Source organism: Miscanthus floridulus, chromosome 19 (assembly GCF_019320115.1).
Source record: "Miscanthus floridulus cultivar M001 chromosome 19, ASM1932011v1, whole genome shotgun sequence".
Classification (NCBI taxonomy): domain Eukaryota; kingdom Viridiplantae; phylum Streptophyta; class Magnoliopsida; order Poales; family Poaceae; genus Miscanthus; species Miscanthus floridulus.
Genome location: NC_089598.1, coordinates 1,042,508 through 1,114,351, shown reverse-complemented (window position 1 = coordinate 1,114,351; position 71,844 = coordinate 1,042,508). Strand labels below are relative to the sequence as shown.

Here is a 71,844-nt window from a genome sequence, read left to right as displayed (position 1 = left end):
GTGCGTGCCGGTGCAAGGTGGGCGCGGTTGGGCTGGCTGGGCCGCGAAGCCGAGCAGCTGGCTGGGAGGCCTTCTTCTCTTCTTCCTTTTCTATTTTTCATTTCTTTTCCATTTGTTTGAATTCAAATTTGGTTTGAAATTTGATTTCACCACTGAGGTGACTTATTCATTGAAGTTTAGGGAATTTTGTTTAATAATAACTTTATGGTTTATTATTTTATTGGAGTTGTTTAGCAATCATAACTCAAATGGAAATCCAAATCACATTTTGAATTTAACAATGTATGCAACATTATATTTGTTGGAAATTAATAAACACAATCATCTAATGACATGCCATGCTTATATGTTGACTGGGGTTAGGTTAGACCTAATGCATCTCTTAGGTTGGGTTTCTATACATGGCACTCATCATCACATGGGATTTTTGAGAAAAATTTTGTAGCTGGTATTTTTGGTGTATAGATTTTTGGGTTGTTACATCATGGGTGTGTATGGAAAGCCTAAGGACACATTTGAAGCATGATAGGACCTACGTTGTTTGAGAGAAAGAGACAACCTGTGTCCAGAGAAGACAGATGATGGACGCCATTACTTACGTCCTGCCAGCTACACTCTAAGCAAAGAGGAGAAGGAAATCATGTTTGAATGCTTAAACAACATCAAGGTACTATCTGGATTCTCCTCGAATATAAAGGGTATTATAAATGTGCCAGAGAAGAAATTCTATAACTTAAAGTCCCATGACTGTCACGTTCTCATGATGCAATTACTTCCAGTTGCATTAAGAGGAATTCTACCTCCAAATGTACGTCTAGCCACCATGAAGCTATGTGCATTCCTCAATGCAATTTCTCAGAAGGCAATTGATCCAACTGATCTAGCTAAACTACATAATGATGTGGTTCAATGTCTCGTCAGCTTTGAGTTGGTGTTCCCTCCTTCCTTCTTTGATATCATGACACACCTCCTAGTTCACCTAGTCAAGGAGATTTTCATTCTCGGTCCTATGTTCCTACACAACATGTTCCCCTTAGAGAGATTCATAGGAGTCCTAAAGAAATATGTTCACAGCCATGCTCGCCCAGAAGGAAGCATCGCCAAGGGCTATGGAACAGAAGAGGTCATTGAGTTCTGTGTTGACTTTATTCCCGACCTTGACTCGATTGGTGTTCCTGAATCGAGACATGAGGGGAGACTAAGCGGAAAGGGGACACTAGGGAGGAAAACATATATTGGTACGGATGATGATTATTTCAATAAAGCGCACTACACAGTTCTACAGAACTCCTCTTTGGTAGATCCGTATATTGAGACACACAAGGATCTCTTACGATCCGAGTTTCTAGGGAAGACTGAAGCTTGGATTACGCGTAAGCACATGGAAACTTTCGGCGGTTGGTTGCGAAAAAAATGTCAAGGTGATGAGAGCATCCATGAGCAACTATATTTATTGGCTATGCAACCATCATGGCATATCATCACATACAAAGGGTACGAGATAAATGGGAACATATTCTACACAGTAGCCCAAGATAAAAGGAGTACCAACCAAAACAGTGGTGTCCGCATAGATGCCACAGACCCGAATGGGAATAAGCAGACATATTATGGACGCATAGATGAAATATGGGAACTAGAATATGCACCTACTTTGAAGATCCCATTGTTCAAGTGCCAATGGGTCAAGGTGACCGGAGGCGAGGGTAACAGTAGACAACGAGTATAGAATGACAACAGTAGACCTTAGTAATATTGGGTACAAAGACGAACCATTCGCCCTTGCCAAGGATGTGAATCAGGTGTTCTATGTCAATAATATGTCTACCAAACCAAAAAGAGGGAAAAACGATAATGACTCAACCAAAGAGCCAAAGCGCCACATAGTTCTTTTAGGGAAAAGAGTCATCGTGGGAATTGAGGACAAGTCGGACATGTTAGAAGATTATGAAAAGGATGACCGAATTCCGCCATTCAAAGTGAACAAAGACCCTAGCATCTTGGTAAATGATGAGGACACTCCATGGTTACGAAGCGATCATAACCAAGGGACATACGTAAAGAAGAAGTTCACTGCTTGTGCCCACTTGATGATATAGTGATTTAATGTAAGTGTGTGTTTGAGATATTATGTAATAATTATGAATTCAGATATTTATTATGTCATGTTTCAAATTAAATCAATGTTTGATTTGGTGGGATTTCTCTCTCAAAAAGGTAAATTAGGATATTGAGTGATGAAAAATTAAAATATTAACGTTAAAATGATGTGAAAACAAATTTCCTGTCCAAAACCAATAGTTTTAATAATTTTAATTAAACACTACATTTTTGCATTAACGAAATAATAAATATTAGTTACATTATGTTTTATAATTGTAACAAAAAATAAAAAAGTTAGGTTATAGATTTTTCCTATGTGCAATAAAGAAAAAGAAAATCCATATTTTTAACAAAATAATTTTATGCTTTTATTTAATTTACTATGTATTTAACAAAAACTATTGTATTTAACAAGACTATTGCTTAAAACACGCGGGAAACGAAACTGCAGCCCACCTTTACTCCCGGGTTGGAAGCCCACCCGGGAGTAAAGGTGGCCTGCAGTTTCGTGGCCTGCCAAAAAAACCTTTACTCCCGGTGCTTATTACCAACCGGGAGTAAAGTTAAACCTTTACTCCCGGTGCGTGTTACCAACTGGGAGTAAAGGTATACCTTTACTCCGGTTGGTAACACGCACCGGGAGTAAAGGACCTTTACTCCCGGTGGGGGGATGGCACCGGGAGTAAAGGGATATGGCATATATATACCAGTGCCATCTTTCTTGCCTTCGCCGATTCCTCTCCCTGCGCCCACGCCACTCGGCCCGCCACACCGAGGACGCGCGCCGCCACCCCGCCCGACGTCGGTCGTCGCCACCGCCTCGCGCGCGTCGCGGTCCCCATGCCACCCGCGCGCGATGACCTCGCGGCGCCAGCTGCTGCCCGGCCCCCGGCCAGACGCAAGGCGCGCGCCACACCACCGGTACTCTCGCCCGGCCACACGCGCGCGGCCACACCGCGCCGGTACCCTGCCCCGGCCAGACGCGCGGCCACACCGCCGGCCGCCCCGAGGTACGCTAGCTGTGCTTGCTCCGATCCTATTCCATCGATCTCCATGCATGAAACACATACATATGTTTTAGGCAACGATCATGGTAACCGTACGTACATGTTGTTCACGTTTTCTTTTATTCCTACGTGCATGCTTTGATACAGTAGCGAAACTTTGTTGGTTGTCACTTGCATACGTACGTACGTCAACAAATGTGTGTATCGATCACAAACCCAAACGTATACTTAGCTAATTTTCATGGCACGTCGCACACGGCGTTCAGACGGGCATTATTCTCTGTCGCGCTAACTATTATAAGAAAGAAAGCGCCAAAGGAACAGATCGAAAAAAATTCCAGTGTATACGCGCCATCTATAAGCGCCATGCGTTTCTATGTATAAGCGCCATGCGTTTCTATGTATACGGTGGAGCACCGCCGCCCTCGTTCGCCCTAGGGTTTATACGGCGGAGCACCGCCACCCTCGTTCGCCCTAGGGTTTATACGGCAGAGCACCGCCGCCCTCGTTCGCCCTAGGGTTTAGGGTTTATACGGCGGAGCACCACCGCCCTCGTTCACCCTAGGGTTTAGGGTTACGCCGCCCTCGTTCGATTATGTTTGGTGGGTGAAGGTTGGTTTGCAGGTGGTTGTGGATGATATAGCTGAGTCTATGAAGGGTGTAGCAGATGAAGTGGTTGAGAGTGTGCTTGAAAATACAGTTATGGAGATGGTGAGGGATATGGCATGCGAGGTGTGTTTTGAAGAGGATGCTCCCGATGTTTGGGAGTTCCAACGCCAAGGGTTGACTTGATGTCTATTTTTTATCGATGTAACGTGTGTTGTTGTATTTGTTGTAAATTTGGCGTGTTGTTGTGAACCTCTTCGAGGGTTCCAATCATTATAAACATTATTTGGAGCTGTTTACTCGACGAGTCAGGATGCAGTGCGATTTTGTTGTCACTTTGGTTTGCAGCAACGCCCCCCTTTTCTTTTAGGCGAGGCTCATCGTTTATTGTTCTCAGAAACTTGACGCGCAACGATGCCCCCTTTCTTTCAGGCGAGGCTCGCTATTTTCCGTTTAATAAAACCTAATGCGTAGCGACGCCCCCCTTTTGTTTCAGGCGGGATCGCCAGCCAAAACCTACTCGCTTCCTGATTCTTCTTATCATACAAACCAACCTTCACCCGTCAAAACCTACTCATTTAGGGTTTAGGGTTTATACGGCGGAAGATTTTACGCATGTAAGCAAAGATTTGACGTACTATATATTGGTTTTGTTTTTTGAAGCTAGATGGCCGACCCGAGAAACATGGATGAGGAGGAGTTGATGATGAATTTGATCAACACTGGCACTCAAGTTGCCGGCGATGATGGTGCTAAAAATAACGTGCAAGAGGATGCAGATGACGGGAGTCAGTACTTAGCTCTTGAACAAAATGAGCAACAACATATTGGCCAAGTATATATTTTTTATTATTAGCTATATATATTATCATATGTCTTATGTGTGCTCATGACATTAAAAATAATGTTTATGTTTTGTAGCCCTCTGGATCGACATCAACAACTACAACGAAGAGTAAAAATGTTCGAGGTCCCAAAAAGCCATTGGAGGGCCGCTTCATCATCTCAGGAGTTCAATGTGGATACAGGAGAACCGGGGGGGGCGAATAAAATGAAATTCGTGCACCACTGTGGTTACCTTGTACGGGACCGGCTCCCGATCAGTACCCGTGAATGGAAGAAGAAGACCAATGCTCCTCATATCAGTTTTGTCTCCGATCGTGACTAAGATGTTAATTTGGAAAGATGTCTTGGTACATTTCACGCTCCAAACAGATGGTTATGATGATATAATAGATGGTGATGAATTGAAGGAGCGAGTTAGGGATTGGGCAATGAAGAAGATGGCCACCCAGTTTCAGACTTGGAAGAAACACCTATACACGACGTATGTCAAGAAGAACATAGCACCAGATTTTACTGTCCCAGGCCCGATCTCAAAGCAGAGGCCCTATTGGGATGAGTTTGTACAGTACAAGACTTCAGAAGAGGGTGTGAGTCGGGTGATAAAGAACCAACGTAATGCCCAACAGAAGACATACCACCATAACTTGGGATCAGGTGGCTACCCGACTGCCATTAAGAAGTGGAACAAAATGGAAGCAGACCTTCTTGCCAAGGGTATCAGCACCAGAATCACTCGAGTGGGGAGAACGTGCAAAGAATTGGTTTTTTGCTCATGGGGGAACACTGGACCAGGAGACAGGGAAGTGCGTTTATGGCGCAAGACTGCAAGAAGCAGCAGAAAGATTGTTTTATGCTCAGAGAGCTACTGCTAGTGGTGCGTTCAGGCCCAACAGAGAGAAGGATGAGCTGACATACTGCCATCAGGGACTATTGAACATGGTGGCCGAACTAGAGGCAAAGGAAGTGTCTCGTGGGAGCATGGATTCCCTCAGGACTAGACCTTCCTACAGAAGCCGCCAGAGAAAGAAGGAAGAAGAGGCACAGCGGCTCCAGAGGTTGGAGGAAGCGGTGCGTGAAGCACAGGAGCGGGAAAAAAACCTTGAAGCGAGAATGCAGGAGGAAATCAGAAGGCAAGTGCAAATAGCAGTGAGTGCAAGCAAGCAGGCATCAGAGCCAGGAATCAACATTAGCCAATCTGTTCAGTTGAAAAGCAGCTGCGCTTCCACGGAGATACCAAATCAAGGGGACATAGGACTGCGCTTCCCTGTGGATGACGTCACTGAACCTTGTACATCGTGTGAGCTACACATTCCGAAGGGGAATTCCACAATCAAGGTGGCTATCGGTCTTGTTAATCCTATCGACCGAACCAAGACACCAAGGATTCATGGGAATATAATCCAAGAAGGATATGCTACCATCTCGGTAGATAAAGCTAAAAAGGTTTTAGTGATTTGCCTCTTGACATTCCTGGAGGTGATGGCGAGAAGACTCTAGGAGAAGCAGAGAAGACATTCATTCTATGGCGCAAGCGCTACATCATCATTCCTGGGATGTCGGCTCCACCTCCTCCTGAACTACCTCACCATAGGTACGTGCGGATGAAAACACTACATCATTAATTTGTATTGGCTTAAATAATTAACAATCTGCTCATAATAATATGTCATTCCTTTTTTTGTAGCAGATCCTCCCCCAACCTAAATTCCAATTGTTCAATCGCCAGATCATCATAGTGCTCTGTACGATGACATTGTGTTGGAAGGCGAGGCTGCATCCACACCATCTCCAAGGAGGTCTCCAACGCCGCAGCCGCCACCTCCAAGGAGGTCTCCAACGCCGCTGCCAACACCTCCAAGGAGGTCTCCAACGCCTCCCCCGCCCCCGCCTACCAAGAAGCCTAGCAAGAGGCTAGCCCCACAAACGAAGAACCAGTCCCCGCCGGCAAAGAAAGCCACCGTGAAACCAAGGGCTATTCCCAAAATAATATCTGAAGAGAAGGAAGAAGGAACTGATGCATATAAAAAAGATATGTCTAGATTCTATGACAAACTTAAAAAGAATCAAGAAGCAAGGAGAAACCCGGAGAAACCGTACTTCTTCGTAGCTCTAGATATTCTAAGAAAAAGGGTGGCTTCTTACCAGCAACAACAGCGGGAATCTCGTAAGCCGTCCAAATCAACGTTATCGGACTATGACCGCACTCTCACCAAGTCAATTGAGGCGGCACAGAAAAAGAAGCGGGCAGGGAAAGGAGTTGCCCAACTCGGACAACAAGCGCACCAATCAGTCCCCCCGCTAGTTGTTGGTAATGAATATGGTTCGAATTTAGGATTAATGCATCAGGCAAACATACCTCCGGATGTCGATTTGGATCACCTTGGTGAATTTATTGATGAGACTGGTCTCGACCTTTACCAGATGTTTGGTGATGGAAACATTGAGAGTGCGGCGGAGGTTGATATTTGGAAGAAAAAATTTGTACTAGGCCAGAGTCTATACAACCCTCAAGCCTTATCTGATCTGGGGACGCAAATGTACCTGCTAAACAAGTGGTACATGCAGGCGTCTACCGGTGGAGACTTCTGCGTTGGTGTCAGAATTAGAGACGAACATTGGTTCCGTGGCGATGATGTTATGTATGTTGACTTTGCAGAATTTCATCAACTATGCCACCTGACCTCTCTGGACAAAGTTATCATTAGCTGCTATTGCCTGTAAGTAATAATTCTTTCGATCTATTATTAAACTCATCATATGTGTGTATATGCATATAAATTATCCTAACAAGTACTATATATATGCAGATTTACAATGACAGAGCTCAGAAAGGAAGGCTGCAATGAAATTGGTTTTGTTGATCCCCATATAGTATTCAAAGACCCAGTTACTCCAAAGACTAATTGGAAGTCTGAGTCAGAGAGTAACCTCATGAACTTCTTAGTGAACCAACGCCACAAGAAGGATATACTCTTTCCCTACAACTTCAAGTGAGTGTTAATAATGTCGATCATCCTTAATGGCTCATATGTTGATTCTAGTTAATTAATGAGTGTTATGCGTTATATCCTATAAACACATGCAGCAATCACTGGATATTGATGGACATCGATCTGGTGAAAAGTCACTTGATAATCTATGACTCGATGAGAAAACCACAACAAGACTACCAAGATATGATAGATATTATCCAGAGGTAATTTCGGTATCTCTAGCAACTATATATACACACAAACATGATGATTAACTATATCTGATGACGTGGCAAATTTTTTATTGGGCAGTGTTTGGAAAACCTTTATTGAGAAGCAACACATGGGAAAATGCAAAGCGCCACTGAATGTAATCCCTTTGAAAGTAAGTCCCCTAAATCGCATCATCTTTATTAATTAAACATATAGCTTTCACCGGATCACCAGATTGGATGACAAATCTTTTTCTCGTAAAGTGGTGTCTGAGGCAGGAACAGGGGAACAACTACTGTGGTTACTATGTTTGCAAGTTTATCAAGGTGGTCTCCCAAAGAACTCCTACAGAGAGACTAAAAGTACGTTAAAAATACACTATATATTCATTTAATTATTATTATTGATTGTGTTACTATGTCTTTATATATATATATGTACATATATTAATTTATTTTCCTTTAATTCAAACCTGTAGACTCGATGGTTGGAGGAAAAGGTCATACGGCAAGACCAAATCAAAGCAATTCAAGAGTCTATAGCCGGATTTTTAATGAGCAGGTCATCGATTCCAAGGGCGAGTTCTACTTCGACCCAACACTGCCATGGAAGCCAAGCTAGAGGATGAGAGAAAACTTGTTATATCACAACAACTGTAATGCAATCTTTTTGTAATATATGCACATGAAATAATATAATGTAAAATACACATATGCATGCATGCATGTAAATATATATATGATGCATGCATGCATATATATATATATATATATATATATATTTCTATGCTTGAATTGTGTGATTTAATACGTTCATTGTGCTTGAACCGAAACATACTATACGCGCGTATAAATGTATAATTAGCAGCGTACAATACGACTTCGAAAACCTATTTTGAAAAGAAAACAAAAAATGAAAAGAAAAGAAAAAAGAAAAAAACCTTTAGTCCCGGTTCGTATTACCAACCGGGACTAAAGGTGCCGGCCATCGTGGCATGTCAGGAGGCACCTTTAGTCCCGGTTGGTGTTACCCACCGGGACTAAAGGTCCTCCTTTAGTCCCGGTTCCTGACCCGGGACTAAAGGACCCCCCTTTAGTCCCAGATGCTTGCTCCCGGGTGGGGAAATCGGGACTAGAGGGGGTTCCCCACCGGGAGTAAAGCTCGGTTGTCTACCAGTGTGTCTTATCTCTGTTCATCACCATATTATTTCAGTCCCGAGGAGGTAATATGTTCTTTGCACAATTTCGTTTTCTTGATTTGATTCATTGCTAGCATATTTTGATAGTAAAACCATTCTGTGTTGCATTGTTCTTACTGTTAGTACGATGTGCCCCATGGTCTGCCTGCTCTGGACAAGGCTATCTACAGCATGAGCAGTAGGAACACTTTGGAGGGCTCCAACTGATACTTGGCGTTCAAATACGGTGTCTTGGCAAGACTTCTAAACAGGATCAAATTATATCGTGATAACAGGATTCGATCAAAGCTGGATGTTTCACAAGTCGTTCTCGGCAACAATCTGGAAGGTGCGTACCATGCTCTCATTATTTGTTGAGTGTTTTTGGTGTTTCCGGCTTTTCTTTTAAGTGGTTTTGATTCATGACATTCTTTTCTATTTGCAGAGGATATCATGAGCTGCCAAAGTCTGTTGGACAATATTATTGATGAGCTCTAGAAATACATTGATCTTGGTCGTGGTGATGAGCTATTTTATATGCCCAGTTTTCTTCGAGACAAGATTTTTGAAGAAAATGCCATTGTAAATGTGAGGGAATTGAAGAACATTTCTTGTCTTTATCGAGAAGGTGGGAGACCAGACCGGAGTCGTAGATATACCTATCTGCTCTACGAATCTGTTATGGGCTACTCGCTGTTTCGAGTCTATGGAGCTGCTGATGATGCAGAGCGTCTTCCTCCTTTGTTAGATGTGGATTGTGTGAAGTCTTATGTCAAGCTTGTTGACCACTATCCCTTCACTACAGATTCAGCTCAGCTTGAACACTGCAAATATATCTCTAAAGGTTGTTACCATCTTGTGTAGTTACTATCAAGTGTTGTTACCATCTTGTGTAGTTACTAATTATATGTCTTTTCTTTGGTAGCCATTGTCAGCGATGAGCTTAGGCTATTCTTGCAATTGAATTTGCCACCATGGAAAATGTGGAATTGGTCATACACGCTTGGTGTTTGTGATCAAAAGCTTGCTGAAGAAATCCAGAAAGAAACTCAGATCCCCTGTGTTAGTGGCCCACATGTGGTGGATCTGTTTCGTGGCATACATCAGCACTTCCATACTTTTCTGGAGATTGAGGTTCAGTTTCTCTGTTTTTTTTTGTTTGTTATGTGTAGATTGTTATGTGCCTAGAATGTCATGTTAGGATGTGGTGCTCGAGAATATTAGGGTGTGAGGATCAAGACCATATTGGTCAAACAAATATTTTTATTTATGTGCCTAAAGTTTCTTTTCTCGTATCTGTGTATATTGGTCAAACAAAATGTCATGTTAGGATGTGGTGCTTGAGAATGTTACGGTGTTACTCGTCTTGATGAAAATTTTATCTCAATGCATTGGAACTTATCTAGTTTCTAATAGGTTATTATTCTTTTTACTGTAATCCTCAAAAGTTGATATGGAGCTGCTCAGAATAGGGAGACTCTACAGAAGTGAACCAATTCGCATTGAGAACATGGTAATTCAGGCTGTCCACTCTTTGGACATTAATGAAAGAAACATCCGCTTGCTGTCTTTGAATTTGAAGTATGCAATTTGTTCTTTGCTGGGTTTACTCCAAATTAAGTCTTTTTGTTAGGTTTTTGAATGTTGGTTGTGTCTAATACAGAAAATTGTATTCACCACACTTTCTTGAACTTGATGGTATTGTCAAGGACAATTATTCATATGCCAAGATTGTTAAATGTATCGGAAACAAATCTCAGCCGTCACTAGGGGACTCAACTGCACTGAATGTAATTGCTCATCCGGACCTTGTGAAACTGATAACTGATTCAGCCAACTCTTCAATTGGTAAGAGTCACTCTTCCACTTCACAAGATTATGTACATGAATGATTTGGGGTTTGGTTCTTTGTTTGATGGTAGGGTTTCATTAAGTAGGATTTGAGAACTTTTTCCAAGTTTGTGCTATTTTTTTTTGCTTTGTTGGAGCAAAATTTGGTGAGTGTTTTGTTGATGTCATTTTTTGCGATGTAAATTTGGCAATCAACTATTCCGCTTAGTGCACTGACAATTTATCAACCTGCAAGGACTGGTATTGTTCTCAGTCAGGCAAATTATAATATGAGTTTTTTATTGATATTGGTATGTTGATTGATTTTTTTCTAGTTTTGTTCTTGGAGGTCATAGTCAAACAACATAGCGGTGCAATTTCCCCATTACATTTTTCATTGGCTTTCTTCATAGGTTTGATTTTGAATGTAATTTATATTTTCTAGGTTCTTATCTGATGGGATTGACGGTGTTTCTTTTGATCCATTGATTCCATTTAAGGTTGATCTCATAGTATCGAATGATCATTGACACTATTTAATAGTAGGGTAATATGGACCGGGGGTAGTACGGTAGCAATGGTGTAAACATGATTTGAGCCACTATAGAATTTGGTGTGAGACTATGAGCCATAGTGACCTAGAGTTCTCTCGAGATGATGTATCCACTTAAATCTGTGCCATGGTGAGTAGATATAGTCTCTAATGATGTTTCCACCTAAATCTTTGGCCCAGGTTAAAAAAACTGAGATAAGAATGCTAGGAGTTGCATTGAGATACTGATCCGAGGCCTTTGCTCCCACAAAGAAGTCAGTTTCTTCTGTTGGACCAATGCTATAGCTGACTTCTCTCTAGCTTCTTCACAGGTATTGCCTGAGCTGCATTTGTCAGCCTCGTTCTGATACTGTGAAGCTAATTTCTAGGCCTCGAGCAACTTAACATCAGCCTCTTGCTGGGACGCTGAGCTGAATCTGTAGTGAAGGGATAGTGGTCAACAAGCTTGACATAAGACTTCACACAATCCACATCTAACAAAGGAGGAAGACGCTCTGCATCATCAGCAGCTCCATAGACTCGAAACAGCGAGTAGCCCATAACAGATTCATAGAGCAGATAGGTATATCTACGACTCCGGTCTGGTCTCCCACCTTCTCGATAAAGACAAGAAATGTTCTTCAATTCCCTCACATTTACAATGGCATTTTCTTCAAAAATATTGTCTCGAAGCAAACTGGGCATATAAAACAGCTCATCACCATGACCAAGATCAATGTATTTCCAGAGCTCATCAATAATATATGAAGGCTATTGCGCCAAATCTGAGAGCTTTGATTGGAGAACTTGATGGAGCTTGCCTGATTACATGTGCCGGCGGTCGATCAAACCTTGTTAAAATGCGTAGCACACTTCAATTGCTTGGTGCTGACAATTCATCTTCGAGGTAGCAAATTGGCAAATTTGTTTTATATCATTTAATGGGTCTGTGTAAATTGTTTTGAATGCTTACTCTCTTGGTTTGCTGGACAGCGATGGTGGCATTCTTTGGAATTCAGACTTGGTTGACAGGGCTACCACCACTGAAAGCAAAAGAAAACTAGCTAGCTACTTAGGCAGTTGCTGCTATTCTACAGCTTGTGAGGATTATTTTCAAGGTTTGTTCCACGCTATTCTGCAGCTTGTGAGGATTGTTTGCAAGCTGTCTTATTGTTTTTGTTGATTTCAGATGCAAGCAGCTCCGCTCGGGGGAAAAAGCTATACGCAGAGATGCTAGGGAAGCTTCACTTAACTGAGAAGAAGATGGAAGAGAAGCGTAAGCTCATTGAGCAGTGGAACAGCTTTATGAATTATGGGATAGAGAGGAGAACTGGGGCATCTTCCTCAGAAGAAGATAGTAGTGATAGCTCATCTGGTAGTGATAGCCCATCTGCGTAGTCCTCACTTTTGAGAGCATGTAAAAACTTGGGCATCTTCCTTAGAAGAAGATAGCAGTGATAGCTCATCTGGTAGTGATAGCCCATCTAGTGAAGTTCTGTAGTCACTTTGAGTAGTCCTCACTTTTGAGAGCATGTGACGATGGTAGTCTGTTAGCTCATCCTCTGAGTCCTCACCTTGACTAGTATGTTAGCCCATCGCTTTAAGAGCGATGCATAGCTGCCTTATCCTTGTTTTTTGATGGATGCATTTAAGTAAAATAGGAGTTGTTTGAATACCAATTTCTTCATACCTGCCTTGATATTTCAATACCTATCCTTGTCACCTTGATGGTAGTAGTAGTAGTTAATAAATGCTTAGTCATGCTTAGTGGATAAGAGTTGAGCAACAAGTTGTTTATATATGTTCTTACCCAGGGAATGCCCTGTGGTTAATAATGATCATGAATTTTAATCTGAGACCGGGTGGACTCTTTGCTTGCGTTAAGAATTGAGTTTTAACGTAGTGCCTCGCCTATGTCGGTTATGGACTGTTCGTTGTAGTCCTGTTATGTTCGAGACTTTGTAGTACAGGCCACATACTTCGGTAAGCCTAACATCTCGGCTATTCCATTACGTGAAAGGCCAATCGCGCACTGGGAGTGGAGAGATGGCGAGAGTAGCGTGTACACATCCAGTGGAATCTACCAAGAGTGGCACTGGGAGGTGGGGTACTGTAACACCCTTGGTGTTAAGCATGCACTTAACCTTGACATTGCATGATCACAATCATCATTGAGCATTCATGATCATAAGCATATCATGTATTCCATCTTTGTTGGCTTATATTGCATATGATATTACTTAATTGCCGTACTTAGATTAGTGTTTATATGCAACCAATGTATGAAATGTGTGTGGAACCTTGTGAATGCTTTAAACATGTTTAGAATAGCATAAGGAACCACTTTGGTACTCATGACTAAGTCTAGTTTAGTCTTTAAGTCATTGGTATTGTGTATGGCATCATATTTAAGTTGTATGTTTGACCTAGTTTGAATTATGTCATAGAGACTTTGCATGGCAGTGAACCTTTAAGCAAAGTTGTAGTATTTGAGTAGAGCAACAACTTTTATGTTTGGGTCTCAGTCTAATTCAGTGCATAGCTTATTCATTTTGTGCTCACAAAAATCCATATTTCACTGTTTTGCGACACTTAGAATTTTTCTAAGTCAATACTGGTTTCCAGTGTTATTTGCTCAACTTTGGCATGATATTACTCCATGTTGACTGAGAATTGGAACTCGATCCTTTAATGGAAATTAAAGATGGTATGTAGGGCTTCAACTTTGATTTAGGAAGTCTGCGCTAATGATCAACGGATTAGGAGATTTATCGTCGCCTAGTATCGCTGTCAGGCTGAAATCGTGGCTCTCATGACGTGCTACAGTAACCGGCCGTTTTCAGAGCTTCACCGCGGCATGGCACCGTGCGTCGTCGTTTCGCTGCCCGGCCAGGCCACGACGGGCTGTCGTGCGCCACATCAAGCCCCAGCGCGCGCCCGTGAGCCTCCCAGCATCGCATTTGGTTTTCTGTTTCTCCTTCAGCCTCCACACTTGCCCGCAGCAAGCACAGCAGCACCACAGCGCCGCCGGCGCCATTGGCAGCACCAAGCTCGTCCGCGTTGTGAAATCGCCATCGTAGCAGCTTCACCGTACCCCTACTGCACCCCCACCCGCAACCGCCTTGCTCCCTCGCCGCGCTTGGTAAGGCCGCAGCACCGTGCACAGACCTCGTCGGTGTCCGCCGCCGAGCTCCGTCGCCGTGGCCGCATCGTCTCTGTCCTCCATTCTTCGAAATAGTGGGTGAGCTAGCTTCGTAGTCGCGTGTAGATGCACGGCGTAGCCCTAGCTTGCGCTTCCATGGCCGGCTCCGGCATATCGCCATCAACCGAAGTCCGCCGCACCGCCATGGCCGCCACCATCAGTCGATAGCCCCGGCCATTGGTCAAATTGGTCTAATTGGTTGCATCAATGTGTGCGGGAGGTAGTGGGGATGCTTTTTGTACCGACGCCATCGCCGGAGAAGCCGTCGTCGGCGAGCTCCGCCGTTCCCGCGTCGAGTTAGTGCCGTTGCTCTGTTTTCGGTCCTTACAGTGACTCAATTGAAAAAGATAGCTCATTTATTTTCTGATTGAATGCAACTTTGGAAAATCATAAGTGGAGTTATTTAGGTCCAATTTTGGTGAGTCAAATTTTGTTGTGTTCCTAATGAAGTGTAGTTTTTTATAAAAATATGAAATATACAGTTTATTGTATTTTTCTTGGTGATTAAAATGTATTTAAATAAATGCTTTTTGAATGTTAATAAACTTGTAAATTAGATATCTTGAGCTAGAAAAGTGATAAAATTGTTATTCCAAGTTTGTTGGTCTTATGTTGACATGCTATAGCTAGGAAAAATTTATAATCCGTTGTTTGACACTTTCTATAGGGTTTATTATTTTCACTAAAATCGACCTTACTAGCTTGTCATTTTTGTAAAGAATATTTTACTTGGTAAAATGGCATGAAACTTTTACAGTATGTCTTGTGGTAGCACTTGGAGGTCACTGTAATTTTCTGAGAAATTATTATGCATATTTCGTATAGGTTTATTATTTAACCTAATTATCTAAATAAATTAATAAATACAATTAAATAAATAGTTTCGGCTTTGCCATTATGTTTTCTTGAGTGTATTTGATGCCCCTGAACTGTTGGTGTACTTGGTGGTGTCAAATTTTGAATGCTTACATGTAGTAGAAATATTGTTGCTTTATAATTCGATTTAACATGTTTTCGGACAGATTCTGTTGCTTGTTATGTTGCATAGTCAAAATGATGTTTTCTATAGAAATGATTAATAACAAAGTTGTAGGTAACTTCTTCATCTATCTTGTGTTAAAATTTCAGGTCAATAGGCCAAAGGGTTTAGGAGTTCTATCTGTTTAAAGTTAGTTTTCCTGAATTGCTTGTTCTCTGGAATTTCTGGACAGCACTGCATAGATTGCCTATTTTGTCTAGGATAGATTGTGATTCAGCTTTTGGTGATTAAATAAGAGTTGTAGACAATTTTATAAGCTTTCCATAAAGTCTAAGATCACAACATTTGGGTAAGTATAACTTCAGTTATGATATAAACTTGTAACTGTCATGTGTAACTTAGATATTGCTTTGTGTGAAATTTGTAAATAACTAGAGAAGAGATATGCACCTACTAGGCAAATAAGGAGTTAGCATTGTTATCATTTTGCTACTTAACATCATTGTTGCAGCATGTACATTCCTTATCACATCCTCCGTGATCCATCTTATGCATTCATGGTACTTACTTATGCATATGCATGCAATAGGTGCAACCGAAGGGATCACGCTTGTGGAGCTCGACGCCGAGCCACAGGAGGAGAATCAGGAAGTTCAGCACCTGGAGGTTCCCGGAGAAGGAGAGCCTGAAGCCGATCACCTTCCCGAGTGTCCCGATCACCAGCCTTCGACGTTTGTGAAAGGCAAGCCCCGGAGCATTATAAGCCTCCCTATTTTATTAATGTCACTTTAAAGTTATTCGTATTGCTGCATTACATGACAGGAGTTGTTTGGAAACCATTGTTGCATATTACCTTCCTTGACCAGAAATATTTACCATGAATCCTATTTAAGTCCAGGAACGTTTATCATGCTTAGCTATGCTTAGACCGGTAGAAGTCGGGTGATTTCCTGTCACCTGCGAGCTATAGGTGATAACTTAATCACGGTTGGTTATATTGTGCTATCGTGGAACATAACCTGGTCATGTGGAGTAAAAGGAGATCGGGCGGAGTCTTATATGTGGTATTGTAGTGATTTCGTCTGTGTCGTTTAAGGACCGGACGTTGGAGGTCATCTTGTCATGTTGAACGCAGCCTCTCACATAGTTGGCCGGATAAGTCGTTCCGACCGCGAAGCCGAGTAGTTCAATTCAGGCCAGGACCACGAGCGGTAAAAGTGCGCACTCTGGATGGTAGTAAGGATGTGCGGAGAGCCATTGGCGTAAGCCCAAGGGCGGGTTAGAGTCCCGATCACCCTTGGCAGAGTGGTTCTCTGATTGTGCGGCGCTGGTCGTACCCGCGAAATTGGTTCCTGAGTTGTACCAAAGGTGACCTTAGGCTACCTTCGCGAGGTATGCTTGCGTGTGTGTTAGGAATAATTCCCCAGCTGGGTAGGAATCGATTCGAATCGCCGTCTCTCCCGGATAGTGAGAACTTGACTTGAGTTCCTTTCATCGTAGTAAATTATGGAAATGATGATTATGAGATTATGCGAGAACTCAACTGGATATGGTTATTATTGTGATGACTTAATGGACCAACATGTTTGGCATAGGATAGTTGCTAATCTAGTATGAGATAGGATTAATAACTGGTGATTCACAATTAAAGAGATGTTGGATAACTTATGCTTTTTCTGCAAATAATGTCTACCAGCTCTACTTATAAAGCCTTGCATACTCCTTGGTGTCTTAGTATATTAGTTGGATGGGTAAGTCTCAGCTGAGTACCTTCTCGTACTCAGGGTTTTATTCCCATTAGTTGCAGATAACGTTATGTATCATGGCTACTGCAAGAACTGTCTTGCTCCTGCTGTGGATGAGGACTAGGACCATGGGCAATGGTCATTCTGTATTTCATCTCACCTTTGTGCTTTTGGTTGGAGATGACTATGACACTGGCTTTGTATTAAACTACGTGTGATGTTGATGTTAAACTACTTTGCTTCCGCTACTTTCAAACTTGGTTTGTAATAATTATTCGAACTCTGATGTATGAGACCTATTTGTGAACTGTGATGTAACATGTGACTGGTTGTGTTGAATCTCTACGATCTTGGTTTGTATGTTGGTTGTTTGAGATCCTTCACGATTTCGTTGGACTACCGGGTTTATATGGGCTCAAGTATGACGGTTTGATCGCTTCGGTGATTGCTATTGTACTTGTGCTCTTATAAATTGGACGGTTCTGTGACAGCTGGCATCAGAGCAAGGATTCAACATTAAAACTTGTCATATGTGTATTTAAAAACAAAGGTTTTGTGTTATAAAAATCTAAAGTGTGCCAGTGGTCATCTCCTTTATGCCCAGTTAAGGACTTTTAGGTGGCTATTTAAGTACTAACATGGGGGGTTTTTACTTTCAGTCGTCCATACGGCGTGCTATTGTATGGATGCCATTCACTTGAATGGTAATGTATGGATCAAATGCCTCTACGCCAAGGTAAGAAGGTAAGTTGATGAGTGGCATGACCGCAAGACGTGAGCGTGCGGATCGGGGAGAGCTAGTTTTGATACGACTGTATATGCATGCTTGCATGTGTGTATGGTGCGTATTTAATTGTGGGTATAAATTGTCATCGGGTAGCTTTGATACGGAAGTATATGTATGGGTATACATATATGGAAGTATTTAGTTGCAATTTAGATCCTGCATTTACATTTCTGTACTTATATCTATTGGGTTGGGCTGAAATGCATTTTCTGTAGGTACACTAACAACGAAACATGTAGCTCGTCTAGTTACGAATGTATTGAGAGAACGTATGTATGCCACCGTGTATGTCGTTAGAGATTATTTTTCTAAGTTTGTGAGGACGTACGGAACGAGCATACATCATGGTGCATTGTTCATTCATGTTCCTGCATGGTTCTCCCCTTAAATGATCTTATCGTTAAGTAAACCATTTCTACAGCACGTGCCTCACTTAAGTGTAACCTTTGTTACAGATGGCAGCCCCAGGAGCCCCTATTGCCAGTGACACCTTTCTGACACTATTTGGAACCCCCACCTTACTGTGGCGGGTGCTGAACTATGTCGGGTACGTGGAACCACCTCGCTACATTTGGAGCGAAGTGGTGACCGAAGGACAAGAGTGGTATGACGTGCGAGTCACTATCGTAGCCCATGAGGACAATCCTCAGTGGCAGGGGTGGTGTGTTGAGTCAGATGGACAGACCCCTGTGGGAAGGTGCCCAAGTGGCAAGCATTTGAGGTTTTAAGTGAGATTTGTAAGGAATTTGGGGATGAACTTGTGAATGGGCTAGTTGGATCTTTTCCCCATGTCGATCGATCACAACCCACTTGGACCCAGCCAGGTGGTAATGCTTTAGTTAGAGATAGGGATGAAAGAGCTGGAAGTAGCAGTGCTGCTATGAGTGCTATGTATGCAGTCATGAGGATGTTTTATTCATGCCAAGATAGCTACGTCAACTGTATGCTAGAGCTCCAAAGAGCATAGGCCACACAACGCAGGATGAGAGCGCGTGTGCATAGGCATCGAAGGGCACTCCGAGCAGCTCAACATGAGAGAGATGGCTTTGCGATAGCCTTAGAAGCTCACCAGAGGTAGTTTGGCCATGTAGTGAGAGAAAGAGATGTGGCCCAGGATGAATTATATGGCATCCGTGCTGAGAGGGATGAGGTTATTCGTCTTGCTAAAAATAGAGAGGCTGGTAGGATCAGGACAGTATTCTAGGCTGCTAGGCAGGCCATAGAGTTTGAGCAAAGGGAGCAGGAGCTCATTCACCAGATCGAGGAGCTTCAGATTGATGTTCATCGCCTCAATGGTATAATCAACCCACTTATTCCTCTAGCCCCAGCTGTGGAAGACGAGCCTAATGTGTTGATTGCCTGACGATGATGGTGTGGAGATGGATGCTGAAGAAGAGGATCCCTGAAGAGGAAGAGGTGGAGCCTTGGGAGGACGACCATGGTGATGGTGTGTCCTGACGTCGACAGCGACCACTTCCTAGGAGTAGCTTAGTTGTAGTAGTTAGCGAGCTTGATGTCTTAGCTCTTTATTCGTGATCATTATGTAACGAACTCATAACGTAGGTCTCAATCGCATGATGTACCCTTGTGATGTATTGGAACTATGCATGTACTACTTGTGGCAGTTGCACTGTTTAATGGATTCTAGTTGAGTTTGAAATGAAAATTTGGCATGTTGGAACGCGTTGCGAGCACAATAAGCGATCATTTGGTGATGTTATGCTGTGGAATTGAATTATTGTGCCTCTGTGTTATTGTATGAATTTACTATTCTCTCCTAGTAATTACAGTATGGCATGATTATACAATTCTTCTGCAATCTCTTGACATCATCCAATAATCACTTGTTGCAATTTCGCAGATGACAGCGCACTCGTAGGGGAACTTTTGGTGATGATGCGAGTGGTAGCGATGGCCGTGGCAATGGCCATGAGGATCTTCCCCCACCACCAGCATCCTACCCCTAGCTGAGATGATGGCTCAGCTAATGGAGACTCAACGTGCTATGGGTGAAGTGTTGCCGGTCTCGCGTAGAATGCTGGACAAGGACGTGGAAGAGATCAGCATCAGGGACCTGAACCTAACCAGTTCAGTACTTTTAAGGACTTTCTCGACACCAAGCCTCCTGTCTTCAAGGAAGCAGAAGAACCACTACAGTCAGATGAGTGGCTGAATACTATTGAACAGAAGTTCTAGTCTTTTGAGGCTCACCGAGCACTTGAAGACCGAGTATGCATCGCACCAGTTGCATGGACCGGCGGGCATATGGTGGAGTCACCATCGATCCACCTTGCCTGAAGATGCATCAAATCACATGGAATCAGTTCAAGGTTGCATTTAGGGGGCATTATATTCCCCCTAGGTCTGATGAGCATGAAGCATACGGAATTCATGAGGCTGACATAGGGAACTAAGAGTTTGACAGAGTATCTGCATGCCTTTAACAATCTGTCAAGGTATGCCATAGAGTTTGTTGATACAGATGCCAAAAAGATTTCAAGCGGGGCCTTAGCCCGAAGCTGATGAAGACGCTCGCTAACAACAAATGTGTTACCTTCAATGAGTTTGTTAGTGATCCACTAACCCAAGAGAACCAGAACAACATCTATACAGCCTCCAAGAATCGCAAGCGAGCTTTTGAAGCAAGAGTATCTCAGTCCAAAGCTCCTACCAATGTGAGACCCTAGTTCCGCCCTCCTACTCCAAAGTTTAGACCACCATAGAAGAAGGCACAGCCTAGTCAGAACTAGCAAGGTATATCGCAAGGCTTATTCTGTTGCTCTACATAAGGGTGGCACTGGACAAAGCAGCTCTAATATTCCACCTAATGGTATGCCATGCTGGAATTGCAACAAGACTAGGCCATTGGGCAAGAAATTGTCCATATCCCTAGGAAGAACAACAACCAGAAGCAGGGCAATTCTAGTGGACGTCAGGGACATGTGCACTATACCACCATGGAAGAGATTCCCTCTGGTGAAGTGGTCACGGCTGGTATGTTTCTTGTGAATCATCATCCTGCCGTTGTTTTATTTGATTCTAGGAGCTTCGCATTCATTTCATGAGTCCAACTATTTGCATCCAAGTATGATCAAAAAATAGTTGTAGTAGAAAAGGGTGGTTATTGCATAAGTGCTGCTGGGAGTAACATTTCTACCAACCAAATAGTTAGAGATGTACGCATCCAAATAAGTGAAAGGGAGTATACTGCCAACTTAGTGATATTACCAGGATTGGGTATTGATGTGATCTTGGGGATGAATTGGATGAAGAACCATGGTGTTCTTATTGATACCTCGACTAGAACTGTTATGTTGAGGGATCCCAAGAATAATGAGGCTTTTCTTGTACCCCTTCCTAGGGAGTTTGATCTCCATAATGTGGCCAATGCTATCCAGCCTATGGCCCTTGCTGATATTCCGGTAGTATGTGAATTTCGGATGTCTTTCCTGAGGAATTGCCTAGGGTTACCACCGGACAGAGAAATAGAGTTCAAGATAGAATTATTGCCTGGTATCCGCACCTATTTCCTGAAGACCATATAGAATGCCTCCCAATGAGTTAGCAGAATTGAAGATTCAATTGCATGAACTTTTAGAGAAGGGTCTCATTCGCCCCAGTTCGTCACCTTGGGGTTGTCCCTGCCATATTCGTGAAAAAGAAGGACAAGTCTTTGTGAATGTGTGTGGACTATCGACCACTCAATGATGTTACTATCAAAAACAAGTATCCTTTGTCCTCGCATTGATATCTTGTTTGATCAATTGTCAAAAGCAAAAGTGTTCTCTAAGATTGATTTGAGGTCAGGTTATCACCAAATCAAGATTAGGCCAGAAGACGTACCTAAGACGGCTTTTTCCACTAGGTATGGCCTTTATGAGTATTTAGTCATGTCCTTTGGATTGACCAATGCTCCTGCCTACTTCATGTATTTGATGAACTCGGTGTTCATGCCTGAACTTGACAAGTTCGTGGTTGTGTTCATCGATGATATCTTGATTTATTCTGAGACGGCAGAAGAACATGAAGAGCACTTGAGAGTGGTATTGTACGAGACTAAGAGAGCATAAGTTGTATGCAAAGTTTAGTAAATGTGAGTTTTGGTTGAAGAAGGTACCTTTCCTAGGTCATGTCTTATCAGAGAATGGAATTTCTGTAGACCCATCCAAAGTGCAAGAAGTGATGGATTGGAAAGCCCCAACCTCAGTTCATGAAGTCCGAAGTTTTCTTGGTCTAGCTGGATATTACCGTCGGTTTATCCCTGGATTTCTCTAAGATATCTAAGCCTATGACAAGGTTACTTCAGAAGGAGGAGAAATTTGTATGGACACCAGAGTGTGAAGCAGCTTTTCACACTTTGCGGACTTTGTTAACTACTGCTCCTGTATTGGCACAGCCTGACATTGAGAAACCATTTGATGTATTTTGTGATGCCTCAGGTACTGGTTTAGGATGTGTGTTAATGCAGGAAGGCCGAGTCATTGCTTATGCCTCGCGCCAATTGAGAAAGCATGAAGTCAACTATCCAACACATGATTTAGAGCTTGCAGCAGTTGTCCATGCTTTGAAGATTTGGAGACATTACTTGCTTGGTAATGTTTGCCATATCTACACTGATCACAAGAGCCTTAAGTACATCTTCACTCAACAGGAGTTGAACATGCGGCAGCGCAGATGGTTAGAGTTGATCAAAGATTATAACATAGAAGTGCATTATCATCCGGGGAAAGCCAATGTAGTTGCTGATGCCTTAAGTCGGAAGTACCATGGTAATTCTTTGTTGGAAGATGGTTTCAACTTATTGCATCTGGCAGTCCTACATAATATCACTAGTTAGTTGTTCTTTAGAGTCAAGGATCATTGAGCTGCAAAAGACTAATGTTCGGTATATTCCATATCAAGAGAAAGATGAAAGAAGAAGAAAGCAAGCATTTCCGATTGGATGAGAATGGTGTTCTATGGTTTAAAGATCGGCTTGTAGTGCCGAAAGATAGGGAGTTGAGGAACCAAATCCTAGAGGAGGCTCATTCTTCCAAGCTATCCATTCACCCGGGTAGCAGCAAGATGTACCAAGATTTGAAAACTAGGTTTTGGTGGACTGAAAATGAAGAAAGAAATTGCGGCATATGTGGCAAGATGTGATAACTATTGCCGAGTTAAGGCCATTCATATGAAACCAGCAGGGTTACTTCAACCACTATCAATTCCAAGTTGGAAATGGGATGACATTAGTATGGATTTCATTGTCGGACTTCCAAAGACCCAAAAAGGTCATGATTCAATATGGGTAATTGTTGACCGTCTCACCAAGTCTGCACATTTTATTCATGTCAATGTCCAGTATCGACCTCATCAATATGCAAAGCTGTACATGGAACAAATTGTCAGATTGCATGGTGTACCTAAGAGTATTGTATCAGATCGAGGGCCCCAATTTGTTAATCATTTTTGGGAACATCTGCACAAGTACTTAGGTACCACATTGATTCGCAGCTCTGCTTATCACCCTCAGACCGTAGGTCAAACTGAGCGTGTAAATCAAATCTTGGAAGATATGTTGAGAGCATGTGTGGTTTCTTCCAAGGGTTCATGGGAGGATTGGTTACCTTTGGTTGAATTCTCCTACAATAATAGTTATCAAGAGAGTATCAAGATGGCTCCATTTGAAGCTTTATATGGTCGCAAGTGTAGGACCCCTCTAAATTGGATTGAGCCTGGTGAAAGAAGGTATTATGGAATTGACTTTGTCAAAGAAGCTGAAGAACGAGTACAAATCATTCAACAACATATAGAAGCCGCTCAATCAAGACAAAAGAGTTATGCAGATAAGAGGAGAAGTCCTATTATATTCCAAGTCAGAGATTATGTGTATCTGAAGGTATCCCCAATGAGGAGAGTACAAAGGTTTGGAGTTAAGCGAAAACTTGCTCCTAGGTATATTGGACCATACAAGATCATTGCACAAAAAGGACCAGTAGCCTATCAACTCCAGTTACCTCTAGAAATGAAAGCAATATTCAGTGTTTTTCATGTCTCCCAACTCAAGAAATGTCTTTGTGTGCCCGAAGAAGCTATTGAACCCTACTAGGTATCAAGGATTCAGTCGGATTTGACATATGAAGAGAGACCTATTAAAGTGCTTGAAGAAATGGAAAGAGTGACCCATAGCAAAGTCACCAAGTTCTACAAGGTGGTTTGGAATAATCATAGTGAGCAAGACGCTACGTGGGAACGTGAGGACTATCTTCGTGAGGTTTATCCGAGTTTCTACATGGAATGGTAGGTCATGCAATCTCGGGGCAAGATTTCTTTTAGGGGGGAAGGGCTGTAACACCCTCGGTGTTAAGCATGCACTTAACCTTGACATTGCATGATCACAATCATCATTGAGCATTCATGATCATAAGCATATCATGTATTCCATCTTTGTTGGCTTATATTGCATATGATATTACTTAATTGTCGTACTTAGATTAGTGTTTATATGCAACCAATGTATGAAATGTGTGTGGAACCTTGTGAATGTTTTAAACATGTTTAGAATAGCATAAGGAACCACTTTGGTACTCATGACTAAGTCTAGTTTAGTCTTTAAGTCATTGGTATTGTGTATGGCATCATATTTAAGTTGTATGTTTGACCTAGTTTGAATTATGTCATAGAGACTTTGCATGGCAGTGAACCTTTAAGCAAAGTTGTAGTATTTGAGTAGAGCAACAACTTTTATGTTTGGGTCTCAGTCTAATTCAGTGCATAGCTTATTCATTTTGTGCTCACAAAAATCCATATTTCACTGTTTTGCGACACTTAGAATTTTTCTAAGTCAATACTGGTTTCCAGTGTTATTTGCTCAACTTTGGCATGATATTACTCCATGTTGACTGAGAATTGGAACTCGATCCTTTAATGGAAATTAAAGATGGTATGTAGGGCTTCAACTTTGATTTAGGAAGTCTGCGCTAATGATCAACGGATTAGGAGATTTATCGTCGCCTAGTATCGCTGTCAGGCTGAAATCGTGGCTCTCATGACGTGCTACAGTAACCGGCCGTTTTCAGAGCTTCAACGCGGCATGGCACCGTGCGTCGTCGTTTCGCTGCCCGGCCAGGCCACGACGGGCTGTCGTGCGCCACATCAAGCCCCAGCGCGCGCCCGTGAGCCTCCCAGCATCGCATTTGGTTTTCTGTTTCTCCTTCGCCTCCACACTTGCCCGCAGCAAGCACAGCAGCAACACCACAGCGCCGCCGGCGCCATTGGCAGCACCAAGCTCGTCGCGTTGTGAAATCGCCATCGTAGCAGCTTCACCGTACCCCTACTGCACCACCGCAACCGCCTTGCTCCCTCGCCGCGCTTGGTAAGGCCGCAGCAGCCGTGCACAGGACCTCGTCGGTGTCCGCCGCCAAGCTCCGTCGCCGTGGCCGCATCGTCTCCGTCCTCCATTCTTCGAAATAGTGGGTGAGCTAGCTTCGTAGTCGCGTGTAGATGCACGGCGTAGCCCTAGCTTGCGCTTCCATGGCCGGCTCCGGCATATCGCCGTCAACCGAAGTCCGCCGCACCGCCATGGCCGCCACCATCGTCGATAGCCCCAGGCCATTGGTCAAATTGGTCTAATTGGTTGCATCAATGTGTGCGGGAGGTAGTGGGGATGCTTTTTGTACCGACGCCATCGCCGGAGAAGCCGTCGTCGGCGAGCTCCGCCGTTCCCGCGTCGAGTTAGCTGCCGTTGCTCTGTTTTCGGTCCTCTTACAGTGACTCAATTGAAAAAGATAGCTCATTTATTTTCTGATTGAATGCAACTTTGGAAAATCATAAGTGGAGTTATTTAGGTCCAATTTTGGTGAGTCAAATTTTGTTGTGTTCCTAATGAAGTGTAGTTTTTTATAAAAATATGAAATATACAGTTTATTGTATTTTTCTTGGTGATTAAAATGTATTTAAATAAATGCTTTTTGAATGTTAGTAAACTTGTAAATTAGATATCTTGAGCTAGAAAAGTGATAAAATTGTGATTCCAAGTTTGTTGGTCTTATGTTGACATGCTCTAGCTAGGAAAAATTTATAATCTGTTGTTTGACACTTTTCTATAGGGTTTATTATTTTCACTAAAATCGACCTTACTAGCTTGTCATTTTTGTAAAGAATATTTTACTTGGTAAAATGGCATGAAACTTTTACAGTAGTCTTGTGGTAGCACTTGGAGGTCACTGTAATTTTCTGAGAATTTATTATGCACATTTGGTATAGGTTTATTATTTAACCTAATTATCTAAATAAATTAATAAATACAATTAAATAAATAGTTTGGGCTTTGCCATTATGTTTTCTTGAGTGTATTTGATGCCCCTGAACTGTTGGTGTACTTGGTGGTGTCAAATTTTGAATGCTTACATGTAGTAGAAATATTGTTGCTTTATAATTCGATTTAACATGTTTTCGGACAGATTCTGTTGCTTGTTATGTTGCATAGTCAAAATGATGTTTTCTATAGAAATGATTAATAACAAAGTTGTAGGTAACTTCTTCATCTATCTTGTGTTAAAATTTCAGGTCAATAGGCCAAAGGGTTTAGGAGTTCTATCTGTTTAAAGTTAGTTTTCTGAATTGCTTGTTCTCTGGAATTTCTGGACAGCACTGCATAGATTGCCTATTTTGTCTAGGATAGATTGTGATTCAGCTTTTGGTGATTAAATAAGAGTTGTAGACAATTTTATAAGCTTTCCATAAAGTCTAAGATCACAGCATTTGGGTAAGTATAACTTCAGTTATGATATAAACTTGTAACTGTCATGTGTAACTTAGATATTGCTTTGTGTGAAATTTGTAAATAACTAGAGAAGAGATATGCACCTACTAGGCAAATAAGGAGTTAGCATTGTTATCATTTTGCTACTTAACATCATTGTTGCAGCATGTACATTTCTTATCACATCCTCCGTGATCCATCTTATGCATTCATGGTACTTACTTATGCATATGCATGCAATAGGTGCAACCGAAGGGATCACGCTTGTGGAGCTCGACGCCGAGCCACAGGAGGAGAATCAGGAAGTTCAGCACCTGGAGGTTCCCGGAGAAGGAGAGCCTGAAGCCGATCACCTTCCCGAGTGTCCCGATCACCAGCCTTCGACGTTTGTGAAAGGCAAGCCCCGGAGCATTATAAGCCTCCCTATTTTATTAATGTCACTTAAAGTTATTCGTATTGCTTGCATTACAGTGACAGGAGTTGTTTGGAAACCATTGTTGCATATTACCTTCCTTGACCAGAAATATTTACCATGAATCCTATTTAAGTCCAGGAACGTTTATCATGCTTAGCTATGCTTAGACCGGTAGAAGTCGGGTGATTTCCTGTCACCTGCGAGCTATAGGTGATAACTTAATCACGGTTGGTTATATTGTGCTATCGTGGAACATAACCTGGTCATGTGGAGTAAAAGGAGATCGGGCGGAGTCTTATATGTGGTATTGTAGTGATTTCGTCTGTGTCGTTTAAGGACCGGACGTTGGAGGTCATCTTGTCATGTTGAACGCAGCCTCTCACATAGTTGGCCGGATAAGTCGTTCCGACCGCGAAGCCGAGTAGTTCAATTCAGGCCGGGACCACGAGCGGTAAAAGTGCGCACTCTGGATGGTAGTAAGGATGTGCGGAGAGCCATTGGCGTAAGCCCAAGGGCGGGTTAGAGTCTCGATCACCCTTGGCAGAGTGGTTCTCTGATTGTGCGGCGCTGGTCGTACCTGCGAAATTGGTTCCTGAGTTGTACCAAAGGTGACCTTAGGCTACCTTCGCGAGGTATGCTTGGGTGTGTGTTAGGAATAATTTCCCAGCTGGGTAGGAATCGATTCGAATCGCCGTCTCTCCCGGATAGTGAGAACTTGACTTGAGTTCCTTTCATCGTAGTAAATTATGGAAATGATGGTTATGAGATTATGCGAGAACTCAACTAGATATGGTTATTATTGTGATGACTTAATGGACCAACATGTTTGGCATAGGATAGTTGCTAATCTAGTATGAGATAGGATTAATAACTGGTGATTCACAATTAAAGAGATGTTGGATAACTTATGCTTTTTCTGCAAATAATGTCTACCAGCTCTACTTATAAAGCCTTGCATACTCCTTGGTGTCTTAGTATATTAGTTGGACGGGTAAGTCTCGCTGAGTACCTTCTCATACTCAGGGTTTTATTCCCATTGTTGCAGATAACGTTATGTATCATGGCTACTGCAAGAACTATCTTGCTCCTGCTGTGGATGAGGACTAGGACCATGGGCAATGGTCATTCTGTATTTCATCTCACCTTTGTGCTTTTGGTTGGAGATGACTATGACACTGGCTTTGTATTAAACTACGTGTGATGTTGATGTTAAACTACTTTGCTTCCGCTACTTTCAAACTTGGTTTGTAATAATTATTCGAACTCTGATGTATGAGACCTATTTGTGAATTGTGATGTAACATGTGACTGGTTGTGTTGAATCTCTACGATCTTGATTTGTATGTTGGTTGTTTGAGATCCTTCGCGATTTCGTTGGACTACCGGGTTTATATGGGCTCAAGTATGACGGTTTGATCGCTTCGGTGATTGCTATTGTACTTGTGCTCTTATAAATTGGACGGTTCTGTGACAGGTACTATACTCACGGGTGGCGTAGGACCCGTTCACGTTTTAGAGGATCTGAGTGAGGGTTGATGTATGTAGGTTCGGGATATACTCTCGGGTGGCGTAGGACCCGTTCATGTTTGGAGGATCTGAGTGAGGGTTGATGTATGTAGGTTCGGGATCGGGAACTGCATACGTCGTGTGGTAAGGAAACTCCAGCTGGGCCTAATCGATTTGAATCGCCGTTACTTCTTGGAGAAGAAGACTCGATCATCCGATCACTCATCGTAGTTAATTAAATGAAACAATGGTACTTATGATCATGAGATGTGATGACTAAAGAAGTGGTTGCTTTAGATCAGGGGCAAAATGGAGACTGATAATGACTTAACTGGAGCTAAAACATTGAAAGTAAGGATCAATTATTAGTAAGCTTTTCTGCAAAAGTTAATCTTGATCTTTGCTTCAGACTTACCTTGATTCCCCTTAAGCCTGCATATCCTTGGAGTCTTTCCTTTTTGTCGGTTAAGTCTTGTTGAGTACTTTTGTACTCAGGATTTGTTAAACCCTTGTCGCAGGAGGAGAGCCAACACTAGAAGAGTTTGTGTGCACCATTGGGCAGGGTGAATCTCTCTTGAGTGATCATAGTGGTACCTATCATGCTACCCTACTGCCTAGTCGGCTAAAGTTTATAGTTTGTAATAACTTAATGAATGATTTGTAAACTTATGGATTGCTTGCAGCGCAACAACTCTAGGGTCCTGCTGGCGCTTGGTGGGCAGGTTTCCTTGCAACACAACCCGAGGGACATCAGGTTCCATGGGCTGACTTTTGCACTGCTTTCCGAAAACAGTATATTCCTGATGGAGTGAGAGGTAGGGATGGAACAGTTGGTCAAGTTACAGCAAGGAGATCAGAGCATAATAGAGTACTTGAGACAATTCAACCACTTATCACAGTATGCCCCCGATTATGTCAGTATAGATGCCGATAAGAAGTTTTGGTTTGAACGTGGTCTCGACCTTGAACTCCAGGTGGTGCTGGTCGGACAAACTAAAGCTAGTTATAGTGAGTGTCAGTATGGCCATTTCTGCTGAGTACAAGCACCAACTGTGCAAAGAGGCAAAGAAGAGAAAGAAAATGTTGGAGGAATCCTTGTGACGATACTATTCATAATTTGTCGACTTATGTGTGTGACTGATCTCTAGACACATATAAGATTTTATATCCTATTTTATTCTTAAAATCGGGTGTGACACAATAGCCGCAAAACTGAGAAATATTGCATTTATAAAAGAGGGAGATTGGTTCATTCAGGTATCCAGGTGACCAAAATGCACAGACAAACATAGATTCATTCAGGAATATATATATATATATATATATATATATATATATATATATATATATATATATATATATATATATATATATATATATATATACACTATTCTGCAGCTGGCCATAGAATAACTTATTCTGTGGCCGCTTTGAGTTACGATAATTACCATGCTAATTTACGAGATTACAGTAACTCCTTACTAAGTGATTTACTAATCGTAAGTTGTAGTAACACGAGTATCGTAAATGCATATTCATGTTATCGTAAATTGGTACAAATATTATCGTAAATCAAGGTGGCTATAGAATAAGTTATTCTATGGCCAGCTGCAGAATATATATGTGGTACCAAATGTGCAAGGTTTAGCACCATATATCAGACAAAGGTGCACTGCCAAACATAAAAAAAAAACTCGGCCAATCATAGATTAATCTAGGTTCAACAATGATAGAATTAAATTCAGCACAGAGTGGTCCATCTTTGGTATTTCGTACCTGTGGAATCCTAGTCCACGCACGACAACAACTTGCCATCGTCTCAGCAATGCATATGGGTAGTCCCTCCTCCTTTTTCTAGGCGAAATTAAGTGTTACCTTAAAATTGCATACGCGGAGTTCCCTACCCACCCACTAAAAAGAAACGAAAATATAGAAATAAGAAAAAATTTTGTAGTTTTTCAGGTTTTGCTTTTTTTTTTGTTTTTTCTTAGCTAAGAAGCAATGAAAATATTGTGCACACGATATTTAAAAGAATGTACATGCGCCACAAATTCAGGCATGTCAAACCAAATATGTGTCAGGTAACACGCACTGCCACCATTCCAGGGTCCTGAAATTAACTCCTCCCACCGAGCAAGCCAAGCTGAACCTGCGTGAGGGCCGTCAAGGAAAATAAAAATCTGTTTAGTACAAGAGATGTTGCATGCCGACATTAATAAGTCACCGGAAACGGAACTCAGCCACAAGAACGGATATATGTACGATGTAAATGTCAAATGTAATATATAAAATGCTACGGAACAATATATATACAAGGTACTCTCTCCGTCCCAAATTGTAGATCGTTTTAGCATATGTAGGTTGGTCTTCATCTATATATACACTATGTCTAGAAACATAGTGCAAACTATGAATCTAGAAATACCAAAACGACCTACAATTTGGAACGGAAGGTGCGCAAAGATTTAATATATATATTACTGGAGGAGCCAGAAATAGGGCATTATGCATCGTGCTAGCGAACTGAGCAATAATTAAACATGCTAGTCTGGAGGAATCTGGATGGTTTGGAGAAATGCTGGAGGAATTTATGAGAGAAAAACACTGTTCTGGATAAAAAAATAAACGGATTAAGCCAGGTTTAAGGGCGCCTGAACGGGATGGGCTAATAGCGTGTAGAGAGTGCGCGTACATGTGCATGTAGAAGAGGCAAGACTGATTTGCATTGAACAGATTCAACAGCTGGGTGTCGCGGGGTTGTCGCCTCCTGACTCCGTGACAGCGACTTCATCGCCAGCTGCTGAGGCCCCGCCTTCCTCTTGTTTCGCGGAAACATTATCACCATCGTCGGTCTGGAATTGGGAAGGAATTTGATTAGTACAAAAAAAAGTTGAACTTCGTGTTGGAAGTTACCACGCACGTACCTCTTTGTCGTCTTGGTTTGTAGATTGTGCCATCATCTCACTTTCATTGCGTCGCCAGAATATGATTCTGGGACCCTTGGGATGGAGTTGTGCTGCGCTCCTCAGCTCAGCCTCTGCCTTCTGCACGTCATCAGCAGAGGCACCCTCACAGTCGACAGCTATTTTGACCCTGCGAAGCGAAGGGAGGCACTCCAGCACGAGATCACCGCAGCTACCGTTTCCATCCTTATATAAGGCCCTGACGGGAACGTGAAACAGAAGCTCTTGGAGGTTCGGCATCACGGGCGGTGGTGCTATTGATCTGCTGTACTCGTCCTTTGTTCTGGAACCAAAGGCTATAGCACCCCTCCCATTCCAGATGCTAAACGAAACACCAGTGGAGTCCTCGTTGAGAACTAACTGGACCATCCAGCCATACAAGAAGCAACATCTCAACTTCTTGAAGAAGCCATCGACCGCAGTATTTATATTAGCTACAGTTGCCGTGCAAGCCATCGACGGCCGAACCGTTGACAACTTGAGGAAACGGATCTCTGGCAACGCACCCAGGGATCTCAGACCTGCCTCGTCCATATCATCCACATGCAAGCACAAGTAGTAGAGGCTGGACAGATGCACGGGACTAATCCATGATGGCAGCTGACGGAATATTATAGAATCTAAACGCAAATGCCGGAGATGCCGCGGAAGCACCACTCTGTCCCACTCCGTTGCGGCTTCTTCACCTTTCTCAACCGGCGGTTCCGGAAACTTGACTTTGTGGAGCAATCTGCCCAACTCGCTCGTTGCGGCTTCGCCTAGTGAATCCATTAGATCTAACTGCACCAATCTGTCCCACTCCATCGTTGCGAGTTCGCTAGTATAATCCCTCAGTTCCAAATGCTGGAGTTTGTGGAGATTGCCTAGTGAATGCACTACATCTGACTGCACCAATCTGACACTCGTTGCGGCTTCACTATTGCCATTATGATCCCTCAGTAGATGCTGGAGCTTGTGGAACATCCTCTTCATATCTGACTGCCGCATCCCTCCAATGTCGAGAACCCTGAGTTCACTCTGGTTGCCAACGTCCTTCATAAATTGCCGCTTGGACTCCTCATCCAGGTTAGAAATATCTATTCGCAGGTACTCTAATGACGTCACCTTCCTCAGGAACGACCCATCCGGCGGGCACCTTGTCAAGCGGCCACCACGTAGGCAGACCAACTGCGTTAACTGGCAAACGCTTGATGGCAGTACCCCTACGCCAGAACCTTCCAAGTCAAGTATCTGTAGAAACTTAAGTTTACCTATTTCTTCCGGGAGCTCACACAAACATCCACTTCGTAGACCAAGGTACCTCAAATGAAGTAGATTTCCAAGGTGCTTAAGACCCTGCCAGCCTTCCCTAGGTCCTCTGCATCCGTCTAAAGCTAGCACTCGCAAGAGTTTAAAGCTTGGATGCAAGACCCATCTCTCAATATCACAACTACAGACAACCAATGACCTCACTTGTGCCATGTCCATGTGATCGTCCTGCTGAGTTTGCTGCATAATTCTGTTCTGGTGAGCTAACCTGCGCACCGTGTTCTGATGTGGTGATGTTGCTTCACCATCATTTGAGATAGTCACAAAGTTTTCTTTATTTGACAAGTCACGGATGAGATCAAGCACCATGTCATGAACTCGACAGCCACATACAAATACTACGCCCATGTCATCTGACTCGACCGCCTGGATCATGCTTCTATTTATAAGCTGATTGAAGTATTCCTCTCCCTGCTGAAACAAGCTGGTCCCTCTTTTCTTCTCCACGAAACCTTCAGCTATCCATTTCCATATCAAAGAATCTTTCCCAATCTCATAGTCTTCTGGATACACACTTAGATACAGTAAGCAGGTCCTTAGATAAGAAGGCAGGTCATAGTAGCTGAGAGACAATATCCACTCAGTATCATCTACTTGCTGGTTACCATTACCACGATAGAAACCATGAGCGTTGCACACATCAAACCAATCTTCTCTTGATTTACCCACCAGCAAACTGGCCATTGTGATGATAGCTAATGGTACACCACCACATTTTTTCAGAATCTTTTCAGATGCCGTAGCAGGGTGATTAGAAGGATATTCACCATTAACACCAAACAGCCTCGTTTTGAATAATTTCTCTGAGTGATCGGGGGAAAGTGTGCGTAGCTCGTAAACCTCCTCCATCCTGGCTACATCTCGATTGCGAGTAGTTGTGATTACTCTACTTCCATTGTCATTGTTAACCAAAGCTGATTTGATTATGTTCCAAGTTGTTATGTCCCATACATCGTCAATAACGATGAAGTACCTAGCAACATGACAGTACAGATCAATACCCAAAGTTGATAAACCGTTAAGCATGTATAAAACAAAAGAAGAGTGACCAAGTATAGAATAAAATCTTAAAAATGCTAGCAAAAATTTACTAATGTAATGTATTTTATTATCTGAAATCTACTCAATATTTATGATCTTGATGTAAATATTTTAGTTTATAAAGTAAACATTATCTTTAGAAACACAGGAGAGTTTTATCTACAATAGAGTCTCATTCCTTAAAGTTCAATTGTTTTAGTATGATGATAGATAGCATATCAGGGAGTAACTTTAAATGTCTACATCCAATAGGTAGCATATCAAAGACTACATTGGAATAGTCTATGGCTACAATATAGTTAAGGAATAGCAACCGCTTGGTGCTCTCGTTGAAGCCTCCAATTTGTGAAAGTTGTGCTCAACTAAAAATTCATAAGGAAACAGAAACATTTTCATAACTCTACAATGTAAGCTTCCAATGGCAATCACACACAAGTGGTGTGGTATAGAAAAAGATGAAGCGGAGAAACTACTAATTTGATGTGATATGCTTGTCATCTAGCTAAGACCATTAATATAAGTGGCTACTAATCAATGCATACCTCTTCTTTTGGAGGAATTTTCGGAGTTCTCCAATGAGCAGGGATTGGTCCTTTACATTGTGAATGGCCGTGTATTCGTTTCTGTCGAGAAGGTAAAATATGTTGCTGAAGACTTGCGCCAGGTCAGGTGTCCGACCAATGGGAACGAAGGCTCCACAATCATATTGCGATTGAAGCTCATCGTAAACCGCCTTGGCAAGAGTCGTCTTGCCCAGTCCCCCAACTCCAACCACAGAAACTATCTTCATCTTTCTGCTGCTGCTGCCGCTGCCGGAGACGTCAGAATCTCCATTGCCGTGAGACGTCGGCAGAAGCATGGCTATGAGCTCCGCCCTCGCATTGTCGATGCCGATGAGCTGCGCCGCTTCTTTGTGCATGTCCGCAAGGCGAGGATCCGGCTTCGTCGCCGGGGCAGGCAGAGCCACCGCAACAGAGAACCTGTCATGGCGGTTAGCCACCTCCTCGAGTCGCTTCTTCATTTCCTCGATGGCGCCGGCGATGGTGTGGCGCTCCTTGCTCTTGTGGAACAACTTGGACATCTTCTCTCGGAGACGTTTGCGCAGGCCATTCTTGTTCTCAGCTGGGGCGTCTACGTCGACGATGCTGACAAGGAAGGTGTCGAGGATGTCTTCCATGTCGTACGATGCCTCACTGATCTCGCGAGCCCAGAGCCGGACCTGTGGATCCAGCTGCTCTGGTAGCACCTCGCCCACCTTGCAGAGAGCCGTTTGCGCAGTCTCGAGCTCATGTTTCAGAGACTTGATTTGCTCAGGCAGCCCCTTCTGCAGCTTGTACTCCGCACTGAGCAGCTTGCCGAGCTTGCCGATGACGCTGCCCACCGCCCCGGCCACAAGATCCATGCCTAGCTCTTGAGATGAAAAAATAAGCTTGGCATGTGCAGAGCTGATATGACAGGTTCAGCATTAATACATGTAAGCACCTGCAAGCATACAAGGCCATTGACAGTAAACACGTGATAGAAATATGTTTGTATGCGTGATGACTATCGCTGTATGACAGTGTATAATGAAGATTTTAATGCCAAACACATAGCTCAAACTAAAGGTTCCTGTAAAGTGAACACAATCGAATAAAGATTACTAAGCACTGGTGGACTACTAGTAGGTTCCTGTAAAGTGATCACAATCGAATAAAGTGATCACAATCAAATAAAGGTTCCTGAAAAGTGATCACAATCGAATAAAGATAACTAAACACATATCAAATGTGGATGAAAAAGTGGTCACAATCGAATAAAGTGATCACAATCGAATAAAGGTTCCTGTAAAGTGATCACAATCGAATAAAGATAACTAAGCACTGGTGGACTAGTAGGTTACTAACTGGAGGGACGGGGCTAATTTCATTAATCTGCTGTTAGATCTAGTGCTACTATATATATCTTAGTCAACAGGGGTGCAAAAGGGAGATATATGCAATAAACATTACAGTAACTGATGACTATGGACTCACCCAGGCATGCATCATGTTGACACAAGTGCAATCCAATATCAATATATATGTGTAAGATGTTAGCCCACGGGATCACCGGCTCAGATGAGTCAACCACTTACCAGTCTTGCCGACCACGACAAATGTTGTCCGACCACACACTAAGGCTAGAGGTAGAAGTGAGGGAGAACAGAGCATACACACACAGCAGATACACCAGCGTTGGTCAGAGCCCTGTGTAGGAGATGGCAAATCTGAACTCTCTTTACTAAGTTGCAGTGGCAAACTATATATACAACTCTATCCATCTAGTCTTAGTACAGCTGTCATGCTGCAACAGTGACTAGATAACACAGCAGGGCTGACTCTGGCGCCTGCTCCTGCTGTGGCTACAGTGCAGCAGGTGAACCGTTCGGCGCCTGCCCCTGCAGCGGCTACAGTACCACGGCAGAGTACCTTTTCGGCGCCTCCTTCCTCTGCCGTGTGTTCACACAAGGGAGCAGTAGATTATCTAACAATTCTTCCTCTAATCCTACTGCTAACCCTTGAACCTCCTCCATGCCGATCATCTCCTTCAGCTCCGTGAGTCGAAGACGGCCGAGTGGCTTGGTGAGGACGCCCGCGAGTTGCCGACCAGTTTCGACGAACTCGATAACGATCTGCCCTCCATCGACACAATCCCTGAGGAAGTGAAACTTCACGTCGATGTGCTTGCTCCGGTCATGGAGAACCGGATTCTTCGCGAGGGCGATGGCGGGCTGGTTGTCCACCATCAGTGCTGGTGGGTGAGCTTTCGCACCGGTCAGCTCGCCCAGCAGCCGGCACAGCCACACAACTTGGCACGCCGCTGTGGCCATGAGATTGGAGCCGACCCGAGAAAGACGAGCATGCCAGAGGTGCTCCGTCGTCCGTCGATGCCCCCCGTGCATGTCTGCATCGCTGAACACAGTGAGCTGCAGCCTACTCCCGCCGGTTTTGGGGAAGACGGTCCCCTGATCCACCGTCCCCTTGATGAAGCGCAGTAGCCGCTTCACTGTAGCCCAGTGATCCTCTCTAGGATCCTCCATGAAACGACTGACGTAGTCCACGGCGAACGCAATGTCCGGCCTTGTGTGGACTAGGTACCGCAAACTGCCGACGATGCTCCGGTAGAGTGTTGCATCCACCTTCGCCGTAGTACTGGCCTTCGTCAGCTTCAGCCGCTCCTCCATCGGAGTCACGCATGGATTGCACTCAGCCATGCCGCTCCGCTCCAACAGCTTCGAGGCGTACGCGCTCTGACCGAGCGTGAGTGCCTCCTTCCCCTGTCTCACCTAGATGCCGAGGTAGTAGGTGAGCGCGCCGAGATCGCTCATTCGAAAATGAGCTGCCATCTCACGCTTGAAGCGGTCGATGTCTTCCGCACGCGCGCCTGGTGACAATCAAGTCGTCCACATACACTCCGACGACGAGTTCCTCCTTCCCCCGTCGCCGCGTGTAGAGCGCGTGCTCGGTTGCGCACCTCGTGAACCCAAGCTCGCCCAACGTGGCTTTAAGCTTGGCGTTCCACGCTCGTGGGGCCTACCGCAGCCCGTAGAGCGCCTTGCGCAGTCGGAGCACCCTGTGCTCCGCTCCCTTGACGGAGAAACCCGGAGGTTGCCTGACGAAGACCGTCTTCGTTAGCTCACCGTTGAGAAAGGCCGATTTTACGTCCAAGTGATGGACGCACCAGTCCTTTGCTGCTGCTAAAGCCAGTAGCAGCCGTACAGACTCCATGCGCGCTACCGGCGCAAAGACTTCCCCGAAGTTGATGCCCTCGCGCTGGACAAAGCCTCGGGCGACGAGGCGCGCCTTGTGCTTGACAATGGCCCCTTGCTCGTCCCGCTTGACTTTGTACACCCACTTCAGGCTGATCGGACGACATCCTGGAGGTGGATCGACGAGTTGCCAAGTCTCGTTTTTCTCTATCGCCATCACCTCCTCCAGCATTGCTTGTCGCCAGTTTCCATTGCGCTCGGCCAGCACGAACGTGGGTGGTTCCTCTGCACTGACGAGCAGCAGCTCTAGATCATTGAGCAGCCGACCCGCCAATCCTGAGGGCCCTGTGCCCCCGACGATGTCGTCCAGCCTGCGGAACCGCACCTCCTCACCTTCGTGGAAGGCCTCCACGAATTCAGTGATGTCACTTGGAGGTGAGGCGAACTCGATCAGTGTTGATGGGGTTCCCTATTCCACTGGAGTGCTCGGCTCAGCACCTAGAGTGCTCGGCACCCCGGTTGCATTGCTCGGCACTACTTCTGGACAGCTCGTCATCACTCTTACAGTGCTCGGCACCACTATAGGAGTCATCAGCCTCAGTCTTGGAGTGGTCGGCACCACTGCAAGACTTCTCGGCTCCGCTACGAGAGTGCTTGGCACCCGTCCTGGAGTGGTCGCCACCATTGCAGGACCTCCCGGCTCCACTCCTAGAGTGCTCGGCACCTCTCCCGGAGTGCTCGACATCCAGTCCTGGAGTGCTCGGCTTTTTTGCTAGAGTGCTCGGCACCCCTCCCGGAGTGCTCGGCACCTCTTCCCCAGCGTCTCTACCACCATGGATGACCAAGCGCTCGACGACGAAGATGCTGGTGAAGCTGACAGCTTCCCCCGTGCTCGAACTGTTCCAGTCCCAAGCCGCCTTCTTGTCGAACATGACGTCGCGCGAGACAAGTACCTTGTCTCCGCGTGGGTCGTAGAGCCAGTACGCCTTGGTACCCTCCGCGTAGCCCAGGAACACCATCGATGTGCTCCTGTCCTCCAGCTTGGTCAGGACCTGGCTTCATCTTCCTGACGTGGCCGATGCAGCCGAATGTCCGGAGGAAGGACATGCTCGGCTTGCGTCCATGCCAAGCCTCGAACGGCGTCTTGCCCTTTAGGGCCTTGGTGGGAGCATGGTTGAGGATGAACACCGCCGTGGTCACTGCCTCACCCCAGAACCTTGTCGGCATGGCTTTGGCCTTCATCATGGATCGAGCCATGCCGACCACCGTCTGGTTCCGTCGCTCCACCACACCATTCTGCTGTGGTGAGTATGGCGCGATGTGGTGTCGCACCACACCCTGATCCGCGCAGTACGCAGCGAACTCCACCGAAGTGAATTCGCCACCGCGATCAGTCCTCAGCGTGCGGAGCTTCTTGCCGCTCTCGGCCTCCGCGCGTATCTTGAACTTCTTGCTCGTCAGGAGTTGCAGCCACATATAGCGACTGCAATCATCCATGAGCAGGAGGAAGTACCGTCGACCATAGTTTGTGGTTGGCGTGATCAGCCCACAGAGATTGTCCGTGGACGCGCTCGAGAGCGTCCTCCGCACGATACTTGGCCGCCTTTGGGAACGACAGCCTCCTCTGCTTTCTGGCCAGGCAGCTGTCACATAGCTTGCCTCCGTGCTCGATGTAGGGTAGTCCTCGGACCATCTTCTCCAGCCGACCAAGCACGTCGAAGCTGAGATGTCTGAACCGGGCATGCCACAGCCATGGCTCCTCGGCGTGCCTTGCCGCCAGGCACACCGGCTGCTCTACCTTCAGGTCGAGCAGGTACAACCGGTTCTGGGACTTCTTCACCTTGGCGAGAAGTCGCTGCTCCCGGTCCCTGGTTCTAAGGACTCCGTCCTTGATCAGTACCTCGCTACCACGCTCATCCAGCTGGCCAATGCTGATGATGCTTGAACGCAGCTGCGGGATGTAATATACATCCGTTAGTGCGCGGTGCTCGCCATTCTGGCACCTGAAGATGATGGTGCCGCGCCCTTAGATTGCCACCCTTGAGCCGTCACCAAACTTCACCGTACCGGTAACATCGTCGTCGAGCTCGGAGAAGGCTGTCTTGGAGCCCGTCATGTGGTTGTTGGCGCCAGAGTCCAGGTACCACCGCTGCTCCTGCTCGCCGCCCACACATCCGAGGTGGACTTGGGCGCACGGTTCATCGAGCTGGACAGCCTTTAGGGCCTTCCCAGGTCCTTTCACCACCATCACCTCTTACTTCTCCTCGGCCTCGACATCGTGCAGTGCACAGAATGTCGCCATCAGGATAGTGGCCTCATCCTCATCGTCAGCTTGCGCTAGATGAGCCTCAGCCTTCTTTTCTTGCTTGCGATTTGGGCACTCTCATGCCCAATGGCCCGTCTTCCCGCAGCGCCGACAGGCGTTGGGGTCGACCTGCTTCTTCTCTGAAGAAGCCTTGCCGCGACGCTTGCCATCGCCACCACGGCTGGAGGAGGCTACCCCGGAGTTCCTCCGAGCAGCCCACCCCACCTCTGTCAGCAGCAGTTTGCCGCTGTCCTTCGTTGCTGTCGCCTGCTTTAGACGCTCGTCCACCACCCACAGACAGTCCTGTCACATCCTCAATGGTGAGAGTAGGACAAGTCTAGCATCGTCTCTATGGAGAGAGCGATCTGAATGTACTTTGCCGGCACGGAGTGGAGGCACTTGGAGACCGCCTCCTCTTCGTCGATGGTGACACCGTGGCTCTTCAGCTTGCTGATGAGCGTCTACAGGCGGAGGGAGAAATCCTCCACCGATTCACCATCCTTGAACTTGAGGTTGGCGTACTCCTACTTCAGAAGCTGGGCCGTTGCCTTCTTTGCGCAGTCGAAACCGACGTGCATCGCCTGCAATAGCCTCCCACGCCTCTTTAGCAGAGCTCTTCGTCCCCAACGGCTCCCTATGCTCCACCAGTATAGCAGCGAGGATAGCCTCCAGCGCTGACATGTCATCTTCTTTATTGTCGGTGCCCTTGTCAACAGCATTCCAGAGTGGGCTCTGAGCTTGACCTTCATGGTCACCGACCACTCTCCATAGTTGGTGCGAGTCAGCGTCGGCCCACTGGTGCCGCTGACCTCCCGCACCGTGCGAACAACGACCTCCTGTCGTGATTGGGCAGCCACAGCAGTGCCACTGCTGTCGCCCTATCTCCGAACCGTGCGTCATCGCCAGTGGTTACTCCGGCGATGACGTTTGTACGGCTCTGATACAACTTGTTAGCCCACATGATCACCGGCTCAGGTGAGTCGACCACTCACCAGTCTTGCTGACCACGACAAATGTTGTCCGACCACACACTAAGGCTAGAGGTAGAAGTGAGGAAGAACAAAGCATACACATATAGCAGATACACCAGCATTGGCCGGAGCCCTGTAGGAGATGGTAAATCTGAACTCTCTTTACTGAGTTGCGGTGACAAACTATATATACAACTCTATCCATCTAGTCCTAGTACAGCTGTCATGCTGCAACAGTGACTAGATAACACAACAGGGCTGGCGTCTGCTCCTGCTGTGGCTACAGTAGTGGCAGGTGAGCCGTTCGGCGCCTGCCCCTGCAGCGGCTACAGTACCACAGCAGAGTACCTTTCTGGCGCCGCCTTCCTCTACCGTGTGTTCACGCAAGGAGCAGTAGATTATCTTATCTAACATAAGAACGGTAGCAAGATGGTAGCAGTGTGTCGCTGATACTAGATCGTCCCTACTGACTCTAATAAGGAGCAATGAAAAACAGCAGCTGTGTATGATCTTTGATTACTCATGCTTTTTTTTTTCTTCAGAAGGACCTACAACCTTTGCTAACGCTTTCGTTCCCGCATTAATCATCAACCTTTCTAACAGAGCAACTCAGAGAAATTTACGCAGGCACGCTAATTAATTGTGAAACCTGCCAGCCAAGATTTAAAGCACAAACGAGATGCTTGGAAATGGGAAGCCAGAAAAGAAAAAATAATGCGACTGAGGACAATTCATTCAAAAGAAAGAAAGAAATCTAGATAAGATATGGGGAGCCAAATTAAAGTCACGCACCTTGCTGGTTCAACTCTTCGATTGTGCTTGAGGAAAGAAGGAAGGATTGATGGGTGGTTGAGTTCAAGATGAAGCGCAGCTTGTCGTGAATGAGCCAAGCACTGGGGTTTTATATATAGTACTACTGCAAGAAAAGAATAAAATAATATTGAGGAAAGCTAGATCGAGAGCATTCCGTTTGCAAAAAAAAGAAAAAGAAAGAAAGCTAGATCGAGGACACTAAGTAAGATTTATAGATAGAGCTAGGGAGCCAAATTAAAATTGCATGGGAGGTTTAAGGGTCCTGACTTACACAGAAACTTCACATGAACTTGAAAGCCCTCAGCAGGAACAAAGAATCCTACTACACCCACAACTAGTACCAAGAATTGCTTAGAATTCTGGAGAAAATAATTTCAACACGGTCTTCAAAAGTTTCCTTTGTGTTAATATCTATTCTCTCAAGCTGATACACTTTTCATGTGAGAAGCCTTATCTCAAGTTTTCAGCAATCTATTATTTTCCTCACTTTGTTTCCTTGATCAAAGAGCTCCAGCTATGTATTACAACATATGTGTTTTTATCATAAGGACCTACAACCTTGCTAATGCAATCGCACCTGCATGAATTGTGGATCTAAGATAGAACGAATAAAATAGAGTAACATTGAGCTATTTACACAGGCTACCAAGAACATGCTGCTACGTACCGGCTAGGATTTCAAGCACAATCGAGAACAAGCAAGAAAAAGAAAAAAAAATAATAGGGTGTGGAAATCTAGATCGAGGATATTTCGTTCAAAAGAAAGAAAGAAAGCTAGATGGAGAAAACATTAAGCAGGATTGATGATAGAGCTAGGGAGCCAAAGACACCCACCTCGCTGATTCAGCTCCTCGAATGTGCTTCAGATCTAGGTAGAGAGAATGAAGGATGGATGGGCTTTTGTTGAGCTCTAGATCAAGCGCAGCTAGTTGTGAAGGAGACCACTGCTTGGTGGGGGTAATATCTGTTTGCTACCAAGGATGTGAGATATTGATCGGAGCTCCACACCACTGATTGGTGAATAAAATAATATGGAGGAAAGGATCGAGAGCATTCCGTTTGAAAAAAAAAAGAAAGAAAGAAAGCAAGCTAGATCGAGGCCAAAGCACTGAGAGCGTTCATCACGTGGCACATGGAATGTCTGGTGACTTTGTGAGTCACCCTTGTACGTCCGAAGGGTATTATATGCAGCAAATAAATCTATCCACCTTCCTAGTAGCTGAGCGCGTGTTTAGTTGGATTCCAAAATCTCAAAAAATGCTACAGTATCTATCACATCGAATGTTTACGGTCCGTGTATGTAGGGTCCGTGTATGTAGCATTAAATGTAGACGAAAAAAAACTAATTACACAGTTTGGTAGAAAAATTGCGAGACAAACATTTTGAGCCCGATTAGTCCATATTTGAATACTAATTGCCAAATAAAAACGAAAATACTACAGTAATCTAAAATTTTAAATTTCTAGAACTAAACACACCCTGAAAAAAAGACCGGTGACTTTGTGAGTCACCCTTGTACGTCCGAGGGGTATTATATGCACCCATGTACGAGGGGGCCCCGCCCTGGGCACCATCTGCCCACTGCCCTTCTCCCACTCCTTGGAGCTGAGCCCAGTCATTTCACCATGCATATTGATGCCTGGGAAAGGGATGGCACGGGAATGGGACGGCACGCACTTCGGGAGTCAGGCGTGTTTGTTTCAGCTGTAACTTCTGAGCTTCTGTAAAAAGCTGCTGGCTTTTTTTTCCTGAAAAAATTAGCACAGCTTTTAGAAGAAATGTTTAGTTTTTTGAGCTCTGAAAGCTACGCTTTTTAGCTTTCCATATAAACTCTGCTTTTATGGGATTCCAGCTTTCCGGAAGCTGCACGAGAAATTCACTGTTTGTTTGAGCTTCTAGGTTTCCACGCCGAGAAGCTGCCTGGAATCTCAACCAAACAGGCCCACGCAAAGAAAGACCGTCAAAGCTATGAAGTTCGTGGCATGCGAGCAGTATATATTAGCGGCCACAAAACAAACTTTCCAACTTTGTTATATCCATCAGCCATTGGCAGCGGAACACGCACTGTAGGTGGATGAGAAAAAAAAATCAGGACCACTCCAATTTTTTCTATACAGGAAAACTGAAGTCTTTATCAAAATAGATGAATGAAGAGCCAATAATTTTAGTACGTTGTCCCGTATCTCTGATGCCTTAACTCCGCCTACATATGCATTGATGCGAACAACTGACCGGTGATGATTGAAGTGAGTGATCAGTGGAGACTAACTAAGCAATACAATCCTGTAGGGCTGATCAAGACAAACGATGCAAGATTGGAGATTAGGCTGATGGAAGACTAGCGTAACACCTCTAGTGTTTAAGCTTTTGAAAAGATCATCAAATATTTGAACAAAGTTTAAACACTTCAATTTTTGGTCAAAATTGGTTTGACTTCACCTGCTTCCCGTCCTTTCTCCCGGGAGCGCATGACGCGCGGCAGCCATCAGCCCGCCGGTGATGCTGGGCCGCGCCACATGTTGATCAAGACAAACGCTGTAAGATTGCAGATTAGGCTGATGGAAGACTAGTGTAACACCTCTAGTGTTTAAGCTTTTGAAAAGATCATCAAATATTTGAACAAAGTTTAAACACTTCAATTTTTGGTCAAAATTGGTTTGACTTCGCTTGCTTCCCGTCCTTTCTCCCAGGAGCGCATGACGCGCGGCAGCCATCAGCCTGCCGGCCGCGCCACACGTTGATCAAGACAAATGCTGTAAGATTGCAGATTAGGCTGATGGAAGACTAGTGTAACAACTTGGCCTAGGAAAACGGCCAAGGCCTACTCTACACGTCGAATGGACCGCACCTACTAGTAATTCGCTTGCGCTTTCGTCCTCGCTTCGCGCAAAAAGGGTTAACCCGAGGTTATTAGTCTTCCAACTAGCACCTATTTAACCTGGTTCGGTTCCCTCTCCGTTTCCAGTTTTGACTATCATCGTGTCACTACAGTGGGTTTTGGTGCTACGGTAGCCCAAATCTAGTCCGGTCCAACTAACCCATGGGGGGATGTCACATACACACACCCTAAAAAACTCGACGTCCTCGTCGAGCCATCGAACCAGCTTACCCGTAAAGGACAAAGGTTCAGGATCGACTTTCCTGGCCACGCCATACGTCCAGTGCCGGCGTATGCGCCATACCGTGTCCACACAGGGCACATGCGTCATGCGCACCATGCCCACACATCTGTGTGACACAACAAAAGTTGGCTCTGATTACCAAATGTAACAACCTAGCCTAGGAAAACAGCGAAGGTCCATTCTATACGTTGAATAAACCACACCTACTAGTAATTCGCTTACGCTTACGTTTTCGTTCTCGCTTCGCGCAAAAAGGATTAACCCGGAGTTGCTATTCTTCCGCATCCACCTATTTAAGCTGTTCGGTTCCTCTCCGTTTCCGGTTTGAACTATGCACGTATTGCTACAGTAGCTCCGAATCTGGTCCGACCCATGGACGTGGAATTTTTGCATTTTGGTCCCTTTTTAAAACATTTTTTATAAAAAGACTCCTGCCAAAACTTTTGCTACAAATAGACCATTTTTAAGCGTCTTAGGAAATCACGCCGAGGTATGAAGGTCGGCGTCGACTGACACGACGCCGAGTCCTTGCCACGTCACCGACGACTCCGGGGTTGGTGCATGGGGCCCAGTATGTCGGCGTCGTGTCAGCCAACGCCACAGGCCTAACTTCGGCGCGGTGGGGAGTCACGCCGAGCTCTTGGCACCATCCGGCGCGCGGTCCAGGCGGCCCAACAACGCTTCGTGGCCAAGAGGTCGGCGTGCGATCAGATGACGCCGAGACGCTAACCTCGACGCGGCCCGACTCAACGCCGAGGTTCGGTCAGTTGAGGCCGCGTCCGCGCCGCCGCGGCCCCCTTCTTCCTCCTCCCTCCATTTAGAACCAACATGTGGCCATTTCCCACTCCCTCTCTCTTCCCACGAACCCTAAATCCTAAATCCAGCTCTTGGGAGGCCAGATCGAGGGTTTTGACGTTTTGCCAAGGTACTCCTCTTTCTCCTCTTTCATTTCATCCATTTAGATTCGGTTGTTTGTGTTTTTTTTTGAACTTGGCATTATAGGTTTGGTTCATGTTCATGTCATTCGTGCAATGTATGGTGGTTCAAATGATTGAATGACCCAAATGTATGGTTGTTGTTGTTGTTGTATATGTTCTGGTTTATAATCATTGAGTTAAATTTTGTGTTTGTTGGGATTCAAATTTGCTTAGGGTTTGTAATGAAAAGCTTATTTGGGAGGTATGGTGATTTAGTTTTAGTAGCTTTACATTCGTTGCAAGGTACTTTGGATTGATTTTTTTTCTACGTAATGTTAGGATGCCAAGGCGTGGTAAAGGTCGTATTCCAAGGTAATCCCAATGTTTATTCATTATTTGTGCAACAAATAGAAAACCCTAGGTTTAAGTTTGGTTCTCCGTTAATATGACTAAATTCTTTCAATTGTAGCTATGGTCGCCAAAGGGCAAATCCCTACGACCTAAAGCCTCTCCCTAAAGGTGTTCCTCGACCCATGTGCTTTTGTGGTGATCCTTGCAAGGTAGACATCTCTGAAGATGAGGAAACATATAGACAGAGGTACTGGATGTGTCCCAATTATGCATGGGAACCTATAAAAGCAACAGCGCCGTGCATCGATGGTGAGAAAATTTTATTGTGTGTTAATTAATTTTCTTGTGATATTAATTATTGCTTATTTATTTGTTTTGTAACAATTTGTTTTTCTTGCAGACCGTTCCACCACTTAGTGACTTTGAGCAGTGGATTGACACTGAGATCAAGGAGTCGGACAAGCAGCATCTAGAAGGCCTGAAGGAGTGGGATGCGGAGGTTAAGGAGAGGTTTGAGCAGAGATGCAGACAGGAGGCTATAGAAAAGGAGCATAAGGAAGAGGAGGAAAGGAGGCGTGTTGCTGCGTACAGGGCGGAGAGGGAGAAGAAGCTTGAGCGTGTGCGCCGAGCGAATGCAGCGATGGAGGAGAATCCCGATGCCCAGAGGAAGGGAAAGTGGCCTCGTTGCACTCAGTAGGTATTTGGTTTATTCATTAGTGATGTCGTGTAGCCCTGGACTTTTTTTACTATGTTGTAATGCACTCTGCTTTTATTTCAGATGAACTTATTCTCTAGACTTTTTTTATTATGTTGTAATACACTATGCTTTTATTTCAGATGGTCTTATGCCCTGTACTTCGTTAACTATCCTAGGACTGTAGTGCTACTGTTTGTATCACGACTCCTCACACATGTCCAGAAATTTCAAACTATCATCTCTTGTCCTAACAATACGGCCTCAATGATGCAACCTCACTAATTTATCCATCTACAGCCATCACACAACAAGTAGTGTCACATATCAATATATCATGCGAGTTTCAATCCAATAAGTAGAAACTAAAATATATCATTTCATCTTTTTCAACCCCTAACAACATAATCATTTCTAGTCATAAAAAATTGAAATCTAATGACCAACAAATAACTAAAATACATATTAACCCTAATGACCAACAAATAACTAACCCTAATGACACCTATAATAAACAAAGAACCATAATGACCAAAATAACTAGAAACCAAACTAAGCTAACATGTTCAGCACATAAAACAGTTAAACAACAATGCACTCAATCAACCTAAGCCATACATTTTGCAAATGCAAATACACATATACCAAAACACCATACACACATGATTCCACTTGATTAGAGACAATGCAAGCACATCTACGCGGATAGATTGGAGGAGGGGAGGGACCATTACCTCGAGGAAGCTTCGGGAGACGAGATCCGGGCACCTAGGGTCGTATTTGGGGGTTAGGGTTTCGTGGGGGCCGTAAGGGGGAGATGAACAGAGAGCCGGCGCTTTCAGAATGGAGGGAGGAAGAAGAAGGGGGCCGCGGCGCGGCTTCAAGAGTCCAGACCTCGGCATTGAGTCGGGCCGCGTCGAGTCTGGTGGCTCGGCGTTAAGTGACCCCGCGCCGAGCTATTGGGCCACGAAGCGTTGTTGGGCCGCCTGGGCTGCGCACCGGATGGTGCCAATAGCTCGGCGTGTAGTCCCACCGCGCCGAGGTTGGGCTTGTGGCGTTGGCTGACACAACGCCGACGTGTCGGACCCCATGCGCCACCGTGTCGCCGTCGACCGGGGTCGTCCGTGACGTGGCAAGACCTCGGCGTCGTGTCAGTCGACGCCGACTCTCATACCTTGGCGTCATGTTCTAATACGCCTAAAAAATGTCTATTTTCAGCAAACATTTTGACATAGGTCTTTTTGTAAAAAATGTTTTCAAAAAGGACCAAAATGCAAAAATTTCACCCCATGGACTGAGATGTCACAACTAGGTAGGCTGCCATCTACTAGCTAGCTTCTTCGTACTTGAATTGCCCACACTGACCAATGCAACGGCACCCCGCACGCCCAACGTCGGTCATTTGATTGTATACAAAAGCTACTTTTTTCCTTCTTGTCTTATGGTTTTCTCTGTTTTTACCTATTTGAAAGCCAGAGAGCATATCGTCCTAAATTATCGTAAAAAACAATACGTTCACATTCCAGTGTCTTGGAACCATCGCAGACGGGAGAGAGATATCAAAGCATGTATCACTATGCAGTCTCTAGGCAGATATATCAAAGCATTGATGTAGCATACCACACTGGATACTAGAGAGAGAAACATATAATAAAGGAAACATATTTTTTTCAAAGATATAATAGTTGTCGTATTTATTTCAATCAATCAATCATAGGATACCAAACATAGCATCTGCGATACGTATCCAAGCTTTTGAGAGGAAATAAATCTGAGTGCCCAAAGAATTTATACCTACTATATATATATATATATATATACGTCCAACAGATAGAGTAGTAGTACTTCGATTCTTCTCCTCGCTCATGGCTCCGTTCAAGATGATGAACACAGCATCTGCTGCTATTTGCACTGCGCTTGTGCTCATGTCTTGTGCCCTCTCCTCCACTGGAGAAGTTACATGTATAATACAAATGCCTCTCCGTTCTGAATTACATGTCGTTTTGGACTTTTGGCTACATAGTTTTTTCTATGCATTTAAATAATGCACGCTATGCCTAAATATATAGTAAAAACTTTTCTAGTAAAAACTAGAAAAGGCAAAATGATATAATTTTAACCGGAGAAGCACTCTGCATTGCAGTATAATTTTCGTGTTTAATTTGATTTCTACCTGATTTGCATGCTTGCAGCTGACACGAAGCACTGCGTTTATGTCCTAGAGTGCATACCTCAGGAATGCCGACAACTCTGCCATACCGAAGCAGGCATGCGTGGATGGTCATGGTCCAAGCATGCTTGCCACAGATGGCCTACTGAGTGCTGCTGTACGTTTGGTTCTTGGTCACCCCTGCCGCCACCGGCACCCGGAAGCGTTGTTGTTGGAATAATATAATATATTATATTATATAGAGAGCCACGGCGGACGATGATCATCGCTCGTGTGCCTCTATGAGCTTGCAAGTCTAGCGATCACACAAGAATAATCTGTCAAAGTTAGCATGTCTTAGGAGATTTGGGATATATGAAATATATTGGAAGAATAACTCGTCAAGGTTAGCGTATCTCAAGATATTTGGGATATAAGAAATATATTGGAAGACGTCGAGATCCTCTAATTTGCGCCAAGTCCAATTGTCCAAATTCCAAAAGCAGCCACATAGGCACGTAAGCTTTACAAAAAAAGCCCTTTTTTATTTCATCGAAATCAACTTAGAGGCATGCCCAGTGGTAACTTAGAGGCATTCCGTACATGCCCAGTGGTAACTTAGAGGCATTCCGCCTGCACTCTGATGGCATGCCATGATCGGGATTTTTTAAAAGGTTGGATGTTATGCTAGAGGTGTCGCTGGCATTGGAGTATCTGCATCATCTTCACTACGAGTTAGTTCTACACTGTGACTTGGAGCCGAGCAATGTGCTATTTGACGCGGACATGACAGCACATGTGGCAGACTTTGCATTGCAAAACTGCCGGGTGATGGCAAATCCATTGCGACTGCAAGTATGCCTGGAACAATGGGGTAATGGCCCCAGGTACCTAAACTTGTCATTTTTTTCATTTCTAAATCCATTTTTTTATGTCTAGATGATTTTCTTCAAAACTTTTCATCCAGAATATGGATTCTCAGGAAAAGCATCCTGAAAAAGCGATGTGTTTGTTAACAGATATGGTTGTATTTGTGTTTGGTTCAGTTGTGATCTAGGGGTGCGGCTCAAGTTTACTTAGAGCTTAAGTTTGCTTAGAGATAGATTGAGTCCGGAATACGAGTCCTAGTTGATCACAACCGTATCGATGTAAATCTCTTTGGTATTTTCACCACATATAGACATGTAACCGTGGCGAGCCAAGATAGGCAACCACGTTTCCTCCTTTCCTTTAGTCTTCAGTTATGGAATCATGTTACTAGAGGTCTTCAGTGGGAAGAAACCAACAGATCACTTGTTTGCAGCAGAACTGAACCTTAGGCAATGGATTCATCAAGCATTTCCATTGACGATGATTGAAGCTATTGTAGACAAAATATTGCTAGAAATTCATGGTGATGTTCAAAAGACATCTAACTTGGACAATAACATATTGCAGGCTTCTTCAAGTACCTTGTATAATTTCTCAGACCAATATTTGCGATGGGTTTGTTGTGCTCCAGCGACTCTCCTAACCAAAGGATGACAATGAGTAATGTCGTGGCCAAGTTGACCAAGATCAAAGCCGATTATACAAGCTTTGCAACAAGAGCTCAGATAGAAGATACTCCCACCGTCCCTAAATAACTATTGTTTTTTTTCGTGCAGCAAGTTTAATTAGATTTGTAGAAAACACGTGCACCATTTGTATCTTCAAATAAATTTATTAAAAAAATTAGATTTAAATATCTATCTAATGATATTAATTTTGTATCATAAATATTAATATTTTTTTTTATATATTTAGTTAAAGTTGTTTCTCGAGAAACGAAAACGATAATTATTTAGGAACGGAGGGAGTAGCTTATACTGGCTACAAGTCCTACAACATATTAATCAACGTATAGAGGACATGTACCTTCAAAGCCAATGGTACACTTGTGAATCTGAATCTTTCTGATAGCAAGGACTGATGCAAAATTTCAGACCAATGGTACACTTGTGAATCTTAATCAGCGTGTCTCGCAGCGACGCAGGACGCGGCACAATCGGCAGCGCCAACCCAACGCGCCCCATTGGTGCAGAGGGCATGTACCTTCAAACAGTACGTGATGGCAGGTCTCAGTCTCAGGCTAGCACAGTTTGTTTGGGATAGGCCTTGTTTAGATGGACGTTAGAAATCAGTATTTGGCACTGTAGCACTTTCGTTTGTATTTGATAATTATTGTCCAATCATGGCCTAACTAGGCTCAAAAGATTCGTCTCGTAATTTACAATCAAACTGTGTAATTAGTTATTTTTTATCTACATTTAATACTCCATGCATGTGTCCAAAGATTTGATGTGATGGAGAGAGAGTGAAAAAACTTGCAATCTAAACAAGGCCATAGTTTAGTTTATAAATCGTATTTTTTTAAGCCAACGAATAGTTTTTTTTTCCTCTGACACTAAATCAGTTAAATGTATTTTCAGGCTTATTAGTCAAACAAGCTCAGCGAACATTCAGCCCGATCGGCTGGGGCTGACTGGCTGGGCTGGCTGACCAGCTCCCTCACATGGATACTATTCACAAGCAGTACTTCTCTCTCACATAAACGAACCAGCAACGATACGAACCAGCCAACCGAACAGGCTGATTGTCTGATTTGGCCAATGGATCTTGTCAGACGGATCATTAAATGCACTACGGTTCGGACGAAAGTTGCATAAATAGGGTGTGTTTAGTTAGGGAGGTGAAAAATTTTTGAGTGTCACATCGGATGTGTCGGAAGGATGTCGGAAGAGGTTTTTGGATACTAATAAAAAAACAAATTATAGAACCCATCAGAAACTGCGAGACGAATCTAATGATACTAATTAATCGGTCATTAGCACATGTGGGTTACGGTAGCACTTAAGGCTTTTAATGGACTAATTAGGCTTAAAAGATTCGTCTCACGATTTTACCGAGAACTGTGCAATTAGTTTTTTTCGTTTACATTTAGTACTCTATGCATGTGTCCAAACATGCTCTTTTACTGTACTCCTGGGAGGCAAAAAAAAAAAATTTAGAAACTAAACATGGCCATAGTATCCGTCCGTTCCTCCGACAGAGGAGGTTCAAATAGCGGACGGAGGAGGTTCAGACATTCAAATAGCAAGTTGCATTTCTAAGATCCGAATAGGATGAATATCAATATTCGACACATCTTGTCACTATTTGTATCCGAATTTGATCCGAGGAAAAATCTATTTGTATTTATATCCACAGTATCTTTTTGTATCCGATCCATTTTCATCCCTGCTACTCACAACTTCACAAGTCACGACCCAACCAGCAGCAACCTTGCATGAGAAGAGGATCAATGTAAACATTTGATCGACCACATGACCAACCGAGCATTGTTGTCGCCTGATACAATCCTCCATGAAAGTAAAGTCCCCGGCAAGGGCCATCTCGTAGTGATGGCATGCAGGTTGCCACAAAGCATGGCAGCACATAAATGAGGAGATGTGTACTACAAGTACGTTCGTGTGTGATGATGGGCTGTAGAGTTTACATTATAAATGAGAAGGCTAAAACAAGCGCCTGAGTCCATGGTCATATTTTAACTTGTCTGGCTGTGTCATTTTAGATCATGTACTGTCAAATTGTAAACCTAACTCATAAACTTGGCTTTGAGTATTACCTAGATCCTTATATTCAGCCTGTTCGCTTCCGCTAGCGGCCGCAGCCAGCTAGAATACTAAAGGCCTGTTTGTTTACGCTTATCTAGAGCTGGCTTAGCTGGGAATCAGGATTGTCTGGTAAGCCAGCTGTCACGAGAATCTGCTGCCTGAATAAGCTGGGTGTTTGTCACTTCTGATTTTTTCTGGCGATTCTCTACCCTGAGTTGTGAAATACCTAAAATACCCCTAAGGACCATGATCACTCTTTTTTTTTTTCCGTTTTCTTTCTCTCTTTTTTCCTCTTTTTTTCTTTACTTCTATTTCTTCTACCGTCCGTTCGCCATTTTCTTTTTTTTCCTCTATTTCTCGGTCTTCGTTCCGTTCCTTATCCGCTTCTCCTCTCTTCTGTTGCTCTACGCCACGCCGACGCCCATCCAGACTCCTCTGCCCCACGCGCGCCTTGCTCCCTGGTCATACGCTACTGCTGCGGTGCTGCCCCGCCTCCACTGCTAGCCAAGCTGCTACTGTTGCTCCGTCGGCCTCGGCGCCGAAGGTTTCCACCCGTCGGACCCGCTGCTGCGAGCTCGCGCGGGGCAAGCGGCATGCCCCGGCCGTCCGTGCTCCCCGTCAGCTGCGTCGATGAGTCGCTCCCGGAGGCGGACGTGGATGGCTGGTAGGTGGATGTCGGAAGGAAGGGAGGCCGCCGCCGGAGGGCAGGGAGGTGGTGAGGCTGACGACCTGGGAAGCGGTGGGCGGGGAGGGCAGCAGGGGTCGGTGGTGGAGGCCTGGAGGGGTATCGAGGGAAAATTAACTTGCTTAATGGGTAAGCGAGGCTGAGGCCGCGTACTGGAAAATCGGGTTGCCCATTGTTTTGTGGATTGTGTGCTAAGCGGCTTCCCTGGTAATCGAGAAATCATCGAGGTATTTGTGTGAGATTTTCGCTTATTTCCGCCGGTAATTGAGGAATAAGCGAATACAAACGGGGCCTAAATAAGCCGCAGCCAGCTACAATCCAGATAGGCTCCCTCTTTAAACTTGACCCCGGCTGCCATATATACCGATATAGTCTTAAAATGTAATGTTATCCCACCAATCAAGCATGGAACCATCAAATGTTATGCCAAGCCATATTTTCATTCCCTTTTGCTGCCCCTTTTAACTTCGCCTCATATTTCATTTGGTAATTTATGTTGTAAATAAGCATAGGAATTAGATCCAATAGTACCACTACCAAACTCTTGGATCATATACCACTTTGAGCAAATAGATTGTCATTGTTAAATAAAAGTGGATTCCAGGCAGCCCATCATCCGTACAAAACATTGATGAGTACAAGTCCAAGAAGCTTGTTGATTTTTCATTTTGGAAGTGAGATCTTAGCTACCTAGGTGTGCGTGACAGCCCATGTTCTATTCTTGAAGACACGTTAAATGGACAAGTAGAGAGGGTATAATTAGCCCAAACAACTCAAGGAGCCGTTAATTACTTCTCAACCCGCAGACAAAATTAAACTACTAACACAAACGACACCAAAAGACTACAAAGTTTAACTTTTTGTCACCAACATGAAACCAAACAGCTAACAAAGACTACAACTAAACCCCAGCTTCCATTTCCATTTTTCCAGATTTTTTATCTCAATGCTTATCCTTTCTAATATTCTTTTTTTTTTCTTTAGCGATCCTCGATCCAAGCGGTGTGGTGCATAAGTGCATTCACGTGAGGGCACGCATGCGTCTCTGCTACCTCGCAGCCATCGCCCTGGAGTCTCCCCCACCGCAAGTCTGCAGATGGCTAGCCGACGAACAACAAGCAGTGTCAGTGCTAGTGGTTTCAAATAAATTTCTGATAGTGTCAGTGTCGGAGCTCGCGGTGATCTTCTAGTAGTGTGCTAGCTGTGCTTCTTGATAATTATGTACCTTTGGTTAATCTTGCATAAATTCTCAACAATAGTTACTTCTTTACTTTTCTTTGGTGAGGACAATAATTTCTTTCGTTTGGGCAATGAGCTTTACAGATCCCATTACAAGTTCAATGTGCATGCCACTCACTCTAGATTATTTAACTCGCAGATTGTTTTTAGTCGTCCAATACGCTGGATCCTGGCACTTCATGACGGTTTTGTTGTGCCATTTTATTATGCTGGCATCTCAAGGTATACTACATTTTGTATTAATTCAGACCTTGTTTTATCATAAATTTTGAGCATTATTGTTTCTATCAATTAACAAACAAGATTTGCATTGGCAGTGGGAATCAGTCATGTGGCCTTCGTAACCCTTCTTTGGCTAATTTTAAGGTACTAATTGGATTGCTTGTTTGTATATTTCATCTATTTTGCTTCTTTTGTCACTTCTATCTATTTTGCTTCGTATGTTACTTCTATCTTGATGGTTGTCTTTTCTGACATCGTCCCTTCTCTTGTATCGTACATAAATGAAATAACTAAAGCAGCATACTACCGGCTCATCATATGTATCATGGAAGTAATCCGAAATTTTTCTCCAATTTCAGGTGGAAACTGCAGAATCATATTTACGTGCTGTGGAAAAAGCTGGGATCTTGATAATACGCAGGTGAGATGAGTACATATAGGTTGTTCATACACAAATATGTGATCCACAAACTCATTTCCTTTTTTTTATTAACAAAGTAATGTTTTGTTTGGAGGTTTCTTAACATCAAATTTCAATCTCACGCGATATTTGTCATTGAAATATGGGTTTGAACTTTTGATCTTGGTCAGCTTTAGTAGCTTGCATAAAGCAGGGAAAAGGCTAAATGGATTCATTCATAATTTTTCAAGTGCTCAGCACTCCAGATGTTACTGTAGTAAGTTTCATAAAATATTCCACTGCAGGAGCGGGAGGAAAAAGTCTTGCATGCCTCTAGTGTATTGGCTGAAGGTGTCGGTGGCGATTTCACTGCGCCTGATAGCTTGCTGCAGGAGGTAGATGTCCTTTTCTTCCATTTTTTATTTTGTACCTTAATATTTATTGTCAAAAAGTGAAATTCACCCTAAGATATTTCAAACCACATTATGCAGGTTATCAATCTTGTGGAGGCGCCCATCCTTGGTCTACCTTGTTTTATTGCTGTGAGAGATTTTCCTCCATCATATATTTGACAATCGAGTAATGCCTTTTTATCCTTTTGTTTAACTCACTTTTCTCTTAGGTTGCCAATGGTGCAATTAGCGAGGAAGTTGTCCGCAAAGGGAATGAAGCTGTTCTCAGGTTATCCAAAGGCCCTATGATGATTTTATAAACAAGTTGTGGCATGCATTGCAAATTCAAGTTCTTTGCATGAACAACAATCACCAGTCAACTAAATAGCATTATGTTTGAAGTGTTCTTTCTGTGCCCTCTGAATTTTTTGTTTGATTAGAGGACTTTATTTACTACTTTAGTCACCTTTAGATCCTGAATTGACATACAATGCAGGGCAAGGTATGAGGACGCCAAATTCTTTTATAAGATGGATACACTAAAGAAATTTTCTGAATTCTGAAGGCAGCTTAGTGGCATTCTTTTTCATGTAAGTATACTGTCCTGAATTCTTACGCTATTTCTTTTGTAACGTTTGTCTTACATAATAATTACATCCTAATTGAATAGGGCCTTGTTTAGATTGCAAGTTTTTTCACTCTCTCTCCATCACATCAAATCTTTGGACACATGCATGGAGTATTAAATGTAGATAAAAAAAATAACTAATTACACAGTTTGATTGTAAATTACGAGAAGAATCTTTTGAGCCTAGTTAGGCCATGATTGGACAATAATTGTCAAATACAAACGAAAGTGCTACAGTGCCAAATACTGATTCCTAACCTCAATCTAAACAAGGCCTAGGAAAAACTTGGCACAATGCTCGATGAAATGACACGTGTCGAGAATACTGTTGCTGAATTGACCTCTCGGAATAAATGAGAGAACGATCCCAATTATCAAAGATGCGGCTGCATTGGCTATGTCAGATCTTGCCATTTCTGTTGTCACAGAATTTACTTCACTTGCTGGAATTATGGCACGCCATTATGCTTTGAGAGATGGCATCTCTGAAGAGGTTGTGATTATTTTTAATGTGGTAAATTTAGTACCAACTTGTCTTAGGGCACGTACAACACGTCTCTTCGACCCGTCTCCGTGACGTATTTTTTGCAAAACGAACCCCGCCGACACCAGAAGACGGAGGCCTTGTCGTTTCACGAGACGACGGGAACGGCTTGTGGCCCGAGGCCGAGACGCCGGCTCCAGCAGCATTGTACGAAGACTCGATGGCGCGCGGATCCCGTGTGCCTTCGCGCCGGTGTCCTCACCTTCCACAGCCTGCCGACGAGCGTCCGGTCTCTTCTGCGCGTGAGAGCTCGGTGGCCTCCCGCCTGCCCGCGCGACATCGGTTGCTGCCCCCTCGAGACCGGACCCTAGCGCTCGTCGCCGGCCGCCAGCTCGCGACCCTAGGGACTGCCACCGGCCGCCTGGTGGCCCGCCCCCAGCCTCCCGCCGCTCGCCTCCGAGCCGTAGATGCGTGCGCGCCGCCGTCTGAGCTTGGACCGAGCAGCCCCCGACGGAGACGGAGCTGGAGCAGCACCCGATACGCGTCGCGGAGGCGAGTGCCATCGGCCGTGCGGGCAGCTAGCGCGAGTAGTGTACATGCATGCATGTCCACCGTGGTGGCCTTCGTCTTCGTATATATGGAAGCTTTTGCAGACGCAGGCCGTCCGGCAGTGCTGTGATGGAGCTTGAAGACGAAGTGACGTGGAGTTGACTAGGGTAAACCTCTCCGCACGCATTAAACAGTTTGCAGATGACCCTTTGTCTGTGGGTTGTATGATCTGTCTTTCTAACTGTCTGTACATCAGATCCGAGGCTCTTACAGACGACATCCCGTCTGTGGGTTGTACATGCCCTTAGGGCGTGTTTAGTTTCCAAAATTTTTTGCCTCCTACAGTAAAAGCGCATGTTTGGACACATGCATGGAGTACTAAATGTAGACGAAAAAAAACTAATTGCACAGTTCTCGGCAAAATCGCGAGACGAATCTTTTAAGCCTAATTAGTCCATGAAAAGCCTTAAGTGCTACAGTAACCCACATGTGCTAATGACCGATTAATTAGTATCATTAGATTCGTCTCGCAGTTTCCTGGTGGGTTCTGTAATTTGTTTTTTTTATTAGTATCCAAAAACCCCTCCCGACATCCTTCCGACACATCCGATGTAACACCCAAAAATTTTCACCTCTCCAACTAAACACACCCTTAGCATCCTGTCCATTTTGGCTGTAAATATTCATGTCAAAGATTGCACAAGCACTATTTGAGATAACACTTCCTCGATCTTTGGGTGATGTGTTTCCAAGAACAGATGCTAATTGCTATCTAGTATAGTCCTTGCAGTTGCTGATAGGTACTTGTGCGCACAAACATAGCCCATTCATTGTTTATAGCATTCTCAACATTCAACATTGAGAAAATAACCTCTGCGGTTCATTTGTTAATTCTGTTAGCGCACAGAAATTTTGTGGTAACTTTCTGGGTAGTACTGCATTTCATTTGTCCAAGAATTTATTCAAGCTAGAGAAGCTGCTACCCTTTTCTAATTTGTTTCACAGATTGGATAGCCTAGTTGGATTGTTTGGAGCTGGATGCAGCCAAGTTCTACCAATGATCCATTTGGACTTCGAAGGGTCTCTTAAGGACTGGTAAGGGAGTTAGAAAAAGCCAAAATATCATCACATGAAACTTCCTCACATGTATTTTATCTTGGTTCAAATATTGGTTGAGAACAAGAAGAGCTTTGACCTTAGGCGAGCTCTCACCTTATTGGCAGGGGTGCAACCCATAGAAACAGAGAGTGAAGTTATAGATGAGGTCAGTATGCATTTCAGATAATGTTTATGTACTATCTTCATTTAGTATATGGTTCCTGACAGATTTATTGTCAAAATCATTGTTAGGCGGTACAATTCGTCACAAGGAGACTGGAACAACTTCTGGTACATATTATCTTGATATTTAATGACAGACATAGGATTTTTCATTTTGGGTGTTTACTAGGGATAGAGATACACTGTTACATTTACACTGGAAAACAAAATTCTTTTTTTTGGATGGTTATCATTATTTCTCCAACTGCTGTGCTGATCCTTTATTTGAATTAGGATTAACATTGAACGATAATCTGCATTTCATCTAATATCCATTTTGATCCATGTCATCAAACCTCTGGTTGATGGAATCCGTTGCCTTTTTGAAAGTTGCATCTATTCTTGTCATTGCCATTAGGTGGATGAGGGAATTAACTGCGAGATAGTCCGTTCAGTGCTTATGGAGCGTGCAAACCGCCCTTATCTTGCAGCACAAACAGAACCTGAAGTACGATGTTATGTGCCCCCCACTTATCCACCCCAAAGATTCTTCCGAGTATTCTATGTGCTTATGGGGCGCCTCCCCCGGCCGGCAGCGTGGCGGATTCTTGCCGCGGTGCCGGCGTCGCTCCGTCGGCTGGGTTCAGCTGCTCCGGAATGTCGACGCGGCGGCGCCGTCTCCTTGACGCCCGTCTGCTTCTCCGTGACGATGAACTTTACTGGACTCAGGGCTGGACTGATGGGCTGGGTCCAAGCGTGGCCCAGATAGAAAATAATTAGCAAAAAAAATAATTACCTTAATTAGCTGCTTTAAAATTCGTGCAAATCTTTTGGGGGAGGAGTACCGGAGGAGATGCCTTCCAAAAATTGTTGAAGCATATTCAAGGCCAACAAGGATCATCCGTGGAAAAGAAATTAACATGTACCATCATAAACTGTGATTACAGTTCAAATTATGGTAAAGTTTTTGACTCGCAACTAGCCCATCACCAGTCTTCATTATTGGTGCAGTATTTCTCTCCTGACTCCGATTTTATGTGTAGGTTGACCAAGTGTATTCGAGAAAGATGAAGAAAAAGTTTTGTGGAGCGCCTACTTGGAGGTTGTTGATAAGATTCATCCTGGTACATGTTTTTTTTTTGAAAGAAAAGGCAGGAGCTCTGTTGCTCAATTAAGTATAGGAAAGAGAGTGTTTTATGTACACATGGCACCCATTGGCACCGGTCCTAGGACCAAAGTAGATACACCCCTCCCACCGTTAGTTTTTTCACTCCACAAAGGAAAAAGCCCTGCGCCTTTGCACAATGTCCTCTTTGGTCAATGACGTCTTGATCTCGTTTTCAAAAATCCTTCTATTCCTCTCCTTCCACAAGTTCCACACAGTATATATTAGTACTCCATTGAAACGTCTGCGTTCCTGTTTTGGGATCTTGCTTGCTGCATCTTCCCACCATTCGGCAATGCAGGCGTGGTCCTGCTGCGGCAGCTGCACCATGAGATTTTCCCAAGATAACACTTGGCCCCAAATGGCCTTTACAAAGGGGCAAAGCAAAGAGAGATGAAGTCCATTACACAAAACACAATGTTCCTGATGAGGCCGTCCCCTCTTTTGCGGGTTGTCTGCTGTTAGGACTTTGTTGTGCATTAGGATCCAAGCGTGCACTTTGCATTTGTTTTCTGCTTGCACCTTATCCTGGTAGACGTTTTTCAGTTTCATTTTTGTCGTGAATGGCTTGCCTCTCTGCATTATGTCTGATTACCTGTGCTGTATCCAACAACCCATCCTGTAGGTGTTGATATTAAGACCTTTGCCGATGCTTCTCTGCTCCTGATTCAACCCCTAGAAGATTTCTTCAATAGTGTCTTTGTCATGGCGGTGAGTTTGAAATGCCCTTGAAAAACTTCTGCTGTTGCTGCTGCTGATGAAGTGATGATTATGAGTGATGATGACGATCCGTGGTGTGTTTCTTACTGATGGTGTATATCATGTACAGGAAGACGAGAGAGTTCGCAACAACCAGTTAGCGCTGCTGAGAAAGATTGAGAGTTTGCCCAGGGGAAATTGTGGACATGTCAGTTTTACCTGGGTTTTAGCCGGGTGAGCCTGGCTGCCTGTAGGCACCAATAATCTCACTGCCGTTCGCCCGTTCCAGGGGTGAGCGCGTGTATAGAGAGTGGGTGCCCGGATATGTGAGATTCTACAAATTAATTATCCTGGAAACCAATGTTTTAAAAGCAAGTTTGTTGAAGAAAGAGAAAATTGGCGTCCAGTGGAGAGCAGCGACACAGCACCGTTAAAATCACCCCCACTGCTTTGCTGTTGCTCCAATTGAGTATTTTGCAGCTGTAGCGGGGAGATGATTCTACGAGTATAACAGGCAGTCTAGGCCCGATTGATCTAACCACCGGATCGACAAATAATACAGACCTGTTCACAGCGATCACTATTATACGGATACGGTTTTTTTAATGCTGCAAATAATGTCTCTGTAAATCTTGTCAGTATTATGTATTTCTACGTGTGTGGACACTTGAGTTTTCCAATTATATCAGACTCAGAATAGGAGAGGTCAAAATTATCGACTCGAAGTTTTAGTCAAGTTTCTGTAAAGGGAGTGAAGCTCCGCAGCCACAGCTTCCAGCACATTATGCATCTCCATCTCACAGTCACGAGTTGTTGCTTCCTGAGTGAAGTTCCTTGCCTGTTTGCTCATGTTGCTGCCACCACCGCCTCGGCTCATCTTTTCTTGAACAGTGGCAATGCTGCCTCCATAGTCGTCAATGATGCTAACAGAGAGAATAGAGGGTTGTTCATCCTTGGTGAGCTGTGCAGAGTCCCTCCTTACAGGTGGGACGGCTTTGGAGACGACATAGCCCATTGCTAAGGGAATTGCAGTCCCTTTGCTGTGCAATAGATGGGCAAGCGGTGGTGGCTCTGATGTGAGGCATGTCGGGAGCTGTAGTGTTGCAGGAGAGAGGTATCTCATACTTGGTGAAGGAACTAGGAGATATGAGTGTGATGATATATACTCCCCATGGACTTCACTGGAGTGAAACCTTCCAAGTAACTCGAAGGTCCACTGCTGCCTTGATTCCCTTCGCCTGTAAAAAGGGCCACAGTTTGACAAGCTTAATATCTTTTACTAATGATTTCCTTACAAACAAAGGGTTATATCATGTGGTGATAAACTGTAGTAGGTTGAAATGATTTTTAAGTGATCAATAAGTAACAAGTAATTAATCTGTGTTGGAACAAAATGCATCACTGAATAGATATCCACATCAAATGGGCGTAAAGTGATACCTTTAGAGTATTTTAATATATACGATGGTCTATATACAGGAGGTGCTTACCAGAAGCAGGTCTGGTCAACAGATCCGCTTGGCATGTGAGATGCAACGAATGATCTTGGGAAACTGCAACTAAACTGATGCAGCGAACTAAGTGCAGTGATCCCCTTGAAGTGTCCATTCCAGTTTGCTCCACAAGGATCTGCTTTTTGTTGCCAGATTGTCCAAGTGCACTTTTCATGAAGCTTGATTTTGAATGAGGGCTGTACAAAGGGTTTGGTGAGGAAGGCATGTTTCTATCTTGAATTAAGGCCATGTATTGCTGCTGGAGTGTAGGACCATTTGAACTAGGTGGAATACCCTCAGGTATGGATCGCCGTAACTGCACAGGCCACTTCTTGACTTCATTACCGCCAAAAGAGTGCCTTTTGCCATTCAGCAGACAAAACATATTAGATAATCGCATTAGTCTCAAAACAAAAGGTATCTGAATTCCTGATAAAATAAGTGAGTACCTTGAATTTCAAGTTCAAGGAAACCCCCAATACGAGTTATTATGACATCTCGTGGTCTCATATTGCTAGCCTCAGGTGAAGATGACATTATTTGACAACCTTGCTGTAGAATTTGGATGAAAAGACTTTGGAGAACTTTAGTGTCTTGGCGGCTACTAATACCACCAAAAGGAAATATTAAGCTGTCCAATAATTCTCCTCTAGCATCTGTCCAAATGCATACTAAGCATCGCCGGTCCTCAGTCCAACCATAACAGCAATGAAGACTTGCTGCACTGTCACTCTCAGATACATCGAGTAGAGGGCTCACTCCATACTCCACTATCAGAGTTACGTACTTCCTGACATTGAGCCATAAACTCTGCTGCCACCTGCATCTGCTCCAGATTTTGACGGTTCCATTAAAGCATTAAGATCAGCAGACCCAGGGTCTGCTAGTATGAAAAGTGGCTCAAAGGCATATTTCCTATCATCCTGAGCACATAAATCTGGCATCTTACTTGGGTCCAGTAGTCCTCCAGAACGAGCAGGCTGCCATGAGTTATCCCATGTTGCCGACCTCATGGATGCATCAAAATCTGTTTCGAGAGAGAGAGAGAGAGAGTTGGCCCAGAGTCCCAGACATTCGAGGAACTAAACATTCTTTCCCAAGAGTAGGAGCAGGTGATGTAACATGCATGCATCATTGTGGGCTGAGATCTACCCAAATAAGTTGGTCACTGAAACATGTCGCTTGTGGAGACAGCCCGTGGGACTCTACAAGAGGCCAGTGGACTCGAAAAGAGTGTCATTTTCCGCGTACAAGAGACCCTACATCCGAAGCACACGATGCAGCAGAGTATAACAAGTAAGAATGCATCGTCTTGAACAATGAACACTAGAATAGAGGGTAGGAGTGTCAGCGATCGCCGCTGACCGGAGTTCCACTCAAGCACACGAGAGGGGACGAGGAGCCACGGGCCGACGAGCTGAGGTCCCGGTTTGTTTGGAGAAGAAGATAGAAATGTTCTTTACAAGTGTTTTTGATGATTTCCACTTCCGCTCTCGCATCGCATCCTATTTCTATTCCTCTCCATTGTGGGCCGTGGACACGCACACTCTTGCGACGGCTTCTGTTGCTCTTCCTTGGTAGATGGGATTCCTTGGGATGAGGAGCTGTGACAAGAAGCCCCATGTGTGTTGATGAGGCAGGGGCGGATCCACCGATATGGCAAAGCCTGGCGGCCACCAGACCTCCCCTCACACGGCTGTACTGCTTATATTCCGTGCGCTCGGCTTCTTCTTCTTTTTTTCCGGCGGAGGTAGAAGACAACTCGATGACTCTCCGTAACAGAGCTGGAGCACGTTTGGGCCTATTGGGCTGTGTATTGAATCCGCCCAGAGAGCTGGCTGTTTCTGGCCTTTAGGCTTGAGCAGCGTTCCTCCCTATTGGAACGAAGCTGAACCTTTTCCCTGTCGATTCAGTTCCCTAGCACGCAGTGCGACTCGATACTGATGTTGCGAGGTTGCCCATGAAACTCCCGTGACTTCCCATTTAGACTGGCCTAATGTTGCGAGGTTGCCCATCGCGGCTAGGTCGCAGGCCTGCGAATGACGCCGCAACAAAATAGCTGATGATTGGCTAAATAATTTGATTATATATGCTACACTAAGTGTGTGATATTTTAAGGACTTGATGATGAAATAATTATGAAGCGGTTTCAAAACATCAAAACATGAAGAATGAATTTGCTATAACCTTTCCTACATAGTGTTCAATCTTCACTTAGTATATAAATGCCCATTCATCCTCACTAGAATCATCCAATACTTTTTTTTGATATATTTTAGTTATGTTTACGATCAATTATGAATGAAAAATCCATTTTTAGTATTTTGTCGCATTATGGTTTCTTATTTTGTGTATGATTGTTCGGTCATACAAATCTCTACACCTAAAACGTTTCTACGGGAATTGTCCAACCCGCAGACCCAAAAACCTACCGACCCAAAACCTGGAAATAGCTATTGTCATCTTTTTTAAAATAAATGATACAAAGAAGCATATAGTCGTCATCGTTGATTGGGGGTGATTATATTTCTCCAACGTGACATTCATCGTGCGTTGTCTTTCAATCACGATGATGTACAAGTACTTTCAAATTTCGTTTTCAAGATTATTACTCTGTCATGTACTATACGCTATTTAATTGGCAGCGTGCAATCTTCCTATCTACTACCTACGATCGTAAATATAAATAAATATACTCCATCTGTACGAAATGATAAGTATATTTTGTAAATAAAAATTCAAACTTTACAGATCTTCGCCAACAATTATTCAAATTATATACAAATTTATGACATAAAACTTGCACTAATAGTTTTTGTATTCAAAGTAGATCTAAGATAATATTGATTCTTTAGCAAATTAAGGGTCAGAATCTTTTTTAATGAAAAATTCTTGATCAAAATACAATTATCATTCCAAAAATGGAGTATTTAGCAAATAAGATGCAACATAATGTAAGAGAAATTAAGGGTCGGAATCTTTTCTTAATGAAAATTTCTTAATCAAAATTACAATTATCAATCCAAAAATGGAGTATATATCTAGGATTTTTCCTTTAGATCAAACGTTGCTAGCTTTAATCAGGAGTATCTAAAAATTTGTATAAATAAACTAACAAGACAAGATTGCCACTACTTGAATTAAAAGATACTTTCTTAATATATAACTCTTCCCATTTAAATAATAACTACCAAACGGGGCATGGCTGAGAGATAAGGCCGTGCGTGAGTGCTAGAAAAAAAAAGATAAAGAAAATAAAGGTCACCGCAAATGACACATGGGCCATGGATGGTAGGTGGGCCCCATAATTGTTGTTAGAGCATCTTCGGGAGACGATCTAAATCCGCTGCCTATCCTCAATTTGGATAGCGTGGACAAAAAACAACAGCTCCCACTACCTACTCATATTTGTTGGCTACCCAAATTCCCTCTCCCACTATCCATTCCTGTTGGGCCAACAGGTGACTAGCTAAATTTTTCCGCCACCACGTGCACGTCTTCTTCTTCGCTCGGCCACGGACTCCTGACGGCGCGCCCTTCCCTAGCTGGTCCGCCTTCCTACGCAGCATCCCCAGCGATGCATCCCTGGCGCAGTGGCAGGGCACGAGCGCGGCATCCTGGGCTCGGCTTCTCCGTCGCGGGTGCATCACGAGCATGCCCTTCCCTGGCGGTGCAGCCTGCCCCAGTGGCAAGACCTGCCCCGGCGGCGCTGCCCTGCCTACGTGGCCTGCCCCGGCAGCACTACCCTGCCCGGCACAGCCCAGCTCTACTCTGCTTTGATCTGTCCGTAGGAAGAAGAAGCTGATAGAGGATGACATGTGGGATCTGTGTGTCATTCCCTACTAGGGTGGGTTTGGGTAGCCTGAGTTGGGAGCAAAACACGGGTTGTAGAAAAATAGGTGCCTACCCAACAAATGTTTAGATAGTAAGTAATGTTGGAGATGCTCTTAGCGGTGGGACTTACTAGAATGGCAAGGCAGCGTTCATAATATTGGGTAAGGGTACAAAGTCACCGTAAGTCAACGAAGATGACTTTGGTACTAGAATGCGTGACTTATATAAGGATTATGGGGTCACTCCAAGCCTCTCACCCTCGCGGAGGATGCGCGGGGAGAGGCCGGGGGTTTCCCACAGGTGGAAGTGTGGATAAAGGCGAGGGGACATAAGCGTAGGGGCGAAGGTACCCGCGAGGGGGACAAGAAATAAATGTGGATTAATTGCTCATTAAATTGCCAAAAACTCTATCACTCTTACACAAGCGCCCTGGGGTATTTATAGCTCACACCGGGGCTGCGGTGAAATTACACTATAGGATCGTAAGTCACTACTACAGCCATGATTTTTAGGGGCAGCTCAAGACCATTTGTAGGGGCGATTTTGCCAGCCGCCCCTAAGTAAGGGTGGCTACAAATGCCCGATTTGTAGGGACGACTGGCCAACCGCCCCCTACAAATTGATTTTTTAGGGGCGGTTGATAATTTGTAGGGGTGGCTGGACATTGAGCCGTCCCTATAAATCTATTTTCCAGTAAAGAAGAAATCGGCTCAGAAAATAGCAAAATATTTTTTAAAGCCAGGGAGGCCCCCACTAGAAATTTGCGCTCTTCGCGGTTGCGGGGATTTGAACCCGCGACCTCCCCCTCGCACGTACCCTCCTCTACCACTGCGTCTAAAATGGATTTTGGTTCCCCACATATTATACTAAGCTGAGCATAAATTGATTGTTTGAGGCCCTAAACGATTTCAAATGAAAAAGTTGTCAACTACAAAGTTTCATAACTTTTCGAGATCAACACATTTTCATGTTGGTAGTTTCTCCATCCGAGGTCGTTTATAAAATTTAAATTTTAAATTTGAGAAATTCAAACATAGTTTTTCATGACAAGATGATTTTAAATGAAAAAGTTATCAACTACAAAGTTTCATAACTTTTCGAGATCTACAACTTTCATTTTTGCTGTTTGCCAATCCAAGGTCGTTTAAAAATTCAAATTTCAAATTTTTAGAAATTCAAACGTAGTTTTCCTTGACAAGATGATTTCAAATGAAAAAGTTGTCAACTACAAAGTTTCATAACTTTTTGAGATCTATAACTTTTATTTTGGTAGTTTCTCCGTCCAAGGTCGTTTACAAAATTTTAATTTCAAATTCGAGAAATTCAAATGTAGTTAACGTTGACAAGATGATTTCAAATGAAAAAGTTATCAACCACAAAGTTCTTTAACGTATCGAGATCTATAACTTTTATTTTGGTTATTTGTTCATCCGAGATTGTGGTAGTAACATTGTTCATAAATCTTACATATCTCTCTTATAGTTTATGAAACTATAAGAGAGATATATAAATTTTGTGAACAATGTTACTACCACAATCTCGGATGAACAAATGTTCAAAATAAAAGTTGCAGATCTCGATGAGTTCTATAACTTTTATGTTCATGACTTTTTCAGCTGAAGTCATTTAATGTTTCAAAATCACGATTGAAGTTGTCATTTTTTTAAATTCAAAATTCAAATAGATAAAAGACGGTCACATGAAAAGATGGACATAATAATAGTTGTAAGAACACAATAAATTGATAGAGCAGTTTTTAGAAAATTTTAGAAAAAAAATTATCGAATTTGAAGTTAGTATGAGGGAGAAAAACTAGTTACAAGTTTTAGTCAGAGATTAAAAAAAGAAATCGGAGTTCTTCAACAATTTCAAAAATTAATTTCAAACAACATTTTGAAGTAGTAAATGATTTTAAATGAAAAAGTTGTAAACAACAAAGTTTTATAACTTTTCGAGATCTACAACTTTTATTTTGGTCATTTCTCTATCCGAGGTCGTTTGAAAAAAAATCAAATTTTAATGCTTAATTTTAAATATTCGGCGTCCATTTGTGCCACTACACATCCGATTTGTAGGGACGGCTATATATTGAGCCGCCCCTATAAATCGGGTCATTTGTAGGGGCGGTTGATAACAGCAGAAATGCATTTGTAGGGGCGGCTCATTTAACCACCATTTGTAGTTTTGTAGTAGTAAGTCACAATACAGCGCAGCCAAGGGCAGGGTGGGAATCCTCTGTACCCTTGGCCAACCACTCCAAACCCTAACTGTGCCGATGGGGGCCGCCGCCGGCTTCACGTCGGACTTCCTTGGCGGCTCGCAATGTACCCTCGCCCTCCCGGCCAAAGGTTCACTTCCTGTTAGCAGCTACACAATCCTTCCAACGGTATGTCGCCTCCAGATCAAGCCTCGCGCGAAGACACCTAAATAGAAAATACCCTCACGGCGGGGTCAGCGTCAACCGTGAGGCTCGTTAGCCGGTCCAAATCGAGGGTCGAGGGTGAAGCGGGGTTCCAGTCAAGGTCGCCTTCCCCAACAAGGATTTATTCCCTGTGTCCCTAAATATTTGTCGTTTTCGTTTAGCGAGGAACAACTTTGACTAAATATATATAAAAATTAATATTTATGGTACATAACTAATATCATTAGATAGATATTTAAATCTAGTTTTGTAATAAATTTATTATTTAGAGATACAAATATTGCACGTATTTTCTACAAATCGAGTCAAACTTTTGGCATGGAAACCAACGGCGACAATTAATTGGAGACAGATGGAGTAGTTACTGTAGTAGTAAGGAGGGCATTACCATAAGTCAAAAGTTTTGGTAACCACAAACAGAGTTACGATAAAGTCAAATAAGATAAGTGACGAGAACCCAGTGATCCCAAGAAGAGTAAATTACTATAGCAGAGATGTAGTTTACGATAGAATTCAGATATTTATTAGAACTGTATAACATGAAATAAGGATTTACTAAAATAATAGCAGGTCGACGTCCATAATTATGGTTAGCCACACAAAGGTACCGTAAGTCAACAAAGATGACTTTCGTACTAGATACGCATATATAAGGATTTACAGAATTCTTCAAAAAAAAAACGATTTACAGAGTAGGAAGTCCATACATACTTACATAGTTACCATAGGTCAACTAAGATTCGTGGAAGACGTACCAGAAGCAAAACTTACGGGAATTCAATTATCCCTAGAAGAGTAAATTACTAGTATACTATAGATGTAGTTATGATATAGTTTAGTTTTTTTTAAAAATGACTTATATTAAATCTTGGCACAATACATCTCTAAATTACACATTAAAAATATAAAATAAAAATATATAATATTCCATCATGATTCTTTCATCATCTTCTTCCCCAATGACTTCCCTCGAACGCCCGAAGCCAAAAGTGCACTCCTTATGCGGAATCCCACGACCACCCAAAACATTGGACGTGTCGTAAGATTCAACACTTTAGAACTAGTCTAAAACGCATCTAAATCGCTGAACGAATATCCACTAGTAGAAAACAGACCTTTTGTCTCGGCACCATTTTTGGAGTTACTCCCAGCATTTTTTGAACTCGGGAGTGAAGGAGATTTAATCCCGGCTATACCCTCGAGCCAGGAGTAAAGGTCGCTGCCCAACACTGCTGGCTCGGCAGGCAAACCTTTAGTCCCGGTTCGAGGCTATAATCGGGACTAAAGATCGACATTTAGTCCCGGCTAGAGCCACTAACCGGGACTAAATGTTTAGTCCCGGCCGGAGGCTTTAGACGGGAATAAATATTGCTCTTTGTTCCTGGTTATAACCTCTAACCGAGAAAAAAGCTTCCGCCAGTAGTCATTAAAAAAACAAATAGTTTTAGTTTATTAGTTTCATTTATATTCTTTTCTTAAGTATACTTTGATTTTTAGAGTCTTTTGTCGAAAAAATAGTTTTAGATTTTAGGGGAAAAATATAATTTTCACACATAAGTTTTTAAGTTTTATTTTACCGTATTTCGACGCAAAATTCTAGTGTTTTCAATCTATAATTCACCGTATTTCGTCTCACGCGGCACAAAGAAAAATGTAATAATAAAAATAATTATCAGAAAAACCTAACATCTTGTGTGTGCCCATATTTTGGGGGTAAATGACTACCAAAAAAATTTCAAGCCATTTCGACATAGGCGGAGTCGACGTGCTTCACAGAGATATATAGAACCTTTCGTCGAACCCTATCTATACACCTAAGTTCTTTAGGATTCTGAGGTCTATGTGCTTTCTAGTGCCGGATTGGTCTCAAACTTTTTCTCAAGACTGCAAATGCCCTGTGTGAAGCCACCACCAAGTTTGAGATTTTTCTGAGCTGGTTTGGTGCTTTTTGCACTTTAATTGAATTTCCGCGTGAATTCACCGATTAATTGTACGTTGAACTGAGTCCACCCCCGAAAAGATCCGCAATGGTGCCAAACTTTGCCAAATGGTCTCTTGTGCCCTAGGAGACAAATATTTGTGGAGGTTGATGCAAAATTATATTGTTTTGAATATGTAATTCGCCGTATTTTGTTTCACGTGGCACAAAGAAAAATGTAATAATAAAATAATTATCAGAAAAACCTAAGATCTTGTGTGGGGCCATATTTTGGGTGTAAATGACTGCCAAAAACATTTTAAGCCATTTCAACATAGGCGGAGTCGACGTGCTTCACAGAGGTATATAGAACCTTTCGTCGAACCCTATCTATACACCTAGGTTCTCTGGGATTCTGAGGTCCATGTGCTTTCTAGTGCTGGATTGGGCTGAAACTTTTTCTCAAGACTTCAAATGCCTTATGTATAGCCACCATCAAGTTCGAGATTTTTCTGAGCTGGTTTGGTGCTTTTTACACTTTAATTGAATTTCCACGCGAATTCACCGATTAATTATACGTTGAACTAGGTCCACCCTCTAAATGATCCGGAATGGTGCCAAACTTTGCCAAATGGTCTCTTGTGCCCTAGGAGACAAATATTTGTGGAGGTTGATGCAAAATTATATTGTTTTCAATATGTAATTCACCGTATTTCGTCTCACGCGGCACAAAGAAAAATATAATAATAAAAATAATTATCAGAAAAATCTAAGATCTTGTGTGGAGCCATATTTTGGGTGTAAATGACTGCCAAAAAAATTTCAAGTCATTTCGACATAGACAGAGTCAACATGCTTCACAAAGGTATATAGAACCTTTCGTCGAACCATATCTATACATCTAGGTTCTCTGGGACTCTGAAGTCCATTTGCTTTCCAGTGCCGAATTGATCTCAAACTTTTTCTCAAGACTACAAATGCCCTGTGTGTAGCCACCACCAAGTTTGAGATTTTTCTGAGGTGGTTTGGTACTTTTTTAACTTTAATTGAATTTGCGCCCGAACTCACCGATTAATTATACAATGATTAATGAAGAACCTAAAGATTTATGTTACAATTATGTGAAAACTAATTTCCTGTCGAAAACCAATAAATTTAATAATTTCAATTAAAGTCTACATTTTTGCATTAACAAAAATAGTGAGTATTAGTTGCATTATGTTCAACATTTATAATAAAAAACACAATAGTTTAGGTCACATATTTTTTTGTGTGCAGTAAATGAAAATAAAGTTTATTACTTTTTCTAAAATATTTATGCCTAGTATTGAATTTACTGCGCAAATAATAAGACTTAAACATTTAAATACAAAACATATATAAAATAAACTGATCTGCTTAAAAGTTGGCGGGAAATGAAAATATAGCCCACCTTTAGTCCCGGCTCCTGCCACCAGCTGGGACTAAAGGTGGGCTGCATTTGGCGGTCCGCCAAAAATCCTTTAGTCCCGGCTCCTTCCAACAGCCGGGACTAAAGGTCCCCCCTTTAGTCCCGGGCGGACTAAAGGTACTTTAGTCCCGGGCGGTGGATGGAGCCGGGACTAAAGGCCCCCCCTTTAGTCCCGGCTGGTGGAAGAAGCCGGGACTAAAGATGCTTTAGTCTCGGGCGGTAGATGGAGCCGGGACTAAAGGTCCCTCTCGTATAAACCGCCGCCTCCCTTCTCTCTTCCTCCTCATCGATCGTCTTCGTCTTCAGCGCGTCCCCAGAGCTCCGCCGCTGCCGATTCGCCT

At 43.7% G+C, this 71,844-nt stretch overlaps 2 protein-coding genes and 1 pseudogene across 19 annotated transcripts; 1 reads left to right on the top strand and 2 right to left on the bottom strand.

Annotated features, from left to right (window-relative positions):
- Positions 1–30,372: 30,372 nt before the first annotated feature.
- On the bottom strand, positions 30,373–42,932 carry LOC136528413 (putative disease resistance RPP13-like protein 3). 3 transcript variants are annotated; one of them, XM_066521369.1, is made up of 7 exons: positions 42,629–42,932; positions 42,066–42,128; positions 41,774–41,897; positions 34,518–35,457; positions 31,588–33,907; positions 31,356–31,515; positions 30,373–30,812 (listed from the first exon to the last, which is right to left on the bottom strand). In XM_066521369.1, the coding sequence occupies exons 4-6, from the start codon at positions 35,375–35,377 to the stop codon at positions 31,399–31,401; spliced, it is 3,297 nt and encodes a 1,098-aa protein (XP_066377466.1). In that variant the 5' UTR covers positions 35,378–35,457; positions 41,774–41,897; positions 42,066–42,128; positions 42,629–42,932; the 3' UTR covers positions 30,373–30,812; positions 31,356–31,398. The 3 variants fall into 3 exon arrangements, with proteins under 3 accessions (XP_066377466.1, XP_066377465.1, XP_066377467.1); XM_066521368.1 differs by lacking the exon at positions 42,066–42,128; XM_066521370.1 differs by lacking the exon at positions 42,066–42,128 and having other exon boundaries at positions 41,774–41,894.
- A 10,094-nt stretch (positions 42,933–53,026) lies between these two features.
- On the top strand, positions 53,027–61,072 carry LOC136527405 (uncharacterized). Of its 16 annotated transcripts, none has more exons than XR_010776782.1 (16): positions 53,027–53,575; positions 54,333–54,471; positions 54,727–54,809; positions 54,905–54,953; positions 55,169–55,230; positions 55,515–55,604; positions 55,701–55,751; positions 55,832–55,890; positions 56,098–56,191; positions 58,268–58,357; positions 58,486–58,526; positions 58,613–58,651; positions 58,941–59,480; positions 59,566–59,646; positions 60,313–60,398; positions 60,517–61,060. XR_010776782.1 is itself a non-coding variant. In XM_066520125.1 (10 exons), the coding sequence occupies exons 2-9, from the start codon at positions 54,445–54,447 to the stop codon at positions 56,142–56,144; spliced, it is 468 nt and encodes a 155-aa protein (XP_066376222.1). In that variant the 5' UTR covers positions 53,027–53,575; positions 54,333–54,444; the 3' UTR covers positions 56,145–56,191; positions 56,509–58,258. The 16 variants fall into 16 exon arrangements, 1 of the variants encoding a protein (XP_066376222.1); XR_010776783.1 differs by having other exon boundaries at positions 58,446–58,526; XR_010776788.1 differs by lacking the exon at positions 58,941–59,480.
- Positions 61,073–61,098: 26 nt separating this feature from the next.
- On the bottom strand, positions 61,099–65,697 carry LOC136528705 (mediator of RNA polymerase II transcription subunit 13-like; annotated as a pseudogene).
- Between the last annotated feature and the right edge of the window lie 6,147 nt (positions 65,698–71,844).

Excerpts from the sequence above, each read along its gene's own strand:
- LOC136527405 (XM_066520125.1), top strand. The coding sequence starts at position 54,445 with ATGGCTAGCCGACGAACAACAAGCAGT. Across the intron at positions 54,810-54,904 it reads TATTATGCTGGCATCTCAAG|TGGGAATCAGTCATGTGGCC; the intron begins GTATACTACATT and ends TTGCATTGGCAG. Across the intron at positions 55,231-55,514 it reads GGGATCTTGATAATACGCAG|GAGCGGGAGGAAAAAGTCTT; the intron begins GTGAGATGAGTA and ends ATTCCACTGCAG.
- LOC136528413 (XM_066521369.1), bottom strand. The coding sequence starts at position 35,377 with ATGGATCTTGTGGCCGGGGCGGTGGGCAGCGTCATCGGCAAGCTCGGC. Across the intron at positions 33,908-34,517 it reads AAATTCCTCCAAAAGAAGAG|GTACTTCATCGTTATTGACG; the intron begins GTATGCATTGAT and ends TCATGTTGCTAG. Across the intron at positions 31,516-31,587 it reads CAAACCAAGACGACAAAGAG|ACCGACGATGGTGATAATGT; the intron begins GTACGTGCGTGG and ends TCCCAATTCCAG.